General features: G+C 39.8%; 2 protein-coding genes across 4 annotated transcripts in view; one reads left to right on the top strand and one right to left on the bottom strand.

Moving 5' to 3' along the window:
* Window positions 1-22,917: 22,917 nt before the first annotated feature.
* SPATA6 (spermatogenesis associated 6) lies at window positions 22,918-62,891 on the top strand. Of its 2 annotated transcripts, XM_042874076.1 has the most exons (13): window positions 22,918-23,013; window positions 26,673-26,810; window positions 28,323-28,371; window positions 29,228-29,269; window positions 30,551-30,675; window positions 35,066-35,146; window positions 37,695-37,973; window positions 39,574-39,661; window positions 41,157-41,197; window positions 42,171-42,349; window positions 50,977-51,076; window positions 53,898-53,986; window positions 57,614-62,891. In XM_042874076.1, the coding sequence occupies exons 1-13, from the start codon at window positions 22,966-22,968 to the stop codon at window positions 57,792-57,794; spliced, it is 1,440 nt and encodes a 479-aa protein (XP_042730010.1). In that variant the 5' UTR covers window positions 22,918-22,965; the 3' UTR covers window positions 57,795-62,891. The 2 variants fall into 2 exon arrangements, with proteins under 2 accessions (XP_042730010.1, XP_042730011.1); XM_042874077.1 differs by lacking the exon at window positions 29,228-29,269.
* Window positions 62,892-68,187: 5,296 nt separating this feature from the next.
* The window catches only part of SLC5A9 (solute carrier family 5 member 9), a 22,534-nt gene continuing 19,027 nt past the window's right edge, over window positions 68,188-71,694 (bottom strand). For both annotated transcript variants that reach the window (XM_042874094.1, XM_042874093.1), the window contains 2 exons: window positions 70,376-70,523; window positions 68,188-68,991 (listed from right to left, as the gene is read on the bottom strand). In XM_042874094.1, coding sequence (XP_042730028.1) covers window positions 68,783-68,991; window positions 70,376-70,523 — 357 coding nt within the window. In that variant the 3' untranslated portion in view covers window positions 68,188-68,782. The remainder of the gene's footprint in view (window positions 68,992-70,375; window positions 70,524-71,694) is intronic.

Genomic DNA, 71,694 nt, shown 5'->3' with positions numbered 1-71,694 from the left:
GGTGGCAGTTGTGATGGCAATGGGGAGGGGAGAGCTGAGGCAGTGAAGCTCCCTCAGCCAGGAGTTGGACTCAATAGGTCTTATGGATTCCTACCAACTCAGGATGTTCTGTGATTCCATGACTCTGTCATGGTGTCCTAAGGCAAAGATTCCTGCTCCAGCACAGCACCAGCACAGCGGGGTACATGGCTGTAGGACCTGTGGACCTTCACGTTCAGCCTCCCATCATAGCTATATCTCAGGGTACAAAGATGTGAGGATTGGTTCCTAGGTTTGGCTCTGCCCAGCAGCTAGATGAGCAGACAGACAGGCTGAGGCTGTTTGTGCCTGTCATGCTGTGACACACAACTGTCAGGAGCCTGAGGGTGGTGGAAGTGGTGGGCTGTGAATTGGGAGGGTTTAATTAAGGCCTTTAAGCAAAGAGGCTGTGTAAGTAAACAGAACAGAAATGTTAAAAAAAAAAATTAACAGATAATAAAGGCTAGAGATTTACTTTTCCTTAAAGCAGCAAACATCCAGAATGCACACTGTAAACACACACCCGGCAGCACTTTGCCTGGGAAGCACACAATGAGAGCAGAACCACATGAAGCAGCTCTGCTATACAGGACAGGCTGTGGGAAGCTACAAGGCTGGTGCAGCCATGCCAGGCTGTGATGAGCTCACATCTCTGAAAGAGGGCTTTATATTTCTCCTCATCAGAGATCAGCAATTGAACCCCAACTACTTTGCGAGGTCTGCAGCCCAAAGGGTGCTGAAAGGGTCAGGCCACAAACAACAGTGACAAGTAAAGTTTTACATTATAATTAAATATTTAGAGTTAATGGAAGTGCTGGAATCACTGGCATCACATGCCACGTGGTGGGTGCTCCCCAGCCACATGGGCAGAGTTTGGCCATGGCTGTGAGCCTTCTTCATAGCAGGGGCAATGAAGAGGTGAGCAGACCTGGGAACCAGCTGTCCTGGAAGCAGTATATCTACCCCAGAAGGAAATATTCACTGTGACATGATTGCTGATAATGGGGAGAAATGATGTGAAATGTTTCAGAAGTGTGGTGAGGAGAAAACAGCTGTAAGTTCATTGGCCTGAAGGGAAACAGGGCTTTCTCTTGGAGAGTTCAGAGATAGTGCAGAGTGCCTTCTGGAAGGACTAACCCTTCTCTGACCAGAGGAGCAGGGCACCAGCTCTAATTTCTCTTAACCATCTCTAATTTCTCTTGAGCAGCCAAAGCCTCCCTTGCAGATGCTTCCCTGTGAGACTGCACGTGCATCTCCTCAGAGCTCAGCCACCCAGGGTTTGCTTACCTGCTGTAGGAACACCACAGCATTCATAACACCTGTCCTCTCTCTCTTCTTTTGGCAGGAAGGAAAAGCTGCCAGCCTTTAAATGCACCACCCAGAAGAGCCAGGGGACCAGCCATGCTGACAGCAAGCCAGGGAAGAGAAGCCAGGCACACCTGAAGGACCAATCTCTTCCTGCACGATGAGAGGAGAAGAGAGAGAGGAGGGCTGGTTTGTGTGGTGAGGTGGAAGAGTGCAGCTGGAGCTGGAACTGCTGATATTTCTCTTTTTTTTTTTCCCCAGATAAGTATTTCTAAGATAACAAATAGTCCAGAGGGAAACGAAGGAGAGAGAAATTAGCTAGAAATTTTACCATTGATTCTTTTTTATTTATAGACGGTAAATCAATTTCAAGCCTTTTTCTTTTTTCTTTTTTTTTAGCTCTCATCTCTGGGAAAAAAAAAAAAAAAAAAAAAAAAAAAAAAAAAGAGTGACCCAATAGATCTAGAGAAATCATTTGCAGTGGCTGAAAAGCTATTTGTTAAAATGAGAAAGCCTCCTCTTCTTCCACCGGCCCCTCTCTCTCCCTCTCTTTTAAGGGGTAATCCATACAATGAGCAAATGAGGGAGTCCTGTCTCCCCTGCTTCACTATGTGACGTCTCCCCATTTAGTGTCAGGCTCAGAAGCTTTTATGCCAATTGCATGTGCTAGCCCAGTTAGCTTGCATTATGAGAGCCTGATAAATAGCTTCTGGGAGTCAGGCAGGTGCTCCTCAGTGTGCCGTTTATCATCTGCTGCATGGTTAGGCTTTTGCTCTTCTATCAGATCATTTGAGGAAAGTGGTCGTATGAGAAATGCTAGTGGTGTCACCTGTCAGGTGCAGCACAAAATTCGCTGCAAGCCCTGTCTAACAGGCAGAAACCATGTTCCTCCAGCAGTAGCTGGTAGGAATCTGGGAAGAGTGGGCTTCCAAAAGATTTATGACTGCGGCAGTGTCAGCGAGGGGTAGCGCTGAAAGTGAAGGTGCTGAGACCCAGTGGATAGAAAGGGGAAGGATGAACCAGAATGAGGTTAAAGGGAGATATGAGAAACAAGAATGAATGAGCTCCCCTTGGTGTCAGGTGGTCCCAAAGAAGTAGCAGTCCAAGACACTCTGTAGTAAAGGAAGTGAGGTTGGTTGCTCCTCTTCTCTAAGCCAGGACATGACCCTTGCAATCTAGAAACAGGGTCAGACTCAGCTGGGTAGTCATGATGAGCTGGATAGAGAAGAAAGCATCCTGGGCAAAAATGAAGATATATGAGAAAAACTGGAAATTATAGGCAATGGACCTTCCAGGCTATTTAAATTTACTGCCCCTAGTGAAAATATTCCCTGTATCTTCAGCAGTGGAGAACTGGCTGCGGAACCTGAGCATTACCAACACTAAACCAATCTATGATCCTACAAAGAACTACCAGAAAGCAACCTGAGTTGTGTTTATGTAGCCAGGAAACTAGTAGTTCCTCATATGCTCATCTGTCTTTGAATACTGTATCTGTCCCAGTGTTATTTTGGGTGTAAGGGAGCTCTGCGTAAGGTCCTTTGGGGCCTCTGCCATACAAGCTAACACAAAGCAAGCAGGGTCAAGGTCTGCATTCTGTGTCTTAGGACCTCACACACTCTTCTGTAGTCCTATTGCACCACCCAGACAGCCCTCTTAGGACCACTGGCACATGGTTTCCAATCTGATTAGCATGACTGCAATCAGAATGAGTGAGCAGGTACAATTTGGGAGAAAAAAAAAAAAAAAAAGGGCTTTGCATGCCTCTGAAAAAGTGCAAGCTACTCAGGATCTGACAAAACTTGAGCTGATTGTTTCTGTGCATTAGTCAGCTGCTTGCTGAGCTTTCATTAGTCCATTAGTTAGTTAGTTTGTCTCTGAAAAGGGTAACTTGGCTAAAACGAGATACCCCACTGGAAGGAGAATGGTTTAAAATACCGAGCAAATGTGATGTTGTCAGTCTTTCAAGGTGAGGGGGTTAAACTGTGAGCATTTTAAGGAGAATAAAACGCCCCCATATGATGAATTCGAAGGCATCCAAAAGGCATAGTGCTGGCTCTCTGTCTCCTAGAGCAGAGTAATGAATAGCTGTGACAGTGTGATAATTAAAATGACCTCTTGGAGATATGGATTAGAAGGTATGCAGAGGGGGGATAAGTTCTCCTTTGAATTAATCTACTGTTAATTTATGACTATCGTTGGGTTTTATAGGGTTTTAGTGGAAGACTTTCAAAGTTGGTTTACTGGGAGGAAAATGTTCCTTTTGCATATTCAATGGGAAAATATTTGCAGAATTCCTTGTTATTTATTTTTGAATGGTTCTATTTATATACGTATGCATATATATAATAAGAGAGTTTCAGATATTTGCTTAGCTGCTAAAGGATTTGCTCAAGAAATATGAATAAAGTGATAAAAGGAGCTGAGGAATGTACGTGTTGTTTCATTTTCAGATTCCATCTTCCCCAAGGGCTCCCAGAGTCACTTTGAGACCAAGAAGTGGACAAGCTGGTTCTGGGAAGCCCTTGGGCTGCCCTGATATCAGCTGTCAGAGATTCCTGCCATCTGACTTGTAAAAGTCAGCCTTTTAAGTACAGATTTAATAACTGGATTTTCCTGAAATAGCTGTTTCTACTTGTTTTCTGTCACCCACATCTGCCCCAGAGCCTGCAATTTTCAACTCTGTGAAGACCTAATGTGGAATCCTCATCTCTGCCAGAGTGGTATCCTTTCTGCTGAGATATCCCAAGCTTTAGTCGGATAGAAAGGACAGATTGGAGATAGTTACCCATATGGGAAATGATGACATCCCATTTGTCAGCTCCCATGTTGGTAACCTTCTTCCCAGCCCCTCCACCTGCCTAGCAATACCATAACATCCAAACATAAGGTTATCTGCCAAGAGCATCTGCCTTGCTCTTCAGTCAGGCAGCATGCCCGTTCTGGAGCCCACCCTCTCTATCCTTGTTCCAGCACGTTGTGTTCAGATTCATTTCACTTCTGTCTCAGTTTCTCTCTTACATCTTCTGTTCCACTAATAGCTGCCCCCACCCATCTTTCCACTTCGAGACGTCTATAATGTCGCCTCTGAACCCCTTAGGCAGAGCAAAACTATAGTGCTTTTTCCAGAGACCCACCTCTGCTTTCATGGTTCACCAATAAACTGTTACTTGAAAGCTCTCCCTGGCCTTCTGGGGCAGAGCTTGAGCTCTTCTGTTGGTTCTCTGCTAGCTTACAATTTGATGTGGCACTGTGTGTGACCATTTCACGAGTGCATTTCACAAGGGACACCATCATGGGAGCTGCTCTCTGTCTCTAGTTCATCTTCCCCCATGTGAGCACTGAGGTCCTTTTCCTCCATCTGAGCAGGCAAATCCCACTTTATAGCCTGTTTCCGGCCTGTTTCCAGCTGCTGTGGTTTGAGTCCCTTTTTCCTGAGAAGTAGATCTGTGTCTCAGCCATAAGGTGCACTCAACAAGTAATTCCTTCCTGTTCTTGTGTGTAAGGTCCAAGGTAAGGTAACAACAGGTATTCTGAAAGGTTTAGAAGGCAATACAAAGCCCAAATTGTGTGTCTGACAGGACATAAATAAATTTTCTTTTGGGAACAAATGCATGTATTTATCTGAGCCCAAGTGGGGGGCTCTCCTTGTGGGGAGCCTGGAGCCCCTCTGCATTGTCCTGCCTGCCCCTGCTCTCTGCCTTGGGAGCAGTAGGGCTCTCCTTTGGAGGAGTAGCAATGACTTTACCTTGCTTTGCCCAGGACTGGCTCATGAATATTAAAATACTGAAATTAACTTGTTTTCTGTGCATTCTGCTCTCCTGACAAGAAAATCCTGCTAGAAACCCCTGCACAGGCAGTCTAACTGCGTTGAATCGGACCCTCGCTGTGAAGGGATTATATATTCTGATTGGGGCTGAGTTTGCAATTATTTTCTCTGCCACACCAAAGACCTTTACTGCTAAGCTACAAACCAGTTATAGGAACATGAAATGCTTTGACTTCTTCACTAGGGAAACATTAATCCAATCACAGGTTATGTCCATTACAGACTATGGCAATATTGTATACAGGAATTCCCAGGAGAAGATTCTACAAAAATTGGAATCTCTCTATAACCATGTTATGAGATTTACTGGTGTGGATAAAATGGGCAGAGTTAAAATTACCAGGCTGGCTATCTCTAAAAGACAGGTGAAGTCTGCTGGCTATCATTGCTTCATAATATTACAAATGGAAAAGCCCTGAAGTAATTGAATAACACATCTGCAGAAAAAAAAGCTTGTGAACTGTTATAACCTAAAGATAGACTGCAAGGAAACAATGTGCATACAGCACCCGCTTAAAAGAAGAAAGATGCTTTCCTTACCTGGTGCAGGAAGATACCCGCAAATGTAGATACAGATTCTCTCTGCCTCCTATATTATATGTGTCTGTGCCTTATATGTGTATGTATGTCTATCTCTTTTCACATAAAATAAGTTAAAGCAGTTTTCTCCGCAGGCTGAAGCATGGTGCTGGATGGTGACAATTCATAAGCAGAGCTCACTGCATTGTTTCGTACCAGAGGTTGTTAAAAACATTTGACATGGTTGGCAAAAGAGCTGATTTTTGTCCCCTGCACATCTCTCTGTCCTTGCAGTGAAAATGATTTCAAAGCACTTTGTAACGATGGTTTTCCCTGTGTGCTTTTGGATCAGTGTGCTGTGGGCCATAGTGCCAGTGTAACAGCAGAGAGCTACTTCATGGGGTCTGTGCAAGTCCAGGGCTAGCAGGACAATGTGTGCTGACACAGCTGCTGCTCTATGGTTAGATGCAAACAATCTTTTTGTGTAAGCACACCCTGTTTGCACCCTTTGGAAGGGGACAATGGCCCATAGCCTGCTGACTTGCTCACTATCTCCATGTAAATGCAACCATATCATCTTCAAGGATGGAGGAGCTAGAAGGCTTCCTGGAACCACAGGTCCCAGTGCAGCTGGCCATCATCTCTTCTGTTCTCTGGAGGTAAGTGCATGTCTGAGGGGCCTCAGATCAGCTCAGACATCCTGTTGCTGGTTCTGGTGGGGCCTAGAGGAGCACCTCTCAGTACTCGTGTTCTTCCCCATGTGGTAGCTCAGAGTGGAGATCCAATGGCATCTCGGGAGCTATGCTGCAACACTGTGGCAGTCAGGGGCTGTCATAGCCAAGGATTGTGATTTATTTCCCATTTCATGCAGGCTAGCATGCACAGTACATACTATTTTGGGAGAGTGGGTATGGAGGGGTTTAAATCCTCCTGTGAAAGAAACACAAGGGAGGCTGAGTTCATGGGCATTGGGTAGCAAGGTACAAGAAAACTTTGAAATCAGAGCCCCTCTCCACATTTTTTCTCATTAAAAAAGCTGTTTGTCATTGAAATATTTCAGACTTACAAAATATAAAAATGCTGCTTTTCCAGCAAGGCTTGAACATCTGAAAGCAGTGGGAACAGAAATCATCCAGCTCTAACTTTACCTGCAGTACCAATCACCTGGGTATACGAAGGAAGATTTTCTTTCCAGCTAAGTGTTTGAAAGAACAATGAAGTGCTAGAGCAAGTTTTGTCATTGGGGAAGAAGTCTGCCATCCACCATTGCATAGACAAATTATACTGAGTATGAAAAGTCCCCTGCCCATTTTGCACCTTTGCAGCTCTAAAGTACAGTTGGTGCTTTAAGCCTGAACAATTGCTGAGCATTTGTACCCATCTCCCTTTGGTTAAAGGTGAAGGTGGGGGATTTTTTTAGTTTCACTCCCAGTCCACACCACAAAGACTAGTCCCATCAGGGGGATTTTTTTCTGCTGCCACCATGCCTCATTTTAAGGAAGGATGAAGGAATTTCTATAGGAGGAATTTTTTTTAGGCGCCGTGTTGCCCATGTTATGTGATGCAATTTGTGAGATGCCCCATATTGAGCTGTGCTGCAGGAAACTATGAGGCTGCTTGCTGTTGTATGCAGTGCTGAATGCAGGGCCTGCAGGGAAACCAGGCACAGCTAGTGGGGAAGTTGTTTTCTGGCAATACATACTGTACTTAGCACTTTCATTTCTTCCTTCCCTAAGGGAGATTCCTTTCCCTTTTGGTTGGTCACAGCCCTGTCACACTCCCAAAGAGTTTGAGAAGCTGATTCTGAGTCACAGGGTGGAAAATATATAGCATGTCCAGGGAGATTTGACTAAGAAGTAGCAGGAAGAGGAGGGAAAAAAAAGGACACACTGCATGTGTCCCAGGGCAGTGCTGGAATGGGTAACTGCTAATTAATAAATTGCACATAAAACAAAATCCTTTCTTAATGTGAGCTCTCTAGGTGAAAAGTTATTGGTAAATTAATAAAAATACAAACAATAAGGATACAAGCATTTGTATTAGCAATTGTATAGACTAGCCCACTGTTTCTGCACTTGAGAAGCTCAAGCACATAGAATCATAGAATCACCAAGGTTGGAAAAGACCTAAAAGATCATCCAGTCCAACCGTTCACCTATTCCCAATAGCTCCCACTAAACCATGCCCCTCAACACGACATCCAGCCTTTCCTTGAACACCCCCAGGGTCGGTGATTCCACCACCTCCCTGGGCAGTCCATTCCAGTGCCTGACCACCCTTTCTGAAAAGTAATACTTCCTAATGTCCAGCCTGAATCTCCCTTTCATTCAACGCAGTCAGCTCTTCACTCTCTTAGAACACCTTCTAGTGCTGCTGAGCTGCCCATCATGCATCAGGCAATCATTGCTGGGCTGGTTCTGGCATCAGAAAACAAGTTCTGTCCCAAACCAGGCTGCAGGGCAAATCATTCGTCAGCACGACTGCAGTATGCCAGTGCAAAATCACAGGAGAAACTATCCCTGTGTCCCTGTGTACTTTTAAATCATCAAGCTAATAAGTACCCTGGATGATAAGATGTAATCTTTTAAATGCAGTATGGATTTCTTCCCCTGAATTATGCATGATAACATCTTTAGGCATGAGCTTTTTTTTTTTTTTTTTTTTTTTTTTTTTTTTTTTTGAAGGAGCTGTCTTTTGGTAGTGGTGGAAGTAATCACTATGTTTTACAATTAGGGAGGCAGGCCCAGTGAGAGCTCCCTGTTGCTAAACAATCTCTGCTAACGGCTGGGCCCCAGGACAGTGCCAGAATATCTCCAGGAGATGTGAGACTGTTAACACAGTGACTGAATGAGCAGATGTGGATTCCCAGGAAAGGTTCAATTCTCACCTGGGAAGAGATGCACAAGAGGAAAGGGAACGGATGCCTCAAATTTCAGAACGGATCAGATAAATTCATAGAATCATACAATTGTTTAGTTGGAAGGGACCTTTAAAGGTAATCTGGTCCAAATCTCCCGCAATGAACACACCTACAGCTCCATCAGGGTGCTCAGAGTCCTGTCCAGCCTGACGGTAAATGTCTCCAAGGACTGTGCACCCACCATTCAGAGCAGATTCTGCCACATACAGTCCCCACTTAGGGCTTGCTGGGAGCTCATGGGTGTGTGGGACCCACACAATCCAGAGGAGGCAATGGACACAAATTAAAAGAAATACATAATTCTATTTGAACACAAGTCAACTCTTTTTTTGCCATGCAAACGGTCACACTCTGGAACAGGCTGCCTGGAGAGGCGGTAGTGCACCCATCTTTGGAGATGTTCAAAACCCAACAGGACACAACTCTGGGCAAAATGTTCCAGGTGATTTAGCATGAGCTGAGCTGTTGAATGAGGTCATCTCAAGAACCTTTCCAACCTCATCTTTGCTAAGATATTGTTCCTGTTTCTTATACCAGGTCCTGACCATTATACAAGTCGCTGCAGCAAACCATATAATGATATCAAAGTTGCCTGCAGCAGTTTTCTCTCACTGTTCTGCAGTGTCTACAGAGGTTTGTAGCTCTTCATCCCTTCTTAGCACCTGGGGAAACTGGGACAGCCAGAAAACAAATGATTTGATTAAAGACGTTTGGGAAGACAGGGGCAGAGGGACTAAATCTCCAGAGCATCACCTCCCACTCTCAGCCCAGCACTACAACTGCAATGCCTGTGCAGTTGTATTTGGTGAGAGGTGCCAGCTGCACCTAGCATCCAGCCACAGCAGATGCTGAAGGTGTGGGATGCAGCATGCAGGACAGCCCCAGGGCTGTAAATCACAGCAAATGAGGAGAGCTCCTGGGCTTTATCAAGGAGAGGATGGAGCAGGCAGCTGTGCTCTGGTGAGCTCAGCTGAACAGCATTCAAGCTGGTGCTTTAACGAAGGGTGCACTCCCAATTGCTAAGAGCAGCCTTTACCCACCTGTGCTTCAGATTGCAGCTTTAGTTTCTGTATAACACCTGTTTTTAATTCTTTTTTTTCCAGTGATTCTATAGGTCTCAGATTTGGCCAAGTTACAATGCACAACAGAAACAGATTATAGATTGATGTTTCTAATATCACAAACATTTCTTAACTGAAGGAATGATTTGGTGACTCAGTGTATTTTGATCTATTGACAAGTACAGCTCTATGAAAAGAAAAATTATATTCTGATTTTCTCATGGACATTGTAAATCATAGAGAAAAGTAGATGTTCGTATTACATGTTACATACACACAAACACAGAGCCCCCACTTTATGTATTTCCTTAAGTTCCCGGTCCTGACTGACAGGAAAAATCTGCTTGTTGGTCTTTTGGTGAGCTGGATAAATACAAGGACTATGTTTATATGGTAGAGGGGAAGCCAGCCATTTATGGATAATTAATCATAGACATGTATTCTTTATTTCCTATTTATGGGTGACACAGCAGGCTGAATTCTAATCAGCTCTCATTGTGGTGGGTTTCCATGTCCCTGCTTTCAGCATTTAACACTTTAGAGATATCAGCCAAGGGAAGAAGTGGAATGAATATGATTAGGACCACTCTCTGCTTTTAGTGATGACTTTTGTTCCTTCAAAGAAGGAAAAAACTGATGTCTTGTTATTGTGGGCTCCTGGGATGGCACCCTGGAAATGGGTTCTCAGCTATTGAGAACAGGTATCCCACAATACAACGTAGAATGGTGAACTGAGTTAAACTAAAACCAGCGCCTGAACCCAACTTTCCAATGCCCGTATCTAACACAGGGGAAAGGGATTGGTATGGCTAGACGTGGGAAGTTTGACAGAGCATGTGCCGTAGTGTTCAGCTCTGATCTTGCTTCCAGCATAGCCCAGCAAATCTCATTTAAGGATTTCCCACACAGGGCTTATTGCAGGAATGGCCCCTCCATTCTTCTTTGTTTTCTAACTTAAAAAATGCACTATAACAGAATGCTGTTCAGCAGAGACACAATCTTAAACCCTTTGTTTAATGAGAAAAGTAACTAACAAAGCTCTGACGAAGGTTAATGTGCAGTGTCCTTGGATAATGTGCAGTTTTGCCTTTATGGTACTAAAGGGTTTTACTTGCAAGAATTATGTACTGTATCCTGACCTAAGTGACACCACGGTACATCTGAATTTGGAGTCAGACTACTGATGTAACTGGAATTGGTTTGGACTGTGACTGCCACATGTGCTATTCGGTATTTCTATCCAAGCCAGGTAGTGGGATCCTTTGCACCACTCCACACCTGGCCAACCCATGCTGCGAAAAATGCAGTCGTTACGTGTGCTACTAATTGCACAGTAGGCGATTAAAATGGAGAGCTTTTTAAAAGTCAAATTGGCCTTTTACATCAGGTAATTTTGGACTGGGGCCAGATTCCTCTGAATGCTTTAGATACCTAACTCAATCAATGAGTATGAGACATCAAAATGCCTTTGGAAAAAAAAAAAAAAAAAAAACCTGCAGCCCTTAATCTTTAAATTTCATCTTTAATTTTGGAGTGAAATTGGTGCTTAGAAAATATAGCTTAGGGAGGACAGGGAAAGAAAAGTCCAGTGAGGAAAACTGAAATCTCTCCGAGCAGGACTGCCATCAGCTGAAGAAGAGATGAGACATTAGCACACTGCTCAGGCTCGCTCTCTGGAATACATTGACAAAATTGATGTGGAGAGATGACACCATCCAGCCCCTAAAAACCTACGGCCCTTTAAAATGAGGGCCCCTGGGTGACAGATACTTTTCCAGGCATTAAGACTGGCAGCCCAACCAAAGTACAAGATCAAGAAAGTAAATTTGAAGGAGTTTCTTTATTACAGATAACACAGCCTTTGCCAGATAGCCACGCTTCAGTTAAGCCCACTGAACCAAACTCCACGTTGCAATTCAGTCAGGAAAAGTAGCTTGCCCTAAGATATGATAGAGGACAAGCAAAATTAATAATTTTGAGAAGTATCATCATAGGAAAAATGTGAGGAGGTTTATTTTCCCTTCTTTTTATCAGGACTCTTTTACCTTCAGATTCTCCTCCTGGGCAACTATTCAAAGCCAAACTTTGTTCATGCCCCTTGGATCCAGTTTTCATGCCCTAGCACAAAAACAGGCCTTGGGAAAAGAATGAACCAAAATGTATATGCAGTGGGCCAAGCAGAAAAGAGATACTTCAGGTCTATGACTATAGCTACTGACTGATTTAAATTCTTCCAATTTAAATGATTGTTTGTGAAATGAATGTTTAGCCCATAAAGGAGTTTGGTGACACAGAGACTTAAAGGTTGATGACAAAATGATAGATCCTTGCTTCAAAGTCAGTCTGAGACTGCAGGAAGTTACTCTGAAATTACATGCTGGTAATTATCCTTTTGGGATATCGGGGATGCTTTGGCTGTCTCTTCTGGGGTTGCCATCACTATTTTAGTGTCCAAATCTTTTTTATTTTACCAGGAATTAAACTTTCAGATCCCACATGCTGATTTGAAAAAATCACAGTTTGTATGCCAAAAACACCACACACATTTACAACTTGCTCCTTACCATTGGCTTTGTCTACAAGTGGACATGGATCAATGGAGTAGGACCCAAACAATGGATGCAGACCAAAGACCAGCAGTTTGCATTCTCCCAGCCCAGGGTCCACAATGCAACATGTAAGAGCCTCAGCATAGAATCCAGCTGGCAGAATGTGCACGGGCATTTCAATCTTATGAAAACTTCATCCATATCCTTCTGTTACCCCAGGGCTTCGAGGGATTACTGCATTAAAGCAGTGATTTGATCTTTAAGGGTTTGACCATTCAAGAGGCAAAGCAAGTCAGCACAACTTCTCTTCAGCACTTAAGCAAATGAATATTAAATTTAGGTGTGTATTTGTTCACCTAGTAGAAGAGAACTGCCTCGGTAGGACAGCAAGGATGCTGGAGCAGACCATCACAGCACTGGCTGAGATTGTTAAAATCCTTATACTAATTAATTTCCTTTTCTTACCTTAAAACCATTTCTTTTTTTCAATTTCTATTTGAATCAAGATCCAACACACAGAAACTACTGAAGAACGTACTCAAATTTGAGGTAGAGTCCAAGCCAGGAGGTCAATGAAGTTCAAGGTGGGGGCATCCTTGAATCACCTGTGCCCAAGTCAGCTGAGAAGGAACTGTAGTGCTTCTCCCCTAGGGCTGCTGTTCTTTGTCCTACATCAGGCCTTTGCAAGCCACGTCAGTAAGTATGGTCCCCAAACCCCAGCAGTTTAGAAGAGAAAGCTGTACCCAGTGCATCTTTTTTTCAAAGCAGCAAAGTTACAGCTTTAGAATGATGTTCATTTTTATTTTCCGATCATAGCTAATTAAAATAAATTAATGGAAACATAGCCAGATCCAAAAGTTTATTGGAAAAGAAGCATTGTAGTTTAATTATGCCACTATGTTGTGTACGAAACAAAGCCCACTGAAATCTGAATACTTGATGATCTCTGGAATTTGACTAAGAGCTCTCCGGCCTTAGGGAGAAACTTGACAATTACTAATCTACATATGCTGACAATCTCTACATATCAGGGGCCCCGTGAGGGTCTTTAATTGCTCTGTAAACTTCAAACTGGAGTGTTCTTCAGCAGGAAAAAACAAGATGCTGCATTCAAGCTAAAGAGAGTGGTAGTTGACATGTTTATTAAATACCCTAGACCCAAAGGATTGCAGAGTGGAAGGTTCTCTGTGTAGGAGAAGTTACAAATGCAGCATCAGATTTATTCAAGTCAGAACTATTATGTGTGAATGCTCAGGTGCAACAGTGGCATGATGTGTCCAGGAAAACTTTCTGCAAAAGCATTTCAGCCCCTCCAAACCACTCTACAAAAGTGCTTTTTGCCCCATTTCCTTCAGTTTTATGACTGCACATGTAAAATATCTGCATGATTTCATTGCAAACAGGCAGTGGATTTTCTAAAGTTCTGACCAGGGCTTTTTCAAAAGCAAAATATGTGACTTTTGGTTTAGTGTTGTGTGACGGTAGACAGTGAATTCTGCCCATACGTCTGGCAGAGGGGGGGGATTCCACCCTCCACAATACCTTCAACTCAAATTCTGGGAATTTATCCCAGAAATTTCAGTGGGTTTGGCTCAAAATGTAGCTGCAGGAAGACTGATAGTTTCGAATCAGAACTGATAGTTTCATATCTCTTCCCCTTATTTCCAGTTTGACACAAGCTCACACTCTGATGATTAAGGTTACTTGTTATTGACAGCACGGAGGGTTATCCTTGCTCAGCCTCCTATAACTGGATTGACTTGATGATGTCAGCAATAATGTTCACCTTGCACATTTCCAACATAATCTCCAAGCAAATTTTGATCGTTTCTTTTTTTATTTCTTTGTATGTCAGGAATGTCCAGAGTTATCTTCCCACTGCTGTGAGGGTTCACTGCCTGCTCTGAATTAGACACAGCACACAGGGGAGAAAAAAAATGTTGCCATCCCAACAGCTTGTAGTCAAAATCAGAGAGGAGAAAAAGCAGAGTGATAAAACAAGCAGAAGATGAAAGGTAACTGGGAGGTGATGATGTCAACGTGCAGTGATACTCCACGTGTTTCAAGAGGTTTTTTTAAAATACTCTGGTGGACAGGTAACTGCCCTAAAAAAAAAAAAAAAAGGCATTAAAAGAGCATACCTGCTCTCCACAGACCAAGCCACAGCCACAGGTATCTGTTAAAGTTGCTAATGAAGTGCACCTGGATGAGACACCCAGGAGAAAGATAGAGCAGGCACTTGGCTGGACTCTTCACCCCCAGAGGCCATTGGATTCAGCAGCGTCAGTCCTGGTGAGAGTCTTTATGAAGTGTTTTACCATTTCTGGGGTGCAGAAGGAACAGGCAGTGGGCTGTGCAGCATTGGTCTTGCTATGTAGGGAGGTCAAGCTGGAAATAGTTGGAGGGAATAATCAGGAAATTCCCAGTGCTGGCCTTATTCTGCTTGCTAACACACCATCCAGACCTCTGAGTTTGGAGAGGGAGTGTGTTATAGATGCAACACATTAAACAACTTTAACTCCAGTGAGCAATGGCACTACTATAACACTTGTTTATTAGCAAAATGCATCTGATCTCAAAGGCCTGCATGACAAGTTCATTACATATCAATTTAATTAGCTGATTTACATTTAATTTACATTTCAATTAATGTCTTTAGCAACAAAACGTTGCCTTAATAGGGTAATTGCCTGTTAGGCAATATGTAAAAGAATAAATAGTCACATTCTGAGGAAGAATTCCTATTTTCAATTTTTTATTACCATAAATAACCTAAATAATTATTGCTCTTAAGGGGCCACGTCCCAGTTCCCTTCTGGGCCTAATTATAAAGACTTAGTACCTCATTAAGCAAAATGGTTTCAGAGTCACAGAAAAGCATTACTCTAATCGTGACTCATTAGTTTCAACAAAAGAGGGGAAAACTGCAAAAGTCGGCACATTTCACCACATCATTCTTGCAGTTCATAAGCAGCAGCAGCACATTTGAGAAGTGGCTTCTACAGCTGTGTAGGCATTTCTGTCCTGAAGCCCCGCTTTCAGAGTGGGTTTTGTGTGTAACTTTGGTCATTAAAGGAGTCCTGTCAGGCTGGAGAAGCTGGCACGTGCAGCCCTGGCACAAAGCGAGGAGTTGGAGCAGGTTTTGGTTTTTCTGTTGCCTTAGAGCTTGGTTTGAGGCTGTAAAGTGGGACCTGTCTTCTCCTGCCATATCAGCAGGGCTGCTGTCACCACCAAAATACATCGCAGTGCAGAGAAATGGACGTTGGAGTTTGGTGATGCTATATTAACAGCCCTTCGTGACAGTGTTCCTTCATTGTAACTTGTAGCAAAATTTGAAGGAAAAAGGGACTGATCAAGGCTTTTTGCAGCGAATGATAAATTCCTAATCTGCTAAAAATACACAGATCTTTTATAAAGGAAGTGTTTAACTGATGAGGAAACAACCTTTCCTCACAGTGTTATTTTCCTCATTAACCTTTAAATGATGATTCAGATATAAAAGAAACCCCAACTCAAACACCACGCTATTCTTTCTTATGGTGCAGATTAATCCAATGCTAAAAATAGGATTTCTTGATGGTAGCAGCAGTGTGCAAGAACAGACAAGCTGTACTACCATTTTTGTTTGGTTGGTTTCGTGTGTGTGGTTTGTTTTTGTTTTGCCTTTTTTCTATTTTTTTATTACTGGCTAACTGCTACTGTTCTCCTTTCACAGGCAGTTCAATTGGTAACATAACAATGTTAGGCTATGTTCCATATCCTCACATTGTAAGGAGAGCTCCTGCCCTCGCTGCTCAGCCATCCAGCTCTGATACCTGTTGAAGCTCCAGAGGCAAATCGTCTCAAATTTGTGCACTGGCCAAATTATTGCCTGAGACTGGCAAGTTCAAGTCCTCAGTGCTTTGTTTTTCCTCTAATAGGGTGCCAGATGTATACACCATTAGAAAAGTGAGGGGAAAAAAAATCAGGTTGAAGACTTCTAACACTAAAAGCACCCTTTCACTAGAAGAAGGAAATAGTGCTTTCCCTGGAGGGGAGGAGAGAAGAGGAGAGAGAAGCTTCCATTTCCCCCAAAAATTACCATAAGAAATTAATTGCTTAGGCTCAGATTATCTCCTGGTATTCAGCACTTTGTTTTTGCTCCCACACTTGCTTGATCTGGAATTCTCTTCTGTGCTGCTAACTCAATTTTTTGCTTTTTAAAGCTCCTTTAAAACCTTTCCTACTTCCCTGTATCAGTGATTAACACTAATCCACTCTCCCCTTTCTTTTCATATGGCTTCTTACACTCACCCCTTGCTACAGACTGCAAGAATTCTAATTGGTGTCTGCTCTTCTTTTTGGGTTTCCATTTTTCCTTTCTTCCTGCTCCATTTTCTCTCTGTTGCTGTATGCCATCCTGTTATGCTCCCTAGCCCAGATCTGCCTAGTGCTCTAAAGGATTTGATGATTTTCTTTAGGATGGACTCTAATAATAGCCGCAATCCTTCCCCTTTACAAATCTTCCTCACAAAGGAAAAAAATGTTCTGCCATCCGGAGTGAATTCCATTGAAAACCGAAAGTTCTTGTTTAAGAAAATAATAATAATAATCTTCTTGACATATTTGAGAAATCTTAAAGGAGTAATGTTATAATTTATGAGGAATTTTACATCAGATCTCAGAGCGCCCTATTAAATGAATAACTCCAACAGTTGTTTGAAGAGTGTGTTTTGCTTTTCTTCTGTAATAGAACGCCACACTAAAATTTATACCAGGAAAACAAGCCAGCCAGAAAGTCCTCGAGGTTCTCTAGTGACTTTGCTGTCAATCAAATTAACATGGAAGAACCTCAAACACTGCTACTTTAATGGGCAGAGGGACAAATCTCCTGCCACACTGCAGAAAGGCTTTTCAAAAAAAAAAAAAAAAAAGTGACTAGATGCCATCCGAGCTGGATGAGGCTAACAGAAGCCTGAGCCTGGGACTGCAATGGGATGTGATGGATTTGGATCGTTAACTGCCATTTCAGATGGCCTGTGCCCCAAACTGCAATTTCTCAGCCTGCTCTTCAGCTGCTGTCCCAGTCTAGCTGCCCACAGAAAGCCCTTTTCCCTGTTTTACAGTGTTTCTCGCAACCGATTCTTTGGTGCCAAACTCTCTGTCTGTAGCAGAAAGAGTAGGGACTCCTCTGCCGGGAATGGATATCTCCTGTGAGCACGGTGTAGAAGTCATGTGCTGCAGTGCACACTGCAGAGCAAACTGGTCAGAGCCCTCTCTGTGGCTCTGCCCAGTAAGCAGTGCTTTAGTTTTTAATATGCTCATGAGTCACAACATTCACAGACAGAATGTAATGTCAGGCCATTACTGCAACCTCCTGGATATCACAGACAACAGTAATTAAATTCTGTTGTCATATCTTTTTTTGTTTAGCAGGTTGGGTTTTTTTGTTGTTGTTCTGACAAAACCATGCCTTCCTTCTGGTTCTCATTTTCTTTTGGAATTGTCGAAGGTGGAGATTTCACTTTCCCTTTGAGAGCTGATTCCAGTGGTTACTCAATTCATGTATTAAAATACAATGCCTAATTTATGATTCAAATTCTTCTGCCTTCAGCTTCTAGCAACTGCTTCTTGTATGCTCTTCCCAGTTATGTTACCTAACAGTTTTGTATCTTGCATTTTTTCAACACAGAGGTACATAATGGCTGTAAATGATGCCCAGTTTTTGGTTTCCTGCCTAGAGCCACTGAGCTATCAGTGCTGCAGCTAGAGCCATCAGTGCCAGCATTCTGCCTTCACTGTGGCACAGGGGCACCACGTTGGACGCTGCCCCACCAGCTGCTCCACATTCCTACAGGGCCACAATTGCATCTCTGAGATGGTAGAAGGACTGGCAAGAAGGGCTGGAAGATGCTGCTTCCTCCACAACCATTGTCCTGTGCTGTTCTGCCAACCTGACAGTGCTCTTTTCTTTGCTTTTTAAATACAAAGCCATAAATGCATGAGGAATAAAATGCTCTAATTTATTCTACAAAAGTCTTCATCAAGTGAGAGACAGGACTCTGGGAAAAGATTAAGAGCTTACATTTTTCATTTGACTTATTTCGCATAAAATTTCATAGAGGATAAAATGATGGGAGGCAAAGAAGCAATGATATTTCTGTTTTATCTCTGTCTAAGGACCATAAATCTTTCTGAAGTATCATTAATTATAGCAGCGCAATTCACAACGCTATTGTTAAGGGTCTATCAGCAGTCCCATTATAAACCCCCTATTTTCAGGGGTTTATAACTTGGTTAGAATAATTTTGTTTCAGGCAAAAAACTTTGCTGGGGCAACGCCTCCATCTAAGATAATTTTAAAAAAATAATTAAAACACAAAGGAAAGTATTACCTCTTTTGAATTGATTAATGGAGAGCCCAGGAACTTTCTAGGGGTATAAATCTAATACTGTATTGGCTGATTGTATCTGTACCATTTGTGAATTCATAAAACTGAATGCATTGAAGTTATCTCTTACATGAATTTAGATCGTTCCTTTACAAGGAAAGTTTTCAATTACCATGGCTGAATTCAAGATCTGGAATATTCCTCTAGTGGCTGTAATCAAATCAGATTTGATTTCTTCCTTAGCTGGAGCCAGTCAAGAAAGAATTTAGCAGACCTGAAAAACAGCTTACATGCTAAGAATATTTCAATGTCTTTGGGTAGCTTGCCTTATTTATTTTTTTTTCTCTACTGCAGGCATGACTTACATCAAGAATCAGTGAAGGTCAATGGCCACAGCCAAGAAAGTGAGTTTTGGCTTAGCAGCAATGCAGAAGATTCACTACACAATGGCTGAGCCACAGTGCAGTGTGCTGATAGGTGCTCAGTTTCTCCAGATGCATGGTGAAAAATGCTCTTCAGTAGACATGAGTGAGACTGGGAGGGCACAGGAAAGAAAGGTCATGGCTTCCCCAAAAGAACAAAATGATCAGGCAGCCTTTTGCTCATAGTAACTTGCAGGTTCATCGAGGAAGCCTGAGAGCTCTGCTCAATCGAGTCCTTGCAGGATAGGAAAGAGCAAGATGGACGTAATACACCAAACCATGATGGGATCGACAAAGCCATTGTGGTCTTTTTCTAAAGCAATGGATATTAGTGAATGCTAACTTCTGAGCAACTTCTTTCCTGCTTCAAAGTAGAAAGATTAGATGAAAATGTATTTTGTGAAGAGTGTGCTGACACCCTCAGGTAATCTTCATCCTCTGTCCTCATCAATAATCTAACAGTCTACCTTCCCTGTTACATTACTGTCTGCAGTAATGCAATTCACTTTGCTCCCCTTAGATCCTATTAGAATCTCTCACATTACAACATTCTTCCAGCTCTGCTCTGTAGTGCACTGGGATTGTTTAGCCTTAACTTTTTCTGGATGTTTTCCTCGACTACAATTCTTTGCACAGGAACAGACTTTTGTGAATTGCACATTTAACCTAGCAGTGAGTGAGAAGATCAAAAAAAGCAATGCACATGGGTATTATCCTACAGGGTCTCTAAAGCATTCTGATTCTCCTTTGAACACTAGTGAATGTAGCTTGTTATAATGAGTTCCACTATCTAAAGTACTTTCTTCTATCAGTTTTGATTGTGTTGTCTTTTAATTTCATTGTCTGTGTCCTTTGAAAGGATAAATAGGCATGGGTAAATAGAAAAACACATTTCTACAAATTACACAATCCCTTATGTACCTTTTTTTGTATTACATCTTACTTTTCTGCTCTCCAAAGTAAAGCAGTCTTAATGTTTTGTTTGTTTGCTTTTTCTAATATGGAAATCTTTCCATATCTCATAATTTGTTGCTGTTATTTGAGCAGATGTCTTCCTGGAATTCTCCACAGTTATTTATGACAAGACAATCACACTCAGTGATGTTATCTAAAATAGACGCACTTCATATACGTAGGCTGAGGTCTTTTTTGGCTGCTCCTACAACATTAAGATCTTAAAGTAGGCAGAAATGGCTTTCTGACAACACTCTTACAAGAACTGCAGTAGAAGGAGGAAAAAATGTGGAAAGCTCCTATATTTCCTTCATTCTTATAGCCGGAATAAATGTGAAATACCACTTTGTACCCAATGTAACTCTTCCTAAGTTTAAGGAGAGAAACATTCATGCCTTCTTAACCAGAAGCGAATCTCTGACACACTCAGTGACATTAGATTTGCTATCTGATCTCCAGTCTTATCTGATCCATTTCTCTCTAATCCACAGTATTTTTTTAGAGTCTGGACTTTGCAATGTTTATTGTTTGCAGCTGTGATTCTTGTGCATTTCCCACCTCAGCTCTGCTGTAGCATATACCAATACGCTGAAATTCTTGAGGCCTGACCCTGAGAACCATTGCAAAAATAGGGTAGAATTGTTGTAATAATTATCTTAAACCAGTATCTTCAATCTTTTGATAGTATGAGTACTGAGTATTTTGATGAAACTGAAGATATGTGGTAGGGCTTAGAGGACTGGAAAAGGAGATTTTAAATGGAGAAGATTGAAAAAAAACATTAACATAAATGCAAAGCTCTCTTCCAGGCTCTTGTATTACAAGGAACTAAGTAGAAGTAGTATTACAAGATTTACTTTTGTAAAAGCAAAGGAATTCACTCATTTTCACAGCAGGGAGACTTTACAGCAGTAAAAACCTCAGGTCTGTTAAAGTAGCATGCCCTTTGTGATTTTGCTTATTAGCAAATTGATTTGTGCTGAAAGAAAGAATTTCCTTGAATCACTGTTCCTGCAGTGCAAATATTTGAGTAAACTATGCATTTCATCATGACCACAAGATGGAGATGGATCTTGTAGTGTTGCAGAAAGGGCAGGAAAAACACTGCAGCAGCATCCTTCCCTTCCAAGGTCCAGCATGGTGAGATGCAGAATGTCTGCAGATCTGAGGAATGGAGAAGCATCTCTGTGCTCACTGAGTAACCCTCCAGCCTTCCCGAGGTTTTTCTTGGTTTACCAGAGAGAAAGACTGAAACTTACTTTCTGCCTTGCCTTGTGCTCCTTTTCCCAGGGTTATAAAGCATTTCTGTTCCAGGTCACTGCACATAGATGTTGAATTTTCATCACAGACATGATGCCATTTTTTACTTCAGCATTTATCTGTCTTCTAGTCTTATATGGCCACACTTATAAAATCTCATACCTCACAATCTTTAACACATTATTTATCCCTCCAAAAAGTGTGTGTATTGGTGATGTACTGGCACAAACTGCCCAGGGAGGTGGTGGAGTCACGTCCCTGAAGGTGTCCAAGAACTGTGGAGACATGGACTGAGGGACATAGTTAGTGGACATGGTGGGGATGGACTGGGGTTGAACTGGATGATCTTAGAGGTCTTTTCAACCTTCATGTTTCTATAATTCTATATGAAAGGCATCTGAAAATATGTAGTAAACCGTTTTGACATATGAAGCTATGGACCTTTGAGAATTTCCTTCTTATTAATTGTGGAAAGCCATTCATAAGCTTGAGACTGATAATGCATGTAAAATATTCTTATCCAAATGTAAACCCCTCTTTGATGTAGGTATTAGAGGTGTGCAAGTCTCAAACGAGGTTGTTTTTCTTCCAGTCCCCAATAGCAGAATCCTGCCTTTGCTTGAACAAAAACCACAAACCAAAAAAGGCTCACAGCTATTATAGTAATCGACAAAATAGACAGAAAGCCCACATTTCCAGTTTTATTGTAACAGACTGAAATCTAGGAATATATCTCTAGGAATAACTGAAACCACTGTTGACTGTTCTGATGTCTTTAATATATGCATATAGTATTAATTAAAAACCAAAACACACTAAGAATGGTGATTCTTTCCCAATCACATAGTGCTTGTATGGGAACTGTTGAGTCACAGCCTGAGCTGCTGATTGAGCATCTGGGGAAAGGACCGGGTCAGCCCTGGAAACACAGGTGAAGGCAATCCAGCTGTGTGACCAGAAGACGTGGAACCTGGCTGCATCTCTCCTAGACCTCATTTAAGGGCTGACTGTGATGGGGGAATGATCTCTTTTTGGAGATCGCTCCTTGTTGAAGCTTTCCCCTGTGGACCTGGAATCTTCTGATATGGGTGAGCAATTTTCTTCCCTTCCCTTGTAGCACCCTGCTGGTCCTTCCTTCCTCACACCTTTGTTGTAAGGCCTTTCCTGTTGCACTAATCTGTCCAGCTGCTACAGCGCTAATAGCCAGTCTGTGAAAATGTGGAATTAAAACACTTGTGGGATACATTTGTGCCACTGCCCTCTTTTGGAAGCAGTTATTGGCACGCTGAGCTGCCTCTACTCTCTTTAGCTGCTTTCATGAATTTGGAAATATGTGAAGGCTTGAACTCCTCCCAGTCTGAGACTGCAGATAGAAGTCACTGTGTTGGTGCAATACATGACAACGGGCACACTGAGACAGCTGCTCAGTAAGTCCAGGGGGCCAAAACCGGGATGTCAGGGAAACCCGAGGACGCACCCAAAATTAACAAGAGGGGAAAAAAAAGAGGAAAAAATAAACAAAAATGAAGGGAGGCGCAAGGCCCAGCGGGAAGGGGATGAGGAGCGGGGCATTGTGGGAGTGACGTCACTGCGCACCGCCCCGAAGGCTACTCCCTCAGCACCCGGGCCCTGTCCGCAGGCGTTGTGCGCATGCGCAGAGAAAGGCGGAAGCGTGGTGGTTGCCGTGACAACGGCGTCCGGCCCGCGGCTCGGGATCGGGTCGGAAGCCGTCACCCCCGGCCCGGCCTGGCCGCTCCATGCCGCGAAAGGTGCTGCGCTGCGTCCTGCAGCTGGAGATCCGCTCGGTGAGTGCCCGGGCCGCGACTCCTCCGGCCTGCCCGCGCAGGAAAGCCACTCTTGTTCCTTCCGGAAGGAGTTTGCATTGATCAGGGTTAGAATTGAGTTTGGCATTGCAAATAGGGTCTCACAGTTACCGTAGGTGATGTCAGGGGGGAGAGGAAGGAAGAAAAAAAAAAAAAAAAAAGCAGCCCGCAATTCATCCTTTGTATCTTAACGTTAGTCCCTTCACAGCTGCACTGCAGCCAGGCTGTTGTTTAACACAGAGATCCTCTAGTAAAACCAGAGTATTATACACAGTAGGTCTGTGGGTCTGTCTCAGTTCTTATTGCTGTTTTTTCTGTGTCTTTCTCATGACCTGTGATTTCTGAATTTTTATTGAGGATTTTCAAGAGTGTTCCTTGACTTCTTGTGCCGGAATCAATAAAATTGTTTAAAGATATGGATTCCATCATATATAGATGAGCATTTTTAATAGCAACCCTTAATTGATGCTCTCATTTTGCTGATGCTGTCCTTTGGCCAGTTCTATATTACCGTAGAACTTTCTTGCTAACTTCCTTCTTTGCATCATAGGTAGCAATATCTGTCGTGGCAGCATGTGACATTATTGATGCCCAGATAAAGCTAGATATCCTTTGCCCAGAGAACATTGAGTTTTGCTTGCCTGATCTTCTTTTTATTAAACACATGCTACTGGGCTTTTTTCCTTCTCGTACTTGCCTCCATAGACTTTTTATTTCATATTTAATATTCTAGTTGATGAAGTGTAGTTGCTCAGGTCTCTTTTTCTGCCTCAGAACCGCCTCACAGTTGTTATTTTTCAGTCAGGCAGTGTTGCCCTTCTTTTCTCAATTTCTGGTTCTTTTTCAACGCTCTGCATGTTTCTGAAGCCTCGTGGAAACCTGTTGACCTGTGTCAGAAATTCTGTCATATTTGATTTTTCTCTTGCTTTAGGATACGTGTTCCAGTTTGGTTTTGTTCCTTTTGACTTAATCTAAGTTCCAAGGCCTTTTCCTATCTGGAATGCATGAGTCCTTTGGTTTATTTCATAGGCAGTCTTCTTCATTTCTGAAAGGCTGCTCTTCTAAAATTGAAAACCTTAGTTTAAGACCATATTTGGTTTACCCTGCCATTAGTTTAAATTGAATAATTCATGATTGCTCAGACTGAGCTTTCACTGTTATTTGTTTTCTGAGACTAATTTTGGTTCCTACCTCTGCTGCTGGCATTTGGATTGCTCATGTAGCAGCAGAATGAAATTCACATTATTCTTCATGTCACCACTACTTGGAGAATTCACAAACGTGGCAGTGAAGTATGTAAAGCTTTAAGCACCAAGATGAATTAATAGCATTGTGGATTACTGTCAGGTAAGAAGACTAAAATGTCATCTCTTTATATTGAGAAGATTATTTTTGTAACTCTGAGTCCAAAGGGCTATTCTTTATGTAAGCTTGCACTCCACAGGAGTTAATGCTGTCCATTGCCCTTCGTGCAGTACACTTTCTGTTTGGTAGCGATGGGCTACTAAAGGGATTTTTTTTGAGGGCCAGCCTTTCTCATTGGTTGTGTATACATGGTATAATTTGAGTATTGAGTACAGAAGGGGGAAAAGAAAATAAATACTATATCAGGTGTTGGAACAGTAGAATTCAGTTCCTTCCCATGAGGTGAATTCAGTGATTTCATTATGGCAGTTTGTGGTGTCCCAACACTAAGGATGGCACGTTTTCATGCTTCTGGAACTGCGCATGGTAACAGCTGTTTCTCTTCAATAGCCCCCCTGGTTGGTTGTAAGAACAGTAAATTGTTAGAAAATTGTTATACTTTCACCATTTTTAAAATGGTCCCTCATCCTGCCTGAAAGGTTTGCGATCAGTTAAGGACTTCAGTTTGTCTCTTCAGTGTTCTGCAGCTCTGTGCAGCGTATATTACCTAACACACTTAATGAACTGTGGATATACATGTACATTTGTTTTTTGTTTTTTTGGGGGGGCTAATTTGAAGTTAAGTGAACATGTAGACTTGGTGTTCCAGCCCAGACAATGAATTGTGCTTCTACAACATTGTAGATAAGCAGCACACTGCACGTGCTGATCTGTACAATCTTACTTCTAATAGGTTGACCAGAATACATCTCTCCTAACTGTTGCTTGCAGTTTTGCTATGCCTGATGTGTTCAAATGTTTCTCTTTTCTTCCAGTTGCCTTCTGCAGGGTGCAAAGCCCTGGTTAAGAAGAATCATAAATTTAAAAGGAGAAGTCCCAGCCAAGCTAATAGGAGTTTTAGTGTGGTCTGGGGGGAATCTTTCCTTTCTGGATGAAATCTCTCTGTTTTACTCACTCCTCTTAGCACTTGCAGCCACTATCATGAAGCTGTTTAATGATTGGTAGTCTATTTCAGTCAGAATATCCATTATTCTGGTACTCTTTTGCAGTTTTGAAGTCCTAACTTGCATGGAGAGGAAACTTTCTTTTGTTGTTTTCTAGCGTACTTATGAGTAGAAACATCTTAATTTTTTTAAGCTTAGACTGTAGCTATAGTTAATCTCTAACACATTGGTTTCTGTTATTTTCTTTCACTTGAGGCTGTTGTTCTGCTGTTTATTTAATTTTGTTTTAGCTTCAGCAAGAATTTCTCAAGTAAAATGTTCATTTGGGAGTAAGGGACTGTAAGCAAAGCACTTATTTCAATTCCTGTCACTGTGCTCCTTTGTCTTTGTACCTTGCAATTGAAAGTCTGAACGCTTTCTGCAGCAACCTTATGTTAGAAGAGACAACCTCATATTTATTATACTGCTATAAAAAGTGAGCAGTAGAAATGAAGTGAAAGGTGACAGTTATCTGGATGGGTAATAGAGTAAAACCATGTGGCTTGGAGAAAATAGCTAACAGTGATTTGTGTACATTGTTGCAATCGAAACACAGTTAAGAATATGTGATGTTCATCAGAGCTTTGAAAGCTTACTAACTTCTCACTCGATGAGTAAGAATTGGCCAGAGGAAGTTGAGAGATTTGTGGCAGTATCTGGAGCCCAATGGGAGGTCTTTACTGTCTTGAATATGCTCCTGAGTGGCCAAAATTCTCCTATAACAACTTGTGCGATATTCCTCCCATAGGAGCAAAACATTTACTTTTTCCTCATTTGCACATTAAAATGTAATGTTAATTCAATTGTGATATTTGCAAATAAGCTTTTCTGTTTTGGTGACTGAACAGAGTATGGGAATTGAAGCATATACATCTACCAGCTTCATTCACTCATTGTGTAGCCTACATTTGGATATTTTTTTTTGTATCTTTGCATCATGTAAGCTTTGTTCTAGATGTCTATCCTTCTGAACATGATGTGACCCTTAATTAACTTATAGATGCTCTGTGCATTCATTATACAGTTCTAAGATCATGATACCACTTCTAGGTTTGGTTTAAGACAGTGGAACATGTTCCCACTGTAAGTAAACCTGCTCTTGATTATTTTAAGGTGGTGACAAATTTTCCTTGTCATTCTGTACAAATAGAACTCCTTTAGAAAAGAAATGTTTCCACTCTGACTCTCAGCAATCAACCGTTTCAGCTTTGACCATTTCATTTTTATCCTGAAAACAGCCATTACTACTTTAACTGAAGTTCAGTTTGTTTAATGAATGTGTTCCTCTTACAGATAACTTGCCCTGGAGTGCTGTTGAAAGACAAAGAGGAGCTCTATCTCAGTGTCTCTATACTTGGGCAATACAAAAAAACTCGGTGTGTCCCTGCAGCATTTCCACTTTTCTTTCAAGAAAAACTAGTATTTGAAAAGGTAAGATAACGTCAAATGCTGATACATGGCAAATAAAACATATCCCATACACACAAAAGCTCGTCGTAGAACGCTGATGTGCAAGTAATCACACAGAGGTCAGTGCAATATTATATAGCTCCTGCATTTTTTTGGCACAACAGAGGTGTGCAACTGTATTATCCACACAGTGTCTCAAGAAATACACATGCTGAAGATTATATATTTTTTTTAGGTGTTTATTCATTCTTTTAGGAACTGTCCTTTTTCAGTATCTATTTTCTTAGTTTGGAAAAAAACTAAATAATATTGTTTTAAAAATGTAACACAAAAACTATGGGATGTGGGAGAGTCAGCTTAATCAGTGGAAAGATGGGATAGCAGCTGAAACCCTTTTGGTGACATCATTTTCCTTTTGAGATTTATTCATGGTTTGTCACCGGAATTCCCAAGTTAGTATTCTGGCCTTTTAATTTATAGTTGTTTATCACATATTCTGAGTCCCTGCTAGCTTCATTATTAGTACCACAGGGGTAATGAAACACAGAATCATACAGATATGATCTGGTTCCTTGACTACCTGTGAATAATAATACTTTGCCCTTTCTAGTTCTTTTCCTTTAAGCATCCCCCTGCACTTTCAAATCTAGACTGAGTAAACATCAGTGATACTCTTGTTATGTAGGTAATGTAAAAACAGTGATATTTTTACCAACCACTGAAGAATGGAAAAAATAAAAAAGAACACAGTATTTAATTAAAGGCAAACATCCCACAGTCTATTTAAGGGGAATGTACTGAATGCTGGTTTTGTTCTAATTTAGGGGAATTCCAGAACACTGGAATTTACTTGCTTAGAAAAAAGCTTAAAGAGAAAGCTGAAGTAGTAACTATTTTCTTACAAATTGCTGTTGAATGGATCTAAGCACTTGTGGTGAACAGTGCTTTGGTATTTTCAATCAGCAAAGTGATTTATACCACTCCACACTTTGTGCAGAATTACAGGGAAGTCCATTATGTGCTTAATATCCATTGGAATGTTTTTGCAGGAATTCCTGCCCAGTTCCTTGCCATCTATTGCCATGGGATAAAAATAAAAAATAAAAATTGAACAGTACTCTGTACATGAATAAGTTAAGCTTAAAGTGTAACTAACATTAAAGAACATATTCTTCATCTATCAGACATCTGGTGTATTCTGTAATTTATCTCTCTGTCCTAAAATTTTCTCAGACAATACTTTCTTCTGTGTCTTTGGCTCTTCACAATAGCTCCTAATTTAAATTAGGGCAGGTAATCCTAAAATGGCTAGAAAGCAACCGACAAGAACTGCTGGCTTTCAGTGAATATGATCGTGTGTCAAATGATAATTCCAGCTTCCTTTCTTTTTTTCCAAGAGGGATAGAACTCCTGACAACCATCTGAAGCAAGGAAGAATATTGATTTTTTTAGGTTTTTTTCCTTCTTCCCTCAGAGATATGAGATGACTTTGTCTATGCCATTATTTTTTTTAAATATTTGTTTACTTTCCAGACATTTGCTAATATAGTTGATCCTGGAGACCTTGTGGAGTTGCTAGAAGGTAGGTTCTGCTTTTTATGCGTATTGTGTTGTGTGCATTAATGTTATATGCATATAGGCTTTAAAGATGTTTTGGAGATTTCAATAATGTTACAATTATTTTTTTTCTATCTGGAGCCTGTCCTCTGAAAAGTTAGTGGATAACAAATGTGCATTACATACTAAATAAGTTAGGACTTTAGCATAGGTTTGTTATCAGTACAGGCATAAGTTTCTTGCTGTCTTTGGGATAGTACCAACTTCTCCAAAATGCTGTTAACTAAGAAAATGCCTCTAGAATGTATGCTGTATGCTTTAGAATGCAAAACATCCTAATTAGCAGGACATCCAACTGCTTATCCAGAGAGAGAATAGTTTCCTCTGTCTGACTGCTTATTTGATTAATTTCAAGTGAAACTTCTTAATTTCACACAAAACGTCTGTATGTGTGGATGTACATAGTTAAGAAAATGATATGTGCCTACAGTAAGCAGTCTTACCACATCTGGAGCACAATGACTTTTAGTGAGGCAGCACCAGCCCTGCGTGCGAACTGCAGGAGCATGCTCCCTAATGCAGGGAGGTATCTGGAAAAGTGGTTAAGCTTGCATAATCTTCTTTACAAGATGTTTCCAAAGACAAACTTATAAACAGCTGGAACTTAACAAATTCTTAGTGGAAGGGTTGCCTTTTGTATACTGCTAATGCCATTGTGTTCATCTGTAGTTGTTCTTTTCCCCAGGATTAGGCAAGCTTTTATTTGCCCTTATTGTTGGTGTCACTGTGTACAGCACTATCAATCAGCGCGCATTTATTTCTTTAAGTAACATCTCATTTTAGTTTTTTTAACTTACAAAGAAACTTTTCTTCCTTTCTAGTTGACACAGCAGTACTTGAACTAATACAGCTCGTTCCTCCAGGTATTGTATCAGTCTCTTCATAAATTATGCAGTTTAATAGGTGAATTTCCATGAGGACATTGCCCATTACAGCACAATCACTTTTTCCAACACAAAAACAAAATAGGAAGCATTTCAACAAATAGTTCTCTGAATATAAAATGTTAATAGATCAGGAGGATCTCATTCTTGAAATAGAATAGCAACTGAATATCAAAACTTACCGTGTCAGAAAGTGATAAGATTTAAAAAAATAAAAAGTAATTAAAAAAACCCTGAAATCATCCAGCACATCACTTGTTAACTGCATCACAATTCACTTGCAGAGTGTCTGTCTGTGAAATTCAGAGTGTATCATCTTGTTCTCAGACTGGCACTTCTATTTTTTTTCCCTTCTGTTTTAATGGTGACCACTGGGAAAACTCTTATCTTCACTATAAGTATTACAGATCGCTTGGGATAGGTGACAATAATAAATAGCAATTTGTCATACTTTTGTTATTGGTTTGTGTGATTATAAAAATCTATTTTAATGAAATTCAAGTGTTCCCATGAATAATGTAAGTCTGTACTTTATTGGAAATAAAGTCAAGTTTGAAAGAGAACTCGTTTGGAAACTAGTATTCAAAGCACTCTCTGTTGCTCGCCTTTAGTTGTTTCAAAGAAACAATTGATTCCCCCAAGTGATTCACTGGACTTATTTATCCAAGAAAATGTACTGAGTGTGGACTTTTATTTTTGGGGGTGGGGCGGGGAAGATTCTGACTTCAGTAATTTCAGGGCTCAGAGGTACCTGTGGTACATCCCAGAGGAAGCTGACAAAATAACTGTAATAGCACAACTTAAACTTTATTTTTTTAATAGAAACATGCTTTCATGGGTTACCCCTAAAGAAAATATTTTAAAAGAAAGTAGCAGACCACAGTACTTGAAGAATCGTACTAATTTTGATGTTGCTTGCGTTTCTTTCTGATAACAATTTGCTATTTACGAAGCATCCGTGTTCTGTGTTATAAGACAGTTTTTCATGATGTATTGGCTAAAAACTGCTGGTTTCTTCTGTGTCATGGGAAGTAAAGAAGGAGGAAGCTACGGAAGGGATTACCTTGAGGAAATTCCTGTGGCTCCTAATGAAGATTGCCTCAGCTATTCTCTGCATACTTCTTAAATAAGCAAACCATGCTTTTAGGCCAGTGTCTGAATATTTCTGCTGCTTGATGATGTTATTCCCTACTGTGATACGAGTTATAGAGCCTTGCTGATAATTCAAATTCCTAATTACGGTGTGTGTTTTCTTTTTAGTTGGAGAAATTCTTGCTACTTATGAAGAAAATACAAGAGATTTCCTGTTCCCTGACCCTAAGCTTACCTGTCGGCAGCACGGTGCAGATCGTGAGATTTTAATGAAGAGATCTTCTTATTTTACTGTGAGTGAATGTCTTTAGGTTGTGTTTAAGGTGTAATGTGTTTCAGTGAACACATCAATGAAGTAGTTCATTTTGAACTACTTCAAAAGGAAAAGTGATTTATTCTGACAGATTTTGCCAGTTCAGGTGTTGAATGTACAAATTCACAGTTGCACCTTCAGTGAAGGTATTTCTGTGTTTGGGTTTTTTTTTTTTTTTTGAAAATGCTTCATTAAAGTGCTTAATGTGAAGAAGTTAATTTCCATGCCATGTGGTTTGCATGTGATTCTACGACGTCTCTATTTCAATTTAATCCATGATGCAGATGGTAGTTCAAGAGGGAGATTTTGTGTCAAATTCACAATTCTCAACAAAAAAACCGTGTAACCCACTTCTCTAATTTCCCTTTTTAGCGTTTTGTTTTCATTTATTGTAGTGCTCAAGACTGACAGTCACTACAGATGTGTACAATTCTATGGCATCTGTTCTGTGGGCCTCTCTGAGGTCCAAAGTCACCACCAAAAACAGTGACTGAAATTTAGCTTAGTGCTATGTGATTGCTTTTCAGTTACAAAGCCTGTTCTTAAAGATCTGTTCAGCCTATTCGTGCTCTCTTAATAACTGCCTTTTCTACAATTTTATAAAAACTATGATAAATGACAACTAATTGGCAGAATAAGTGCAATGGATTAATGTTAATTTTTTGGAGATATGGGCTCGAGTACACATTGAGTAGAAATGAATTCATCTCACTACCCTATCAGAGAGTTTAGGACTGTTGGATCTTCGATGTCAGTGGAATACCTCAGAAAGGCACTTTGAGGATGTTGCTATTGGCATAGGGAATGTGTTTTGGAATTTAAGTTGTACTAGTGAAGTGACAGAACGTTTGAATTAGGACTCAGTTGCCCTATCTGTTGTGATTGGATTAAAAAACACTTTGTTGGGGTGGGTGGAAGGCTGATTAAAGGTCACTGGTATCATTTAGCTGGTATAATCTTTCCCCTGCAAGGGCAACCTGGAAATTGCCCTGTCACTTGCAATTAGAAGTGCTAATTTGGTGTCTAATGCTGTGCTACATTTCAGTGAATTAAAGCTGTGATTTTGTGATACAAAGTGTACTGTTCTGCAGCAGCTTAAACTGTCCCTAAACTGTAAAGAAAAAGACATTTTTTTGTCATGGCATCTCTTTGATATATCAAACTTGTCCTATGAATATTTTCAGTGGCTAAAGGGAGGGAGGGAGCCACAACAGTCTCCATTTATAAAGCTTTTAAGTTGCTGTAGTTTTGTATCCAGCCTTCAGTTACAATACTGCATCCTGGCATCCTGCTGTTCGTTCTTTTCCCATCACTTCATCATTTTCTCTGAGTGCAAACACACTATGCACTAGATCAGGGAACTAACTATTTAAAAATACGTTCATCAGCAAAACCATGCTACAAAAACAACCTTAAATACAGAGTTCTCAATACAGCCACAAATACAGTTGTTCTGGTGTTGTGAATCACTGAGGGAAATACGTAGAGAAGTTTGTGCATTGTTTTTGTTTGCTGGATTAAGTTATTTAATAGAAAAAAAATTATTCTCTAGCAAAATAAGGTGTCATAGGTTGTGAGCTGTGAGCAGATGGGCTCAGAGTCATTTGAATGTGTAACTGAATGATGACACTGTGGTAGCTTTTAAATGTTGACTGATGATAGACAGAAATGTCCTTCCTTGTCCTCAGGAGCAGTGTAAATGAAATACGTCTCTGCCCTGAAATGAGGGCTGCAGAAGCATCAGTTATACTCTATTGCATCTCCATCACAGAAAATCAGAACAGCTCCAAGAGAGGATTTTGGCATACTGACCCCATTTTCAGGAGTAGTAACGAAGCTGTGTTTGAAGCAATTGGAGGAAGTCTCTCAAATAGCTACCTGTGGCTCCTCTCTTTGGTTGCAAAATGGGATTGCAATGAGAGGATTTGTATCTCCAGTGCCTCCATCTTCTGATGTTCCTTAAGCTGTACTGGCAAGTGTCTCCTGTCAGCACCAAGCACTGAGTGTAAACACTAAACAAAAGGCCAAGTGTTAAACAAGGTCCTGCGGACAAAAATCACTCACATTATTCGTGTTCTATTCAAGCTGAGTTATTCCTATACAGAAAGTTATTTATGGTTAGCTGAGATGTTGAGTATTTTAGACTGACAGCTATGCTTCTCTGGCACTTCGATTCCTAATAACTGTCTTTTAATAAAAAAGTAAAAGTAGCAACAGCGAGGTTACAGTTGTGGAGTTCAGATAGGCAGTGACAAGCAGTGTCTGATGAACACTGCTAATCTGCCAGTTGGAAGGAATCCCAAGTTGAGACGATCAGGACTCCTCCAGAAATCTGGCACTTGGCTGATAATGTCTCTGGCTAAATGTCTTCTGAAGCTTACAAACACAATATGCGTACCAGATATGCCTCAAGTTATCTCTCCTGGTCCAGTGCTGCCCAGCTGAGGCTTTTGCTGGCTCTTCTGTGTTTCTCTGCAGCCCTTGTCTTTCAGAATATGTTTAAACCTCAACTGGTGGTGACTTCTGACAGACATTCTTATCTCCACTCCCCACCTTCATACACTATTTACTACTTTACTTAAAACATATTCTTTTCAGTTTTGTTGTCTTTCATTAGCATACCAACAGAAGATGTTCTGTTATGTACATACGCTTTTTAAGCTTTGATATATTCTCATGCTTCTTAAAAGCACATATTAGATTTGTTTTTTTTAACTTGGTTTCCAGTGAATATGAACTACCTTAACAGTTTTCCTATGAAGAAGGTGATAGTATATCTGTGTTGTATCTGGTCAATGACTGCTACAAGAGTACTAACAAGTCTTCCACTGACACCGCTAACACAGTGGCAGGAAAATAGACCCACAAAACTTTCTAACTGGATTTTCATTTATAGAAAGTGTTTAGAGCTATAGAATGGTCTTTACATAATGCTATATAGAATATATAGCATTATATACGAATATAAAAGGGAAAACTCCTTTTTTCTGTTGATCTATAAGTTACTCATGATATACCCACTCCTGTGTATGCAAGTGCTGTCCTATATGTGCTCTCCATGAACCTTTTATCTGAAGAACTGTGGTCTTACATGATTTTTATCTGTAGGCATGTAACAACTCTGTTTTCGTTCTCTGTAAGAGCTCTGCTTTTTATAGACTTGCTAATTCTGGTGCATCCTTTTTTAAATTGTTGATAGCACTTGACAATTCATTAGTAATAAAACCGAGTTGATTAAAGATGGTCAGCTCGAAAATCTTTTTATATGCCATAACTTGACTTGATTGAATGCCAGACTCTTACTAATTGCTTAACTGAGCTTTCTTGGCATTTTTGTCATTTCATTTTCATAATCTAACCTGGGTCTGGATCGTATGCCCTTGTGGGAAATGAGTGTGTGTTTAGGCAGGTGGTAGGGAAATCCTTTGGTTCAGCAGTAACCTTCACTCATGAAGTTCCTGCTAATTCTCAGCTGTGGGGCAGGATCACAAAATGATGAGCTCCTTTTTGGTTCACAGTAATTTTGTGTTCAGTTGTACAAACGCCTTTGCATACAGATGCCTGGGGCTGTACAGCAAGCTCTCTGTGTTGAAAGGAGAGTAGGAAGTTCTAGGGACACTTGAATCCCTATTTGCTTCTATAGAGCTGTGGTAGATGCTCTTAGATTATTCTCACTTGTCTGTGGTCTGTCTCAGAGATGCAGGGGCCTGCCACTTCATTATTAAACATGGACCAGCTGAATTCCACTGCCTCCAGATCCTAGTCAAACTAGACTCCTCTAGTCAAACTAGGCCTGGCTCTTGCCAGCCATGTGCTTAAGAGGTCATTGAAAAGAAACAGATTATAGGAGACAATCCATGGGAATCAGATGTTGCTCTGGGAGTTACAGAACAAAGGGGACTCCTGATGACACTGTTACAAGTGAATAGCTATTTGCAGTGTAATTGATGGATTTTCAAAATATTCTTACAAAAAGGTGACACAATTGAGACTGTAAATAAATTTCTGAAGTTAGCATTATTGGAACTTCCATATCATGACTGGAATTTTTATTGATGCTATACAGCATGGCATGAAAAATCTTTAAAATTGCTTTTGACTAAGAAATGTATTGAAATGAAAGTCAGACCTTAATTGTTGTACGAAAGCAATATAATCATCTGTAATTGAATTGTCAGAAATGCAAATGTTAGCATCTTGACATTTACCATTGCTGTTCTGTCTGTTCTAATTATCTTTATTAAAGGCTGAAATTAACAAAGGAAATGGCTGGAAATTAGGGATGGTTTGTTACATTAGGTGACATTTACTTCTCTGATACCCTTTATCTTGAGTTGGGGCTTGATGTTCAATTATTGTCTCTCTTCTAGGGAATAGCACCAAAATTGAGATTTTCTACGACCTCCCTTATTACTGAAAGTCTGTTAAGCTCAGGAAGGAGTCACGTACAGGTTAGCATAATTTAATTGTTTGCAATTTAATTTCTAGATTTAATATTGATACGCTTTGTTTCAATTTTTTGCATATGCTGCTCACTTCAAACTTTCCTCATTCTTTTGTTGTGGTTAAAGCAGTTGTCACGGGTGCTTGACAACTCGATTAAGTTTTTAATCGAGTATGAGTAAAGAGTGGGTCTGGTGCATGACAGTAAATGCTGAGAGTTCCTTGAATCTGAAACAATTATCACCTGCTATTTTCTGTGATCAGCTGAAGTGTTAATCCCTGGTGTATTGCAGTGGGAAGGTTCACTGTTTGGTACTGGCACTTAGAATTAAGGCGGGACAATGAAACTTAGTGAAGTCAAAGAAAGTCAAAAACAAACCAATAAATTGTTTTCCATAACGATGTCAGTAGCAATCAAAACGAAGATTTCTGTTGCAAAACCTATCACTAATGTTAATCTGGAAACGCTGCTTCTTCGGTGAGTAAAGTTAAAGAAGTAGTAGCTGAAAAGAGTGGGGAGAAATACCCTCTCTGATGCATTAGTTCAGTTTGTATCACTTTTCTCAGATCTCACTGGTTTGTGTCATATCTTCCTGGGACAGACTGTCACACAAAGTTACTCTTACACGCTCCTCCTTCTCTGGTTTATTGCAAATGGTGCAGCATCACTCAAATGGAATTGTTAAGAAGGTATGTGTGCAAAAAGGATGAGGTGACTGATCCATTCATGGTATTGTTCATTAATTCACTGAGAAAATTCAATTTTAGCAAAATATATTACTGAGACACTTGAAGAATTTCTTTATTGAAAAAAAAAAAAAGAAAATTAGTGCTGATAGAAAAAAATAAACTCATTGAAGGGGACTTCAGTAAAAGCAGCTTGATTTGAAACTAAAGAATGACCTTAGAAGTATTTAATATGTTACAAAATTTCCATTAAATTTTCATGGACTACAGCAAGGATTTAATTTTACAACTAGTTTAAGCCAGGAAAAAATGTAGTCTTCTGTTAAAGTTGAAATTATTCTTAGAGTTAGATTCTTTTTTGTTTGGGACAGTTTCACACTGTGGCTCACTACCAGCTGCATAAGTGCAAGTACAAGCAAAAGAAAGCAATGTGAACTGTGTTTGTGATGCCAGATTCACGCTATGCTAGTACAAAACACTCAACTTCATCTTGTTTTCATTGTTATATATGGAAGGGAAGACACAAAGGTAAGCTGGGCATTTTTTTCCTAGGTTCTCCTGAAGTAAAATAATGCATGCAACATTCGTATTTAAGAATAATGTCAACTTCCTTAAGCTTGAAAAGTAATTGCTAATTGGAAAACCAAAATCTTGCCATGCTTTTATTTTTGAGCTTCTGTAACATGGGAATTTGGGCAAAATTTGGCTTAAAAGCCTAATTATCCATATGCCACTGACTTTAGTAGTCTGATAAGAATTGTATAATCTAGAATTTCTTGACCTATAATGCTTCCAGAGTAATTACATGTACATTTAATGCCAAGAATTGCAAAGGAATGATAATGTATTTCAAATAAAACTTCAGTGTTGGAGTGAGTTTTGCAGTCTTTTGAAGTGGTCACTGCAAATTTGATAATTGTTTGGAATAGGAGCTAATCTGAATTGTTAAGTAGGCTTTCCAGTGGAAAACAAGCAAGCAAACAAAATACTCATGTACTGTACTGTGCACAGGGAGCTGGTGAGGGTGATTGTTTCCCAACTTTCCTCCATTCAGTTAAATGTGAGTATTTTAAAAGCAGCATCAACTTGGAGATAAACTTCTGAAGCAGTATTAGAAAACGGTGTGATTTTTGTAAATTTTGGCTGAAAAAATACACGCTTTGGATGTAAACTGGCAGCAATACAAATAAACAGCTATTTCTCTTCTTTTGCAAAAGTACTGACCTGATTCAAGATAATCTTGGGAAGATGGTCTGGTTGTTTGTTTTTTTTTTTTGTTTTTTTTGTTTTTTTTTTATTTTGTTTTTTTTTTGCTGTTGTTTGTTATTATACAAAACAGTCTTGATTAAGACACACTATTCAAGTAGTAAATTGACTGTGTTCCAAGAAAATATTGATTTCAGAGTACAATTACACTTCTTGTGACTTTTAGGCAACTTTAAATGATCTGAATGGAGAAGAATTTTAAGATATGTATTTTAGAAGTTTTAAACAGATGAAAAATCTGCCCAATTTTGTATGTCCAATGCTGATAAAGTTTATGTTAAATGAACTTGATAGAAACCCCAATTTTTTTTCTTTTTGCAGTCTCTGTTTGCTAAAGGAATGAGCAAACTAATTGAGTGAAGTATTAGACACTTAACTTCTAACACGTGGTAATGTGTGTTTTAACCTCCTTTTGGATTCTGACAAAATGGTAAATACATTGTTGCTTTTTAAATTGCTGTCTGATTATAGTCTTCTGAGAGGAATTTCAGCTGACACATAGCATCAATTTCTGTTAAAATTATTAGTTCCCTGTTTCTGTTACTGTCAGTGGTCTTTGTTCTGCATGCTGTCAAAGCAGATAATTTCTCTTTTTCACTTTAGGATGATTTGAATTGGGTACATCACTCAACTCCAAATGGAAAACTGCAAACAAAGTTACCAAAGAAAAACATGCTTTCACCTGAGAAAAGCAGGCACAGTGTAGCAAGAAAGAACTATGAGCAGCCAACCATAGCTTCCAAGTCACGGTCTCCATCTCCATACACAAAAAGACGAATGTGTGAGCTGTCAGAAGAAGCCAGGCAACGACTTGCCCACTTAAACCTTGGTCCTTACAAATTCAGAAGAGAAACTGATAAACCTCCATTTGTAGTTAGACGGGTTTGTATTCTCCACAAAGTGCTTCTAGTTTAGTCTGAGATCAAACATTGTTCTTCCACTGAATGCTGTTCCAAAAATTCATTCATCTGTTAGTTTAGATGAATAATTTCTCTCCTTTCCAGTCTGTCACATAGTTATTTAAATATAAAAGAATTTTATTTTAGTTAATGTTATCTGTTAGTAATAGACAAAGATCAAATTCTTTCATGAATATCTTGGTTAAATTCTCTGAGGCCCCATTTCTTTTTTTCCAGCACGGTAGACAGTATAATAGCTGTATAAATTCAACTTGGAAGTAATTGATATTAGTATTAAAAAATCCTGAATAAGACTTTAAAGAAGAGGTGTCTAGTCACATTAAGAACACACACACTGCCTCTTTCAACTTTGTTAGCATTCTCTGATCTTTGAAACACTTGCTTTACTCAAAGCTACGTCTCTGATACTTTGACTTACAGCTGATAACCAGCCTGCATTTAGCACTTACACAAAATCTGCATGTGGAAAAACTGTTCTGAAATTAAGTAGTTACTTGAAGAAGCTTCATGTAAGTGCTTTCTTGCAGGTCCAGGTTGCCCAGCCTCTTGGATGAACGTGTTCTCTTGCAAATTGCTTTGTTACAATTTGGCCATCCTCTTTTTTAAGGATATTGCTGAGAACGCGTAGGGCCCAAGATAAAATTGTTCTGACTCTGTGCTGTGACACGATTTCTCTACGATTTCGAACATTTGTCACAGCTACTGAGATAACTTAGCATTTAATTAGTTTGCCTGTCACACTATTTCATTTTTGTTTATGTACAAGTAGTAATAGCTTATCAAATTCTAAAATTCTTTCAAAAGTTTTCTTCTACTTGTAGGTATGTTTTTCTAGAAATTCAAATTAGTCTCATTAATCCATTAATTATTCATCAGCCTTCAATTTGTCTTTCTCTGTTATTTTTCTTTTATCTCCTGCTAATCAGTTTTTTCTGGTGTTTGATCTATAGGTGAAGTTCACAGTTTAGTTACAACATCTGTAAATACTGATTATTGATTTCAGTTGCTCTGTTATATTTGTACAGGAAGGAAGATTCTTGTCTCTTAATGCATCCCTTCCTGGCATCATGGCCTTTCTAGAGTGAGAATGCTCTTTTCAGAGCATCTTTACTGCTGAGGTGTCTTGGTTTGGCAGTACTACATTGACAATTAAAATTAAATTATGTTAAAATGTAACTTTTTTAAACCTAGGAACAGTAGCACTTTGTAAGGTCTGAACAGTTTGGAATAAATATGTGGTATCACATGGTCTTTAAAAAGATATCTTCAAAAAGATGTTATAGATGAAGGAGAAACTGTCTGCTTTTTTTATTCCTTTGAACAGCATGACATTCAGGCCTTTCTAGACCTTTCTAGAACTCTTTTTGTTTATATGCGATAATGCTGATAATATAAACATTAAGAACACATTTTTGAATAGTATCTGAATAAGAATAAATGATTTTAGAAAGGACTGGATGTGGTCTTATGGGGGGGGCCGGGGGGGCGGGGAAGGGAATTAAAAATATGTACAGAGTTTAAAACATCTGATACTGCGCCTCTTAACAGTAGTTTTGCTTCAGGTAGAACAACCAAGTCCTGGAACTGAGCTTTATGCCCGCTGTACCCTCCAAGAAGGCACAATGGAAGCTTGGTCCAAGGTAACCCGTGGTCAGTATTTAATACTGTTATTTAATGCTTTTTTTTTTTTTTTTTTTTTTCCTCCAGTAGTTTAGTCAGGTGTTTGTTTTTTTTTTTTGTTTTGGTTTGAAACAATTTCTATTGGAGAAAAACCTGCTCCTCTTTGGTAGGAAGAATAAGAGCGCTGAATAACCCTATTGTTGCAAAAGGTGGGTTTGCATATTTCTTTACCTCGGGGAAACTTGGAACGTAGTTCTACATGATAGGAAAGTAGGAGCAGAAAATACCAGAGTCCAGGCACTCTGTTCCAGTCCACCTGTTTCGATTAGTTGCATAGAGGAACAAATCTGCACCTCAGTTGGTGTGGGTGTGTTAGTCATGCCTGGAATGTTGATCATTTTGAAATTCAAGAGCTCTGTTGCTTCAAAAATAAATAATGTGTATATCAGCTTTTCTTTTTTTTTTTTAAGTGGATCTGTGGCTTACAGTTGTTAATGAGCATCCAGGATGCTTGCGTGTGTCTCCTTCCACTTTCACTGGCAACAGTAACTGAGTATTTTATAAAGAGTGTGGGACAAGAAATTTAAATCTTACTTTTTTTCTTGTAATAGTACTGAGTGCAGGATATTAAAGGGTTACTCATTCTTGTTGGGATTGTGCGTATCAATCTGTTGTAGCAAGGTAATATAATAGACCTATTATCATCTAGTATCGTTATGTACTTACAAAGGAGTTGATGGTATCTAGCCAGTGGCTAGGAGAGAGAAACCTGCCTCACAACTAACATCCAAATGGTTTACTAGTCATGTTTCTATGTATTGGAGCTCAATTCTAATTTTCATAAAGCATAAGTTCCTGTGATTGCAGTACAATTTAGTCTGGTTTTGCTTTTGTGCAGATAGATGATAATGGGTTGTTTTTAGGGCTGCTCAGTGCAGACTGATACAACTGATGAAGAAGGCAGACATAATTAGTTGTCATTCCCTTTGGGGTGAGGTGCATATTGACAGTGGTTGGACACCCTGAGCTGGTGTGGATTTAATAGTTCCTCCACTGTTGCTTCTGTGGTCTTCATAACTTGTGTTTATGAACCAGTGATGAGGGAAAGAGCAAGGAGGTGATCAGAGGAGAAAGAGGTGGCGGTAGGGAAGCTTGTTCCAGAAAGTGTGGGAAGGTAGAGTAATGTAAATGAGATTTTTTTTGAGATTATAGAGTTTTACTTTTTATTGATTTAGACAAGTAATAGCTTAGCAAAATGTACTACTTCTGTCTATGTAGAAGATTGTACTTGCCCTGATTTAATGTTATTAACACTGTACTGAGTAAAACGTGAGGTCATTGTTTTCATCTGAAGGTAGTAAAATATTACTGGGAAGACTGTTTAGAATTTCACAGTCTGTAATAATAACTTGGTTTATTAATGTTTGGGAGAAGAAGTAAGCTATTTTGTAAAAGATTTTATAAAACCGGGCATTCAAATTTTCTTTTGAATTTCTTGAAGTATACAATTTTTTTCTTTCTCCAGATCTTTCTCTTCTTGGCAGCTACAGACCCAAGAAAGCCAAAGTGAGTACTCTGTAGTGCTGTTTAGAAACTAGTTTTGGGGGAAAGCTCTGAGTGAGGAGGTTTGATCTGTGTAGGTACGTTTGTAACTATCTACTGCACTACCAAAAACAAGACAAAGGATGTTTAAAATCTGATATAGCTCTGTTTATCTCTGTTGGTTTATTTTGAAATACAAATGTGAAACAATATTCTGTGATGTGTCCATGCCTGTAGGTAAAGGACTTCTCTTTGGCATTAAGGCTTGTGGTAAGACTGTAGAAGAGCCTTTAGAAGTAATTTATAGAAATCTGCCTGGTCATTCTGAGATCAAACTTTTTTCCAGAATATTATACAAAGGTAGCTCAAGTACAAATGGCAAGCCACTATTTTGTCATTTCACATTTAACTGTTAATATTTTAGCTACTTTGTAAAAAGTGGATCTGAAGATAATGTCAGGGTTCTATCTTGTTCTGTTGTAAACCAGGGTAACCCATGGAGACATCCGCATGCTGTATTTCAGATTAAGAGGAGCTATGAAAGGAGTAAATGAAAGAGTTAAGATTGACTAGGAGATAGATGAGAATTTTTCCTGGAGGAAGAAAAAGTCATGAAAAAAATAAGTCTGAGCAGGGGTCCCAGACTGAGGAGAGGTCTGAGGTTTATTGGTGTAGACTCTTGGGCGTCACCCAGAATCTCTGAGGATCCTGTGACATGGGAGACTTTACACTATGCAGTCAGAATAAGATGATAGCCTGAAAACCAGGCTTTGCTGTAATACAGAGTGTTAGATACCAGCAGGGAGCACTTCCTAGTTCAAACTAGGGCTCCTTTTGTACAATGGGGATCTTTGTTCTTCCCCAGCAGGTGGATATTCCTGCATGTATGGAAAGCCTGTAACCCTTCGGTTTAAAAAAGAAAACTGTACCTCTTACCTTTTGATATTCATATTACATTTTAGCAAGGTTTGGTGTTTTTTCTTGTTGTTTTTAACAGGCAAGATCTACTCATGGGAAAGACCATGACAATTCTTCTGATGTTTGTAGTGAGGATGTGATCTCTGGTTCACCCAACAGGCTGGCCCATTCTGGCGGTTCATTAGTGCATTCAGCACCTTCAGCATTTCAGAAGCATTCTCTAAGTTCTGTACTAAATCGATCTTCTCTAAGGGAAAGGTAATAACTTGTTCTTGTTTGTGAAATTCTGGAATCATTAACAGTACTTGCATGACCATAGGTTTCGTGTTTGGAGTTTACACCGGATGAAAAGACAGATCTTTCCCTGTCAACTATCTTGTATTTTCTATTTTTTTATCTTGTACTTTGTATTTTTATCAGGAGCTGTGTTTGCCATCACCTCTCTGCTTAACGAATACAATACAAATAATATGGCAATGAAAAGGATCCTTGACCTCTTTCTTGCTGACCTCCCCTGAAACAATAACGTTTCTGATTACATGTCCCCAGTGTCCACCAAATCTTAAATAGGGAAAACTTAAATGGGTAAATAATTAATGTTTCAGAGGGCATTAGGCTATCAGGAATACAAATATAGATATATGTTAAGCAGGATATTTTAGAGCTGTTTGGAAACCTTTTTTTCTTCTGTCCTTTTCACCATAGCGTTTGTAAGTATGTACTTCTGGTTGTGCTGTAGTCAAATATGTGACTAGTTTGAGTAATGTCCATGGGCCAACTTTCATATAATTAGTATATTTACAGACTGAGGTGATCCTTCTGCTTTATTTTAAGCTGATATATCTATATATATATATATATATATAAATATATATATAAATATATATATAAATTTATAAATATATATTTATTTATTTATTTATATTTATAAAATATATATATATAAATATATTTATTTATTTATATTTATAAAATATATAAATATATATAAATATATATATATTTATTTATTTAGTCCTCTAATATTAATATCCCCTAATTTGGTGGATTTCAATCCTTAGGTGAGTATGTAGAGCAAGCATAGAAGTTCCAGTGTCTTGAGAGGGTGAAACAGAAGAAATTTCAACAAGCAGTTTTTTCATGTTTATGCACTCCAATCCTGCAAGGAGAGTATTCCCTACTTGCTGCTAAGTAGAATGTGTCCTGGGTACACGATGTTCCTGCTATTGTATTGTAATGTATTGCTATACATTTGGCTTAATAGGTTACTAGATGACTTTCTAGGGGTAGAAAAGTTGTATGCAAATCTGGGCCTGAATAACCAAGTACCTAAAACAATTTGAACATGCTTGGGATCAAACTGATGTCCTGTCCCTTGATTCTGAAGTATTTATCTAAAGCCATACTTGTGTATGTGTTCTGACAGCGTGTTCACGCTCATTTCTGATTCTTTTCTCCTTCTTACCATTGGTACCTCATTTAGTGAGTGCTCAAAGGGTGTGTTTTGTAGCCTACGCACACTCTAATACTTTATTTTTCCTCCAAAAAAGGAGAACTATCTCAGTTTTCTCCTTTTAAAAAGAAAAATGACAGATGGCAGGTGGGGATTGAATTTTTTTAGAACTCAGATCAAGTTGGTGGTTTAACATCTTTCTCTGCTTGAAAACTTGCTTGGTTGTTCTTCTGTGTAGTAGTATTTCCTGGGAGCTGTTATGTGAAAATCAGGATGTGTTTGGGTTTGGAAAAAATGTGTTGCTTGGTTGTTTTTTCTTTTTATCATCTTGTCTACATCCCCACATTCTCTCATGCGGTCAATCTCCTCTTCTTACATTGTGCACTAGTTAACTATGTCTGGGTAAGAGATTGTAATGGTGATTGTTTAATTTGCTTATTTAATGACTGTATTCAAAGATGACAAAGTCTTTTCTATTGATAGCAAGGAAATCTTGTGTGTTGTGAGCCACTGTTACTCAGCAAGTTAGTCATTCTCCAAGTCATCTTAAAACCATCTGAATGTTCTTGCCTTGTCTCATTACTCAGCCCCTCTCTCCAGAAGAGATAAGTGCCTTTTGAAGTTTCTTTTCTCTTTAGAACTAATATTCTTAGCTCTTCTGAGATGTAGCATCTTTTTTTGTTAAAGACCTGAGTATTTACTTCTGACATTAAAAAAAAAAAAAAGGGAAGTAAAGGGTATATTTTGGAAAGTTCGATCTTTGTGTTCGTGCTGCTGAGATAACAATGGATTTAGCTGACTGTATGCAGAGACTTGTAGTTGGAATGACAAGCATGGATCAGAGGTCAATGTTTGGAAATGCATGCAAATGCTGTTCTATAGATTATAGAAATACAGACAAATCAGAACTATTGGACGTGTGGCAGTTTTAGAGTATTTGCAAGATGATATCTTATCTGACAGTGATTTGATTGTTATTTCCTCAATCTTATTTTGAATTACAAAGACAAACAGCTTCACATATACATACTGTTTATTCATCTGATCAATCCATGGTCAATACAAAACTTCACAAGTTACCTCAGCCTTTCTTTATTTCTTCCTTTTTTTTTTTTTTGTTTTGAAGTGAGCATGAAGTGAATGTCTGTCATTCTGAGAGTACTTCCTCATAAACCTTGAATAGTTGTTAAGCCACTGCAATACCTTTTGGTGATACAGAAGTTTGGGGTCTTGCATAATGCCTCCTCTGGAATCTTGCATCCTTTGTAGCAGTTTCCATTTCTTTCATGTGAGCCTTTTTGAGAGATCTCAAATCAATGCTCTCTCCTTTTCCACTGGAGTTGAGCCAATAACAGAACTGTAAGCAGTTTTACTGTTGGACAAGGCTCCAAAGTTTTGAATATTTATTTTTCATATTTTATTTTTACACTTTTCATTATTTAGGTCACTGCAGGAAAGATTTGTTGTGTTGCAAACTGAATCAAAATAGAGTGATGAGGCTGTGCATCTTCATGCCCTATTTTGATTTTTATTTCCTATGCAGAGCAATGATGCATGCATGTTCTTCCCTGTTTATGATGTCTGCCCAGCTTCAATCAATGTGGTTAAAATGTTATTTGCCCCCACAGGCTGGTTGTTTGTGCATAGATGCTTTGTGAAAGCATTAGAACTGCTGTAGAAGAGGAAAATTGGACTTCAGTGCTTGCTTTCATAGTGCCTGTATATCGTCATACATACCTAGAGGGTGGTGGTTTTCTTGGGGACTTGCAAGCTTAGCCTTCCTTGAGGCACTGAAATCTGCAGCAAAATACAAAGCTAAAGTCATCCTTCTGTAAAGAAAAGTAAGCTAGTGATAGAAGTCCTCTGAATGGAGCTATATGATGGCACAAAAGAAATTCTTTTCTCTAGAGACTACAACAGTCATAGCAGTATTTGATCATTTCTCCTATGTTGAGAAACAAAGTTATTTCTCATGCATTTGAGATCAAGGGATTTTTTTTATTGATCTGAAAAGTAATCACTTCCAGAGCAAAGGCCATTCCAATGTCTTTTTGAGATTCTGGTTGCTCTGCTGAAATGTGATCTTACCTACTGTAAAATCTAACAGAAATCTAAGTTCTGTTTGAAGCAAGACAGAGGTTAACTGCTTGGATCAGATAGCTTCTGTAATTTTCCTATACTGGTTTTCTACCATCTTTTTCTATCGTCTTTTTCCTAGTACTAGGGAAATATCAGCATGAAATGCCACCATACTGGATCCTACTACATCCTGACCGCAGGTAGTTTACCCTGTATTTTAGAAAGCAGAATGCATCCTAACCCAAGGTTTACTTCTGTGAGAATGAATGTTTAAGTTCTGAGAGCTTTCTGCTACTAATTGGAACTCTAAATAATTTAGCAGACTTCTCAGAAGGTGGCTTGCTCTGGGAAGAGACTGCGACTCAGTCTCCAGCTTGATTTTAGCCAAATATTTTGGAAGTTTTGGAATTCAGCTTCACAGTGAAGTAGTTCTCAAAACTTTGGGATTTATCATTCTCACCTTTTGAGGACCCTTTTATTATTTTGCGTTCTCTAAGTTAATTCAACTGCTGGGAGCAGCACTCATGGATCAGTTATTCTACACCATACATTGCAAAGACTGTGTAGTACAGAAGCCTTGTTTCATGTTTTTAACCAACTTCTATACTATTTTATCAACTTCATTGCTCAGTAGGTAAATTTGAAAGTGACTGATGTCAAAACTTTCGCCTATGAATAAACATACTCAAAGAAGTGGGAAAGCTGCCAAAGAGTACAAGAAAGTGCAGCCCATTACTGACATCTTAAACACCTAGAACAAGAATGCCTAGAACTTTTAATGGTATTATTGGGCCTGTGGTTGAGATCTTGAGCTGCAGTATTGAGCTTGGAAGTTGTCTGCCTTTTGGAACTCACGTAATACATGAGGATGATTTCTCTTGCCCCAGTTTTAAAGGCCAGAGCTGAAGCTTAGGAGGGGAAAAGAAAGCATCTGTGAATTTTACATCTCTGCACTGAAGTTGTAACAGTAAACGGTGCTTTTGGAAATGAGAGAAACTCTCTAGAAGGAGTTGCATTTTTTTTTTTTTTTTTTATTGGTGGTTTTTGCTTGTTTTTCTTTTCCTTTTATTTCTTACTGTAGCAGAAGAGCAACTGTCAGCTTCTGCTTCCAAATGCTGAAACTGTTCTTTGATTTAAGGCATTGGCTGTGTGTAGTGGTTTCTGCTTCATAGTAGGTATATTGGCATTGTGAAAGCAGCATACTTCCTTCACTTCAAATATTGTGAGAATGTAAGGATTTTCATATTGTTACTCTTTTATGAATTGTAATGAAAATGTGTGTACCAATATAGTCTCTGAAACACTTTTGCACTTGTACATCTTGTACTGAGGTTTATAGCCATCAGGTAATTTAAGAAAAGGAAAAACAAAATTGTATCCTTTATGAAGTAGACCAGTAGAACAATTAAGTGCAGCTCAGCTATTCTGTTGTGCCTCCATTGCAGACCAGTATATATTGAGAAACAAGCTCATCTTGCTAGATTACTACTTCATGTCCTTTTGAGCAAGTATAAAGTAACTTCTCCACTTTCTGTGCACGCTCATAAATATCCTGATTGTAAAGCCTGTGACTCGTTTTATCCATTTCAGAGTTAAATATATTTGGATTTTCTGAGAATCTCTTTTGCTCCACGCACAAATTCTTGTAAGATTGTTATTTTCAAGGTTATATTTAGCTTAAGAGTTATTTCTTTTCTCCCTTCCCCCCCAATTACAGTAACATCCTCTCCAATTGTGAATCTGGTACCACAGTACTTCATTGATTTCTATCCTCTGATAGTTTGTCCTTGTATGTGGTTTTGCTCAGCATGAAGTCTGTGTCTTTGAAGCTGATGAATTCTTCATGGAGGCCAGATGCACAGAGTTGTTCACAAGGCTGGGAGGTGTGATGGTGAGGGAAGGGGTCACGATAGGCATTGCAAATATTCTGCAGCAGGCTTTTTGCATTAATTCTACCGATCTGAAATGTATTAGTATCTCCTGATGTGATGAAATGCGATATTAACATTTTTGCTTTGTGCCAGTGAATGATTGGATTGTCTGACATTTGAAAATTCCTATTTATTACTGCTCTCAAGTTTGCAAGCTGCTGTTTCACTAGAGTAGGTGGATGGATGTATTCTGTTTGTATTTCTAATGGAGTATTTCGTCCTAATGGATAAAATCCTGTGCAAAAACAAAACAAAACAAAAAACAGCTTTAATCTTTAACACAAGATCTAAACTGTGCTTGGCTTCTTTTTTGTTCTATCAAGGTAGATGTCTGCATGACCTTAAAAAAGAAAAAAAAAAAAAAAAAAAAGCCTTATCTCATAAAGAGTATAAATGCCTTTAGTCACATTACGAGGGAAAATGGTTCTGTTTCCTTGATTGTACTCAACACAACATCTTTGAAATTAATCTTGAGAAGTTCTCTGATTGATCTGGCTTTTTCTAGGTCACTGAGCTATATTTCCAAAGTGTTTATACAATCTATTGGAATCAATAAACAATTTAAACTGATGTAACTGCAGAATGTTTGCAAGTCCCAGGGCAAATTGGAAGTATGACAAAGAATACAGCTATAGAAGTTTATTTTGTTTATCAGGACAAACAGTCATTGAAGTGAAATGACTTTCCTTCCAGTGTTGCAGTACAATACTGACACCTTAATCACATAAATAAGTAACCAGTCTTTTTAGAAACACGGTATTAGTCATGTTAGGCAAATGGAATCTTGTTGTTTATGGCTTAAGATGCTGTGCTCTAATGCCTGTTCTTAAAACATTTCCAGAAGGAGAGTTACCGTATCATAAATAGGTTTTACTTCAGATTATGGGTGTTACATTTCAAGGCAGGAATTTCAGTATGCATTTTGGTGGATGTAAATATTGACGCTGTGATTTTAAATGTAGTTTAGACTCAGCAGTTATTACTAAAATTAGACAATGACAATACTAGCAAAACTAATTAAAATAAGCTGATACTGCTTTTAATCATACTTAAGGTTTTGATTCTATTTTTCCCTTGATAAATTCAGTTTGGGATGTATGTGAGTGGCCAACATTTCTTATACCACAGCGCACACTAGTGGATTGATCAATGAAATCACCTGGAGAAGGAAATCTAATAGTTCTTGATTTAAGTAATTTGATTTTCTTCTTGCAGACGTAGCCAGATATTTTCTAAGTGAATATAGTAGCAAACTGTGCTTTCTTTTTTCAAAAGTAAATGCACATATCTCCAAGGATATTTGTAAATTTGAGATTAATAACGATGATGTGAAATCTTACATAGGAATTTCATAAAATTTATTTCCCCAAGGTAATCTGTTCCAACTTCTCACTGCCAGCAACCTGGATTTGGAAGAACAGCAGCCATTGTATAAATATGAGGGAAATGCCATGACTTCATGACTCTAGCTTTTATTTCCTAAAAATTGAAAAGACTCACTGCATCTCGAATGCAGATTTTTAAACATACATTTGGGATGTTCTGTAATATTGGTGTTTGTAAGGGCTAATTGCAAGCCTAGAGATGTTTTTAAGAGCTTTTTCACACCTGCATGATCTGATGTAGTGAAGCACATTCGAAGTAGTGTGCTTTAGCATGACTACGGGGTTGGGGTTTTGTTCAAAATGTTGCTGGTGATACAGCACACACTTCATAATGCTGCCCATCAAACTGAGTTTGGCTGCATTAAGAAGTGAATGTTCCTGCCTGCCTAAATGACTTAGCCCTCTATTTTCTTTAAAGGCAATGCTTTCTAAACAAAATTCACACATATTACTTTGCTTTCTTGTAGGAAAAATTATGTGAGGACTTTTAATGCAACAGATCCTTGCATTCTATATGTAAAGTAATTGAACCGTATGGATTTGCTATACATGCTGTTGGATTTGAAATTAATTGAAAATGTTCAGGATGCTAATATGGATGTTCTTATAGCCAGCTCTCTGAAAACCCTTGCCTGTAATGAACCAACAATAAACTCTGTTGGATGTCATTAGAAATCCAGAAAATATATCCCCCCTATAGATTATATGATTCATACTCACAATATTGTGCCATTTATTGGCACCCTTTCTTGGAGAAAAATAGAATTGTTCAGAAATGGATGATTTGATTTAAGGAAACTCATAAATGGGCTGAAGATATTGGGGTTGTTTAGAATAGAGAGATTTTGGAGAGGTAAACAGTAACTGAGTCTGCGTTAATTATACACAGGACAAGGAAAGAAGCAAAGGCAGAGAACTGCTCACTTTCTTCTTGTATTGTTGTATGATAACAGAAGATACGAGAAGTGGACAGAAAGGCTCACAGCCCCAGTCCAGCTGATCTACATCTGGCTGCTTATATTCATATTTAGCACGAGTTTTTGTGTTATTTTCTTGGTGCAAGTCATGTTCTTGGATGCTAGGAAACACTGAAATGTAGATACTTGAACCTGATTTGGCACCCTGTTTCTATTTGCTCTGATGATGTTTTTACTTACACGTTACACTCCCAACTCATTTTTCCCCAGTGAATTCATTCTTGGTGTTTTCTCATTTGTTTGTCAGTTGGTTTTAATACATATTTGAGTGTACTAAAGTCTGGAGGTTGGAGTGTAAATAACCCTATTCTTAAAATCTTGATTGCATCCTCTAGTAGTCTGAGAATAACATGAAATTTCTGCCAGCTTCTGAGCTTGCTGAGAAGGATGAGAACCTTATTTTATTTTTCTTTCTTGAATAAACTGGTGAAGAAAAGTTCTGCAAAATGTAAAAGAAGATCCAAAAGTGACTGTGGGTTTTAAGTTGCCCAAATCAAGCAAACTATTTTGATTTTTGATTTTTTTTTTTTTTTTTTTAAAAAAAAAGCCTTAAGATGTAGCTCCCTCCTATGAAATCAGGATTGTGAATTTGCATTTTTTGAACTCTGTGGGCTTTCCTATTTGCATTGGGGTTATCTTTCTGTTGATTTATTCCAGTGGAAAGAATTTAATGTGTGCAGTATTTGCTTTAAAAAGAGAAAAATGAAACCTGATCACTGGGAATAGCATAACTGTACGGCTTTTCTCTTCTGTAGGGACAAACAGACGTTGCAAAAATATTACTTGTTACAAAATCATCAATGCTTTCTGTGCTTTGTATCCTGTGCTGGAATTGTAGATGCATGTTGTTTATGCAGTGCTTCAAAATGTTTATTTCCTTGTACTCCAGAGGAAAAAAAGAATCAAATCTAAACATTGCGTACATTCCAAATAGAAGGAAGCTATGCATGCTTTGTAGTTTTTAGAAAATAAAATAAAAATCAAAGCGAAAAGTATGTTAGAGCTTTTCAACTTGCAAATATTTCTTCTTTTTGTGGTTGTTTTTTTTTTCCTCTTGCAGATTCAACTCTGGTTGGCCTCCACCAGCAAATGGAGATGAGATCCATAAAAGAGTGAAAAATATTTTAAGGACACACAGTGCTAGACAGCGCCTAGTGTTTGTAAGTTTGAATACTAAGTCCTTTCTACTTTCCAAGATGACTGAGGAAGAGAATTAATTGTGCTTATACTCTTGAATTTATTACGATGATGTTTTTTGAGGCACATCTGATTTAGAAATGTGAATTTAGTAAGTAAGCTGAACTCTTTCTCACTGTTTTCAGTAGCCTTCTTGTGTGAAGCTCTTGTGGACAGGTGGCAACCTCATAAGGGTATAGAGGACAATTACATTTTCTTTATAACTGATTCCTCTGTTTTCACTGTAAGCAAAAAATGTTAGTGATCTATTATAGAACACCGTGGCTTAACATGTTGTGCATCTGCACATAAACAGCTGCTGGTGTCCAGCTGTTTGTAGAGCTAATATTATTCTCCAGTTGTTTGTGGATTTTTTTTTCCTCCCTTTAATTACCTGGCTCTAAATGGGATCTAACATTATTAAGCCTGGGATCAGAATACTTTGTCCTTGAGTCTGATGGAATTTTGAAGTCTGATTTTAGTCAGATAGTCATTTTTTGCCACTGCAATTTTGAAAAACCCACTCCTGGCACAGGATTTCTCTCAGCAAAGCATTTGTAAAATATTGTTCATCTGCAGAGAATTTAGGGGTCTTAAGTCTGAGATGAGGTAAAGGAAAGGTAAAAAAAAATTTAAGGGTGAGAGTAGGTAAGGTAGAGATAAGGAGCTCTGAATTTTTTTTGTCTGACAATCTACCGCACTGATGTTATTGATTTGGTTCAAAGAGATGAACCTCTCAAGTGGGGAAAGATCTTTTTTCTTTGCTTCAGCTTTCTTAGAAAAAGGAGTGTTGTCCCCAGCAGTCCACCTCACCCCTCTGCCAGAGTTTACTGTGTATATAGGAGGCGTGATAAAGGATGGGGAAGCCTTAGTCTCCCCATCTCGCATTTCCATGAAGAGAAAGTAGGTGTGCCAATAGTGCACCAACAATTGAACTCTGCTGACAGAGATGCAATAACTACCATTAACTCCTGGGGCAAAAAAAAAAAAAAAAAAAAAGAGTTGTTGTCTTGATTTGCTGCTGCATGATGTACTGAAGAACATCTGCCTTGGCTCTGAAGTCTTGATTGTTTACTTATTTCCCCATCTGTAGCCATCATGGGCAGCGACTTATGTTGCTTATCTGATTATTTTCTCATTTCTGGTCAATCTTTATTTTCAGTTTAGTTGATGTGCTTTTCATTTTCAACCATGAAAAAGGTTTTTCTTATGCAAGCTAAGATTGATTGATCCAGTTTGTGTTGTATCTTCCTGAGTTCATATCCAAAAATGATGATATTGTGAGCTGACAAATCTAGAATGTGCTGTTATGCAGTGGATGGATGAGGCAAATGGGTCATCTTGAAAGTGAGGGCTTAGCAGAGGAAGTGTAGGGAAACATTTAGATGCTGTACTGAGGGACATGGGTTAGTGGGAGATACTGGTGGTCAGTGAATGGTTGGACTGGATGATCTTAGATGTCTTTTCCAACCTTGGCGATTCTATGTACTTGCAATGGGGTGAGTGGATTTCTGGCTCCAGTTTGGGTGCTCTTCCAAACTTTGAAAGGTTTAAAAAAAAAAGTCTCTCTTACTGTTTTATTCTGAAGAACGTAATGCTAAACAACCATTCCCAGAAGCATCTATCTGTGTTTTCCAAAATTTTGTTTCCATAGTGCTCTGTAAAAATAGTGTGACTGAAGCTCTGCTGCAGGTTCCTTAGGGTGTCCGCTGTAGCTTTCCACTGTGACATTCTGGCAGTATCATAATATTCCCTTTTTTTTTTTTTTTGCTTTCCAGAACATAGTTCGCCTCTGGCAAATGCTGAAGAGTTTTATTTACTGCTGTACCTCATTATCTTTATTCAGTACTCTGTAGCCTGTGACTGCTGAAGGAAGAGTTTTCCTGTTTACAAACATGCTTATTATCTGTATTGCAAGGCAATAAATTGTGGTAGATTTTTCCACATCCACACTCCTGTCATTCAGCTTGTTCTGCATCTTCTTGCTGTCTACTACTCTATTTATTGTCTTTTCTCCCAGGCTTGTGTTAGCAACAAGTTTGATTGTTTTAACTTCACAATTTTGTTTTCAAGTTATTTCTTATGTAGTGTGAAAGGTAATTTTTGTTTGCTAATCTTTGCATCAATTAGCTTCTGCTACAAACATCTCTGACTCCCTTCCCTTCAGTAGCGTCCTTGCCTTTCAGAGCAGAGTGAACATGGTTGTATTTGTGTGGATGAAATTCCTCCCATCCTACCTCAGGTGGGCAGCTAGCTTATTTCAAAAGAGTTATTCTATCTCATACATACCTGAGAGGGGTAAATAAGCATTTAAGCATGTTCTCTGCCCTGTGTATGGAATGGAAAATATACAGATGTGTAGAATACGTCTGTTAAAATACATTACATGAATAATGGTAGCTTAGTGGCAGAGCTGTTAACAGTAAGTTTTTTGTTCTTTCTCCCATCTTTTGCAAGAAACAAAAGTAAGGCAGTTAGCAGCAGGTTTCGTAGCATTTAACCCACGTTTTTGGGTTATTGAAACTTATGCTGTCTGCATGGTTCTTTAGATCTACAATGTCTAGAAATTCTTTCCAGTTTATTACCTGAGAATTATTAGCTGAGTTGCGCTGAACTTAATTAAAAATGTTCATAAATAGCATTTGGCTCATTACACTTTGTCCCTTTTTCCCCCCAAGAAATGTAAGCACTTTAATAGTTTTCTGAGTGGAAAGAAAGTATTTTTGAAATGAGATCATTGTAATCAGAAACCAAGGTAATGAGAATTTGATTTCTGTATTTTGTGTTGGTTTTTTGTTTTTTTAGGATGAAAGTAACTCATCAAAAGGAAACTTGACTAAGACAAGACAATCTTCACATAAAGCACGTTTATCCTTAAGTGATCTGCAGAGCAGGTATGGGGTTGAACCATCATTATTTTGCCCCTTAGATAATAATAAAAAAATTCTCTTCCCATTTTGAGCTGTGTCATATTAGATTTAGCAAGGTTTTTTGTCTAAAAGGAAAATACAGTTAACTATCATTATACCATTCATTCTGTTTGGCTTTGTGTCAGTATAATCTTTGTTAAATTCTGATTTTTTTGTTACTGGATTTGGTCATAAAAATGATCCATGGGCAGAAGCTGTTGGATTTTATCAGTGGATGAGTAAATAACTGAAACTTAAAAAGTAGCTGTTTGGTTATCTTAAAGTTACAGGAATGCAAAAGTAATTTTAAGCTTCTTCACTAATAAGACTTGTGGATAATTTGCTTATTTGTTTTTTTTTTCCAAAATAAATGCTTGGAAAAGAGGAGCATCTTAAAAAAATAAATAAATAAATAATAAAAAATGGTGCAAATACATAGGACTTGGTCTAGTAATTCAGTGTTTCATATTTCAGAAGATATTTTGAACACCTTGCTTCTATAAGTTAATTATTGTGTGTTGCCCTCACACTTATAACTAGGTTTTCTTTTGAAAATGTTACTTAAAAGGCACCAGTTGATTTGATTCTTTTGTCCACTTCTGTTGGATAAGTTCTCAGTACTGATAATCTCTATGTATGTGCACGGTATTTTGTATTACTGTTTGTGTACTTGCTGAAGGAAAGGTATAAAATAATGCAGAGCGTTTCTAGGGTTGTGTGGGTTCTGTTTTTCTTTATGGTAGAACTCCTAGAACTGTGGTGCTGAATTTGAGAGAGCTTGACACTAGAGGGGGGGAAAAAGAGGTTTTACTTTGCTAATTAAATGTACTACAAAGTTTTTAACAGAGTCTTCCTAAATTATCTCTGTATTCCATGAAAAGTAGGGTTAGTTCAGTGTGCAGCTAGGGGTAACTTTGACTTATGATGAATATGCTTTAAAAAGTTCATTTAGTTGTTAGATTTATAATTCCCATAATTTGCATCTTCTTCTGTGCAAGGGATCTAATTAGTCTTGGGTTTTCACCTGGATGTGGAGCTGCTGCAGAAGTTGTTAGTATTTCTTTACCTGAGCTCACTCTTGTATTCTGCGTGTAGCCTTTTTGCCTCCTTTGTGCAGAGAGATGCTGCAATTAAATTGTGTAGGATGTGTTTCTGAGAGAGAAAGTGCAAGTTTTTGTTCTGAGGCAGCTTTGGGAGTTTGAGATTGATGCTGAGACTGCAGACAACGGAACAAGAGAAGAAACAAATCCTAATACTAGAGAATCAAGAAGTGATGGGTTATGAAATGTGGCACTCAGCTTGGGAAAAGACCATTCCTTGGGTTTAGAGGCCAGCAGCACTAATCCCATTCACTGAAGGGCGAGGCATAAAAGGACTCGAGGACAGTCTGATTGCTGAGTGTTCACCACAGCGCTCATAAACAGGATACAAGGACGGAGACAGAGTTCACAGAAGGACATGGTTCTGTCAACCAAACGTTGGCAGTAAAGCAGGTGATTCAGAACCGCTGGGAGTAAGGAAGAGGTCCATGTTTTGTGAAATATTTAGTATATGATTCACTCAGAAAAGAACTTCTGGGACTCTTAAAGGAGATGTATGACGGAACAAAAGCATCTGACAGGTATTTCAGAGCAGGGAGTTGCGTGCAGAAATCCTGCTGTTAATATGATTTGTGAGTGTAATTCCCAGATTGTTTAGCTCAGGTTGTCAGTTCGTTTCCAGTCAAGACAGAGAGGGGACTCTTCTCTAGGTTGGCTCTGTGTCCACACCAGTGCTAAGCATCTGGTGTGCAAGGACTAAAACAAAGCTAAAGCATGCATGCTTTCAATTTTTTGTCAGAAGCAGAATAAGGAGTTTGTGGAAGTTGCTGTTGTTCTTAGAGAGTTTATTTTTCTGCAGTTAAATTGGTTGGATTTTGAGTGTCTCTCTGTAGATTAAGCTTTCAGTAGATGAAAATGAAAGTACAAAGCTGACTACAGGAGATGAGCTCCAAGGAAAATGATGCCAGAGCTGTTTATGTATATTTGCAAATTCCGTCCTTATTTATTGGATTGAGAATTCTGTGTCAAAACTGAAGTGACCCAGACTGGGGAAATGAGGGGGCAAAATTTCAGTCATGGATGGGTGCCCAGAGCATTGACTTGTCTACATTTAACGTAGGCCAATATAACTTTTCTATTGATTTTACCGTTTGGTAGGTTGGTTCCATTGCTTCCAAACAGTAGTGAGCAGATCACCCTCTCCAGGATGATGAGTAGGTTTAAATTTTCCTCGTGCTGTTGGCTGACTTAAAATGTTCAGGCTTTATCTGCAAAAGTGGGAAGCTGACCTTTCCTCCTCCTTTGATATTGCAGGCTTATAGAAATCTTTTTAAATGAGGTATTAGTTGATATCAGCATAATACTACTTTTGTTTTCTGTGGGTGAATAGAAGCTTAGATCTGTGAATTTAAAAAAAGCAAACTCATACTACTGATCTCCTTGGCTCACATTTTTCTTTCTTAAATTGAAAACCTTATGATTTAAAACAGCTATCTACAAGTATTTGTGAGTCCTGTGACACAAGCCCTCTTCCAATTCTAATATGTATGCTGACTGGTACAAACTTAAGTACAAAGTTTTGAGCATTGGCTTGACGATAGTAGATCAACAAATTACATAACACAGTCTAAAACTTCCCTGTGAAATGTAAGCCATTTCCCAAATGAGAATGGTCACCACAAGCTTTGCTTTTCCCATTTCTTTTCCTAGACTGAGAACCTTACTGAAAGGCTGAAGGTAACTCAGTCCTAATTTTTACGTGTCATAAGTGCCTAAATATTTGAGCATATGTGACAAATGTCACCTCAGTAGTTATTTTCTGCTGATTTTTCATCTGTTTGTTTCATGCTGTATTACAGGAAAATGGCTCACTTCCTTATATAACACGATCCTTTGTTTTGAGTGTCTCAAGAGAAGCACACAGTCAGGAAGTTTAGATATACATGCTTTGGATCTGTCAATGTTTTGTAATGATTTTCAGAGAATAAATTTTATTTTGTAGATAAGGAAAATAATTTCTCAAAGTAAACAGACTGCGTTTGGTCTTGAAATGGTGACAAATAAGATGGGGTGGAAAAGGGAGCGCTTGATTGCCATTATGTCATAATGTGTTTGGTAGAATACTTAATCCAAGATGCTTCCGATAGAGCACTTTACTGCTGCAACCACAGTAATTTAATATACCCCTGATAGATTGTCTTCATATTGAAATAGCTGCATTTTGACCTTCAAAGGACACAGAAATCCAACTGTGTTGCTCTTGCATGGGCTCAGTGCCTAGTCACACTGCCTATCAAAATACAGCATAATGCCTGCATGCTCTTTGAGAATTAATTCCTTCTTTTTGGGAGGTATTATCAAGTGCACATGGTCAGGTAAGGGAGACTGTGTGTGAATGAAAAATGTGGGGTGGGCTCCCATTTCTGAAGAATAGCTGCAGTGCAGATTTTGTTTCTATTTGTGAAAGGTAATCTGTAGTTAGCAGCTTTACGCTCGGATTTCTGTTGGCTTTGTACTTCTAATTCCTCTCATCTCATTTGATCATTATTTCTTCTTTTTTTTCTGTTGACAGTTCACCAGTGCAGCAGAACATCACTGTTCACTTGGATAATGGTGAATTGTGGTCTAACCGTGCAGCTGTATACAAAGGGAAGCCTCACAGAGCAATCTTTGAAGACAGTCTTGGGAAAATATATAGAAACATGTACCGAAAAGCTTCTGGCACTATTTCAGACCAAAAAGCATACTCCTGATGGCAATTCGGCTGGAAATGCACAGTACACAGTGTTGATATTTCTCAGCAAAACTTTTTTTTTATGTGACAAGTATTTGTACTCTATTTCTAAGATGCAATTATGGCTGGGCAGGATTTTGGAGGAATGGAGTTTTGGTCTGGGGTGCCAAATGAATGTGATTAGCAGCACCCCCACCACCACAACACCTCTGCTCCAAATTTTAGAAAAACTAACAAACAACAGCAAAAAAAGCTCTAAGCCCCTCTGCAGTCAATGGGAGTGGTGTTGCTCCTTTGAGACTCTCTGAAGATAGCCATTTTAAAGACTAATATGTCTGCTGGATGTTCCTGCCTCACGTAGGTCAGGTTTCAGCTGCAGTCAATTATGATTTAAATAATTAAATCTATGTAGTAACATAAGAAGCAATAAGTCCTAGTGTTCAGTGAGGGTATCTGAAGGGGAGGGTAAGTGTGAGTGTTGATATAAATGGTCTGCTCTGGGAAAGAGAGAACTTGAATTGTTTCCTAGAAAATCAGCTTTGGATTGTTTTTGAGAAGGGTGGAAGGATGACTCCAATAGTGACCTACAGGCATGCTTTCAAAGTGGTTTCAAGCGCCTTTAGTCACAAATTTTCAAATAATGTCAAATTTTAGAAGAAACCTACCCAGATCAGCAGTCTTTGTATTAGAAGAAAGGCTTTCTTTACGTACCCTGCGTGTTTGAAAGTTTCCAGGCTCTCTTGAATGCAGTCCTGACATTTGCAAATATAATTGTAGTTTTTAAAAATACTAATGGAAAAGGAGGGGGGAGGGGGAAAGACTGGAGCAAGGTAGTCAGCAAGCTCATGTATCCAGTACAGGCCTTCTGAAGTGCCTGGATTGTGATGCCTGTCCTTGCCAGCCTTCTGGGATCCTGTTGGCAGAAATCGCATCCTTTCTGCTAAAGGCCACCAAATGTTCATCAGCGGTTCGATGCTATCCCAAGGGATGGAACCTTTTCAGCCTTGCATTGAACAGATCCCACATTAGCAAGCCAGGGCAAGTTGCCCATCTATTGAAAAGCCAAATGCTTTAAAAGGGCAAGAGTGTCCATCTCTGCTTCCCTTTTAGAATGGGGAGGGGGGAAAACACATGCATATTCTGGCTCCTTCCCTAACTAAATGAACAGATTCAGTTATACCGACGGCATTTTACCTGTTATGATTGGATAAAAGATAAAGCTTGCAGTACAGATGGCAGAGCATATGACTGTTACCTGTCAGCGTGCCTAGATAAACAGAAAGTTGGTCTACTTTGCCTTCCATCCTTTAAAGCTGAGACAATGTAATTGATTTGAGAAAGCAGTTGGTGAGCAATTATGCTGGTGGGAAAGCATGCTGGAAGGTTGCGTGCTTCTGCTTCAGGAAAGGGGGCTCTCAGAGGAAGTGTCTTCCATGCAGACATTTCTATTCCTTGTAACAGTTAAGCACGTTGATGTGGATTAACACTGATCACTTCCTGTCCCTGCTGCCATTTAACACATTAGTGCTTTCAAAGGGCATTAGCTGCACAGCCTTACTCTGTGGATAACTGTTGAGGCACTCTGTGAAGTAGTATGTTTTTGGGTTTTTTTGTTTGTTTTTTTTTTTTTTTTTTTGCAGATGCAAAAAGAAAAACTTAACCTGAGCCATGCCACTGAAGACATGGTAGCCATGCAGTATTGTGTTACCAGTACTTGGTATTCCATCATTAGTCCCATGACCCCAGATTAGACCAGAAAGGAATAGTTTCTGTCTTGCTGCTCCTGGAAAGTAAGCTCAAGGCACAAGCAGGGGATGAGAGAGGTTGGAGGCCACTGTGAAAAACTAGGAAAAGATTTTGGAGAGATCCAGAGGATGTAACTGAATAATCACAGCATATGGTAAAATGACAACTTCTGATTTTTTTTTCATCACGAACTAAAACTAGATGGGAGAAATAGAAAGTGTCATATACTGAATTCTGACCAGTATGAACATTCTCACTGAAGCCTTTGTATGCAGCATAACAAGTGAAGCAGATAGGCTCTGAGTGTCACTGGCCCTGCTCCAGCTGCGGAGAGAGATGGTGTGTATGTCTTTCTGCATCAGCTGCTGCAGGATATGTTTCTCTCTTGGGTCAGAGTCATTCCACAGCTTATATGCTGTGATACTGCACAGTTCTCTTCCAAGCACTGTGCTGGAAATCCAGTTTGGTTAATGGAAAGCTATTCTGTGAAATGTGACTTGAAACCCAAAGTACTCTATCTATCCATAAAATCTGCAAGCCACTTGTTTTTTTAAAAGCTTTTGGCCCCTTCCCTGTTTGCTCAGCTAACCCTCCAATTAATATGCATACAGCTCAAGTGCACTGAGCACTGCTGCTCCTTTGCTACTGCAGCATGCGATAAGTATAGGTTCAGGCAGCGAACCAACATAGTAATAAACTGTAATTGTTTAGTGCACCTTGCCTTCTAATACAATTTAAATCCCTTCTATCAAATGCAAATTTCTAGGTTCCTGAGTGGAGCTTTAAATAGCATTTTCTATGCTCATTCCTTATCTTTTGCCATCCACAAAGTGGTCTGTTAGTGACATTGGGATGGCATCATTCCACCTCCATCATTTTACCTCCTAAAGGAAAGCTGCCTACTCAAATCTAGAAATAATGGGGTAGATTAAGAGAGAATTAGTGTGTTGTTTTTTTTTTTTTTGTACAGTCTTTCTCTCTCTCTTGCCCTCCCTGAGCTATTATAACCCATGTGTATTATCGCCAAATATTTTTCAGCATCCAGTATTGCTTGCAGTGTGCAGTCTAATCAGTGTAATATTTTAATCACTTTCATTTTAATAAATTGGAGCCAACTTCCAGCATGCTCCCTTTCCTGCAAAGAACTTGATATAGCTTAGGATCTTGGGATGGCTCACTAGGCATATAGTTTGTCTACTTATTGGGCTGAATGCCAAATCCTTTGCTGAGTAGCAGTTGCTTTGGAAATCACTTAGTCGTTGACCTGTTGTGATTTAAATGCAAAAAAAATATCTGACTTGTTAATGATTTGCCTTATCAAAGTTTTCAACAAGAAGCAGGGAAGCTTAAGTTCGTCTGCTGGGGACAGGAGGCAAAGGGGTGGATGGAGTAAGGAACAGCCTTATGAGATAAATGGGTGGCATGTTTGTATGCCAGATCTGAAGAGGCTTTGAAGATGAGGGCTGTTATTTAGATTGTACATCGTGTTTGAACTGTGTTGTTACTTAGTAGGTTGCCAAAATAGAAAGAAATCTACCTATTGGGGTTGGGAACCTATTTATGGGGATAAAATAACAGAAGTTTTAGCTCTGCTCAGTATTAAATAGTCTGTGCTAAATTCCCTTTCACCATTACCTCAGCTGTAAAATGGGAAGTTTGTGCTCTATTGAAGCTTAATTAAATGACTGTAAAGTGTTTTGGGATCCTGAAGTGAATGTTACTGAAATTTTCTTGTGGAAGCCTGGCTGAAAATTCCCATCTCATCTCCAGGTTACTAAAAAGGCCTTATTCTAATGTGCCCAGATTTATTATGTTTTAATAAGGCAGTTATTAAGCAAGTCTTAAACTTATCAAGGTAGAAACCTTATAAATTCGTAAAACTATTGAAAAAGGCAATGCTTTACCACTACAGACCTTCCACAATGGACATTTTGTGCAGTTTATGTCTCTTGGATGATCTGGGTTCATCATGCTTGTACTTCATGGTATGCTAACCAGCACTGCTAACATCTATCACTTTGTTTTCATCACCTTCCCAAGAACTGAGGGGGTGCAGTGGTGTGTGCAACTTGGCAAAGGGAAAGGTTATATGGTGTAAGGGATAGCCTGTTATATAGTGCTGATCTTCCCGATTTTTAAACTTAAAAGTGTTTTCTGGAACACTGAACTATGCAGCAAAATTCTTAGCTTTTTAGCAGTGGCTACTTAATTATATGAATCTTGTAGTGCGGAATCTCTGGGTCGTAGAAAACCTAACCATTAAACTAATTACTTTGCTGCTACAGAGTGATTGTTATCAGGATGCTGACAATGTATCAAGAGATCTTTTAGGGGGCAAGAAATTTGAGGAAACTTTTAAATTGGTGGAACTTCTTGTTCTTGATTTCTGCTGCTTGCCCATGGAATTGAAGCATCATCAACCAAAACCCTTAAAAAGTGGTGGCTGTAGTTCCTTCTGCTAGCAGTGTTGGACATGTGATTTGTTTCTTGTGTTTGTCTTCAGAGAGAAATTCTCTGAAGTGCAGTGATAATTTGTCTGTTTGACAGCATGGAGGAACTGCAGTCCTTCTCCCTTCTTGATCAATATGGAGACTGCGCTTTCTTTGTGTTTGTTTCCTTGCAGCTCTGGGTGATTGCTTCTGACAGAGAACTCTCTACAAGTGAGGTGTGAGGTGTGTATGTCTGAGCTGCCTTCTCATCTCCTCAGGGGAAGGTGTTTGCTGTTACTAAACAAGGTTCCCCCTTGGTTCATATGGATTTCCTCCTCCTTATGGAAACTTATTTAGTCAAACGTTGGTGTGACGACATGGAGCCACTGCAATTAGATGGGGCAGGGATGGGATCTGGGGCTGCTTTGGGGAAAGGCTTTCTGTGCTTTCTGCATTTGTATACCAGTCTACAAAACAACTGTGGAACCCATAAATAGATGTTGAGGTAACAAAAGCAGCACTCACTGCTGAATTCTAACACAGATATATTTGTATTGTTGCACTGACTAATTTCTGTTTGGATGTTGTGCCGATGGCGTAGTTACTATGGCTGCATGAACTGTCCCATTGAGCACTCCACCACACTTGCTTGAACACTTGAACACCACACACTTGAACACTTGCTAAGAGGTTGCTTTCCCTGTCTGCCTTGTTTTCACCACAGCCATCTACTGTTTACATACATTTTAGCCTCTGTGCCATTTTTTGAAGGCTTTATTTGTCTCATTTACGTTTTTGGTTCGGGTAATACTTAAATATGAAATCCATCTGTGAAGCATATTGTATACTCACGTTGAGGGGTAAAACCGGTTTTTTAATTAAAATTTTATACAGCGCTTGTATTTCACTTTGTCCTGTTTTATTATGAAACACTTCAATCTTCCTCCTAAAACACATATGTCTTGTGCGTTTCAAGATGTTCCTTGTTGCTCATGCAGAACTGCTTTCTGAGCTCTGTCAGCAGAGCGCCATATGTTCTGGGGTTCATTTTGCTTCTCTGGCGTCCGTGTAGGCAGCATATTGCATGTAAGGCAGCTAAGCTCTGCTCCATTCTTGTCTTTGTAAACTTGTCAAGAGATGAAAAAAGCAGGGAGAAGAAAACACTGAATAATACTTGAGTGATTTGAATGATCAATAAGTTACAGCAACGTGGCCAATCAAAAGTGAGGCTTCTTGTGTACTTGAGGATTTTTCTTAATGGTGGCTTATGCACGGCCTTTAAGTGACACAGCCCTCAGTGCTCGCCTGTGTTACACCCAGAATGAGTGCTGGAGATTAAGATACAGCGTGAGCCATTTGGCAGTGACAGGCATTGTAAGCTCTCTTAATTTTGCGCTGATCTGTTAGTATTAAATTTAAACAAATGTGAGTAATAGCAGATGGGTACGTGAAGGGATTGTGCTCCTCCTTGCTGTCTCCTGACTTTGTGGGAAATAACTCCAGCCTGTTTAGATGGCAGGTACTGAAAAGACAGAAATCCTGGTGGTGTCCTTGTGGTTGTTTTTTTGTTGTTTTTTTTTTCAGTTTGGGGTTTTTTTTGTTGTTCTTTTTTTATGTCATTTTTCTTAGCAATCTATTTCAGTTTCTTCCCTGCCTACTGTAAGCTAGCAGGTACCATCAGTCTTTAATACAGCACTGGTATGTGGGAGCACAGCCCTGACTGTTTATTGATAGCAGTCATACATTGTCAGATGCTGATCTTATCTGCCAAACGCTTTTCAGCATCTCTGCAGTGACTGTGACAGAGGGCCAAAGTAGTTCTGCAATTTCTTTCTTTAACTAGAGCTTGAAAATCAAAAAAAGGAGGAAAAGAAGAAAGAAACTCGTTAAGCAAGAAAAAGGAATGTGTGTTAAACCGTTCTCCTTTTGCTGAGGTCTGAGGCCGAGGGCTGGGGCTGCTGCCCGGGTGGCAGGAGAGCAAACCTGGTGGAAGTGACAGGCAGCTCCGCTCCTGGGACTCTTATTTACATATGTTTAAAACAAACAGAAAAGCTGCCTTTGTTCCCCAGGAAAATCTATTTACTTGGCATTCAGCTCATGTATGAGCCGGAACTTCTTTCGTGAAAGACGTGAAAGAAACAAAGCATCTGACATTTCTGCTGTGATGTGCGGCTGAAGCTAAGATTTGATTTTGAAATATAAAAGTAAACCGAAACTACCTCCGATTTAAAGGTGGTTTGTTTGGGTTTTTTTAATGACCTTAAAAGTTTTGTGAAGTTTTTCCCCTTCCCTCTGGGACTAGAAGAAATTATAACAGTAATCTTACTTAGAGCTGGAAGTCTACAGAGACAGTGGCTGTAGGTTAATGAAAAATTGACACTGCTACTTGCCTGTGCTTCCAGCAGAATGTTTTTCCTTCAAACTGATGTGAACTATTGCACTGCGTGAGTTGGTTATAAGCCTCACATATTAAATGGAATGCTTCTTTTGTGGAAGCTGTGGGAAGGAGTGAGGGCTAAATGTTTTGCACAGTGTTCCTGTTGGGAAGGACACAATAAAAAAGATGGGGTTCTTGAAATGGTGGCTGCGTTCGTTCCCCCCAGGCCTAAAAGTAGAGCCTGCTTGTTTGCTTATTCTAAACCAGAAAGCAGGCAGAGGAATTGCACCCATGGTCACCAAGTCAGTGCTGAGTGCTACTAGCCTAGCCTGCAAGTAGTCCCATGGAGTAGGAGCTGAGTATTCCGAGTGCTAATGGAACATCCTGGGGCTCTTGGCACATTGTTCATGTGCCCTCTCCAGGAGCATTTCTGCCCTGTGATCCTGGACAACTTCTTTTGCAGAAACTGTGCCCACAAATGGCACAAACTTTAGCAGCTCACACTGACTTGGTTCATACTCTGACATCTTAATATCTCTGCTCGTTGTCCTTGGTGCGGTGGTGCCATCTGGTCTTGCTTGGACAGCTTATCAGTAATACTGCACTGCGTGATATTTCAGTTCTTGCTTCTGACATCTTGGGCTGCCTGAGCAGCACATCGCTACCTGGTGCCAGCCTTTGACCAGATGGCACCTGCTGAAATAGCATCTCCCATCCACTGTGATGGAGATGAATAGACAGAGGTGCTGGAAACTTGGAGATGGGGAGGGAAGGCATGATGTGAGATTTTCGGTCAGGAATTAAAGAGCTGCTGGTTGCCCTGCTGCACTTGAATGATTTGGAACCTTTAGAAGTCTCTGAAGAGTCCCAGTGCTTGGTGTATGTATGTTCAGAGGCAGAATCATTTTCTAACTCCAGGAGTTTCAAAACTCACTGGGGAGGAAAAAATGCATGGCTTTGGGGGCTGAGGTGCACTTGGGAAATGGCAAATATTTTTCTCACATGTTAAAATTTTATTTAGACTTGCACAATATTGATGATTTTTTTTTTTTAATTAAAAAGACTCAGGAAGACTTTTTTTGTGTAGTGATAAAGCGTTTGGTTAAACGCCAGCAGGTTTAACACATGTGGTTGTGCTGCTCCCTGGAGATGCACAAATGCGCACTGAGAAATCTTCTTGCCAATACGTCAGCATTTTGAAACTGCTAAAGCTCAGGGTTAGCAGGGTTGTTCTCTTGTCTGGTGTTTAAAACATTGCTTCTGCCCCTGTATTTAGTGTGATAAGATGAATGCACTGAAGGTAAGAAGTTGGCTTTTTATTGTGTGTTGGAGAAACGCTTCTTGACTACGTAATCCAAAATTATTTTAAGCAATCTTCTCCCCACCCAGCAAGGAAGAGGAATAATATGCCAGTGTTGGAAGCACTGTCTGGTGGGAAATGGGCACATGAGCTGTGGTATTCGTGGGATCCCACTGCCTAGGATGCCTCAGGCCAGCACTGGAAACTTGAGGAATGTCCCACAGTGGTGGGGGCTCCACCAGAGCTGGGCTCCAAGCTGAGATTCGTAAAAGAAATAAAACAGCGCAAAAGCAATGGTAACATTAAGCTTTTTTGTTATTGCTTGCACTAAAAGGCAGTGTATGATACATTCTTTGGTGTATGGTTATCATTTGTTTTGATTTTTTTTTAAATGTAAGAAAGGGAATAACCCTACCCAGGAGCAGAAAAAGCAAAAGAAAAGAAGCATGGCCATGTAAGTTCACAGGTGTGTTTATTTTTTTGTAGTAGCGACCATGAGAGTCGCTTACCTGCCCATGTCCCCTTCTCTCCCTCAGATCTCTGTAAGTTCTATCCCGAAGAAGTTTCCTCTCATAGGAATACAGGAGGGCAATGCTGCCTGAAGGGATCAGAGCTTGAGATCCTGGGTAGCACCACAGAGCCCAGAAGCAACTTCCAGCTGTGGTTCCCCTGGGCACTGATGCCTGCATGCCCTGCTCCCTTTGGCCCACAAAATGAGTGCAAGGAACCGGAGACAACACAGCTCTGCTTGCTAACTTTCTCTCCATCCTGCTAAAATGTATGTATGGCATTTCATTTCTTTTCTTTGTAATAAACTGTGCCTACTGTAGCGTATATTCTTTTAAATAACATTTTTAAGTATTTTCTGGTAAATTAAAGTGATGACACGTTTGTAGGGTTCATTGTTAATTTCATTTCCTTTGGCTCAGCCAGCCAGATAAAATGCAATGTTATTAATCTTTGTATAAAAGAAGATCCTTTGCTGAACAGTAATAAATGATCTTGATAGATTTGTCAGGAAAATGAATGATAATCATTTGCAGATAGACACAAGCCTAGTATGGAAGATTAATAAGAAAATATGTATTGGCATCGTTAATAACATCTGCTGCCAATGGACTTGTATATTGGTTACAGCCCTGAAAGCGATGTGTTCCCGTTAGGATATTGCAATCCATCAGCACGGTGAGGAGCTAGGCTGCTGTGTTCTGCAGTTGATGACAGCCTGCTCCCAGGGGAGCACGGAGCTGCTACTGCCTGACTATGGTTGTGGCATGGTCTGGCTCTGCCTCACCATGCACATCTCCTGGGGGTGGTGCTAGAAGTCTCCTGACCTCATGAATGTGCTCATTCTGTGCTGCTCAGGTGTGACCCAACAGGGAGGTCACCAAGGCTGGAATGGAGGGGCTGGAGATACAAAGGAAGCTCATGTGGGTGTAGGCAGACGGAAGGAGCAGAGGGACTGAAATGAGAACTAGTAGAAGGGGAACTCTCCTCATCTCCAGTCTTCAACCAAGAAGGGAAATAGAATCTTTCCCTTCCTTCTGTGGCCAAGCTAAGGGATGCAGTCACATCGCTTGAAGTATTTTGCTTTAACTGACACAGGCATCATCATTTTAGGGGAAGCATTGTCCTCCAAGATCTGTGGGTGAGATGAGGAAGGGAAGAGTCAGGGCACAAAGTCCCCAGATTAGAACTGTTTGTATTGTTAAAAATAAAAGGCTTAGTAAGCTCTACTTCTAATCTCTGCAAAAGTAGCATTTTTCTTAGGGGAAAAGAACAGTCTCAAATGCTTTTAAAAACTGCCCCTTGCCCCTCATCCTGCTCTGTGGTGCATTTCTGATAGCTTACAGGATATGTGGTCAAAAAAAAAAAAAGATATCAAGCTAAGTGCTGCTGGGGGGCTCTGTGGCTCAGGAGCACTCAAGACCTCTGCCTCAGAGATACTCAGGTGGGAGCCTGAGTATTAGAAATGTGTCCATTTATTAATTAGACATCACCCTGCTATTAATTGCAGCTGGTAACTCGATTTCTGGAGGTGCCCAAGATCAGGCTGGTGGGGCACTGGGCAGCCTGATGTACTGAGGGCACCCAACCCGTGGCTGGGGTTGGAAGTAGATGGGCTTTGAGGCTCCTTCCAACCCAATTATTCCGTGATTCCTTCATCTTCATGGTACTGTGATTCACAGGGTGCCCTTACCTCCCTGCTCAGCCCATGCCTGGAAGTTTGGATGTGGTGGAGTAAAGGGTCACAACCCCATGGGGATTTTTAATCTTCTCTAGGCTTCTCAGGTCCTAACCACCATGCAGTGTTATTAACAGTAGGTACTTCCATCTTTTCTTCACAAAGTGGTTTAAAACGTGATGGCTATAGCATGTTTCATGGTAGTCCCAAGGGGAGGCAGGGGGGCCTGGAGTCCAAGTGACCCGGCCCATGGAGGAGTGTTCATTTCCATCCCACAGCTATGACATGGTGGTCCCAGGGAGACCTTGATGTGTCAGTGCAGGATATATAGCCACAATAACCTGGAGTCAAAATTGGCTTTGTTACTAAGGCACTTTTATTGCTGGTAATGCTGTTAAAGGCAAGATTCACCCGGGAGCGAAGAGGGACAGGCCAGGGGCTGGTGGGGGTCTGTCTGCTGCCAATATGGGGTGGGGGGAGGGGAGATTGTCCAGTGTAGGTTTAGGGTAGCTACAGGAGCCTGGATTGTCACTAATTCAGTGATCGCACCCTGACCCCATCTCAATTTGGTCATGTAAAAGTCTGCAAGAAGTGCTTCAGCCTCCTCCCCCACAGTAATGTAAGCCAGAAGTTCTTCCCCTAAAGCAGTGGGCAGTCAGGTTGCATGAGAGGAGTAAGGCTCCAGGCTTTCCAGACATTTGTTCCCTGTCAGGTTTGGCTCTGCTCTAAAGCTGACCCCAGCTCTGTTGGCTCAACCCACGTGCTTTCTCATGTATCCTGTCTGCAACTGGGTTTGAGTCTTGGTCACTCCTTGGCTCAGGAGGCATTTCCAGCAAGCGGTGCCTTGGGGAAGGACCATGCCCAGGCACATGGGGACCATCACCAGAATCTGTCACCCAAAGCCTCCAGCTCAGACATGAGGATGAGAAGACCTGTAGTAAACCAAAGCCATGCACTGCCCAACCGCATCTCAGCCAAAATATCCCCACAGAAAGACATTAATGGTTAGCAGGAGAAGAGCGTTAACGTTGCAAACAGCCTTCCAGAGAGGCTTCTCCTCAATGCTGGTAAGTCTGCGCTCCAGGGCAGCTCTCTCCTCCTGGGACAGAGTTGATGTGGGGCTGGGGGACAGACCACAGAACCAGAGATACAGTGTTTTCCAGCAGGGAGGCTTGGGTACTGTGAAACACAGAGAAAATATCACTGTTACCATCTAGAGGGGACAATTCCCTGCTTCCTTCTGCCAGATTGTGTTGGCCAAACTGCAATGGCTCTTGAGGTGCACCTGGGATAGGAGATGTAAGATGGTGATGAGAGATGATGGGAAGTGGAAGGAGAAAGCTCTGCCTCTACCAAGTATAGCACAGCCTGATTGCAGCTAGTTGATTGCAAAGCCAATCATTCATTAGTTAATTAACAGACTTCTTCCCCCTCCTCCCTGGCCCATCTTCCATCCACATTCACAAGTTCCTGACAGCATGATGGTGCTTTTAGAGCTCTCCCGGCTTATTTATTACGTGTGACAGGCCAGGTGAAGTATGTGTTTTAATTGTCAGTCCTACGCTGTGTGTATTTCATTGGCTGTGCTTTCCAAATATAACCTCTTTTTTTTTTTTTTTTTTTTTTTTTTGGAAAGGCAGAATGTCGTAAGGCCTTGAAAAAGGTGTTATCCAAGAACTCATTAAACTGTCAGTTTTTGTACTCCATATTTCCTTTCCCATCATTACTAATTACCAAATTACTGTGACATTTGTTTACAAAAAATGAGCCAGTTGAGAGAACTAGGAATTGATAAGAAATTATAAATAAGTTTTAAGTAGATGAACATCTGCATGTAACTTAAGCCCAAGCTTACTCTACTGGAAAAAAAGAAAAATAAAGGTACTGCTTTTTTTTTTCCTGTTCATTTCTGTTTAGCTTGGCTGTAGTGGGCACCAATGTCCTTTGAACAGACCAACAAAAGGAGGGAGTGAAGAAATCTTGCAGTAGTGATACAGATCTCCTCTAAAGCATTTTGCTGAGCCAGCCAAAGAGATGTGGTGACACAAAGCTCCAGTGCCAGTGGGATGATGAGCAGCATTCCAGCTGCACAGACTTCCACCCCCAAGGGTCACAGTAGGTGGCTGTTGACTCCCTTCTAAGGAGTCCATCATGCCATGAAGTACCAGGCCTTAGGGGCTAAAGTAAAGCTGCAACCAGACCAGGACTGGATAAGGGTAGTTTGCGTGAGCAAATGACTTGATTTTTGGGTGGAAGAAAAGCATTTTAGTGAATGCTTTTTTTCTCTGATTCTCAAAAATAGCAGCTCTTATGAGCCATTGAGTAGAGCACGATAAGAAAGAAACACACTAGCAGATCTGTCTGGAAGGCTAACAGCCACAGCGTTTCCATTACTCCCATCTCCATAACTGGTATAGCCATAAATACAAGTGCTTACTCCAACAGCTGACCTCTTATGTATTGTGGCTGGACAAGCGCGCGTGTGTGTGTGTGTGTGGGGGGGGGGGTCCTAGTTACGCACTCACATGCACACAAGTGTGCTTGTACACAGCCAGGCCCCTACCTGCCTCCTCTTTACTGCATGCATCTGCACTTTCGACCAAGTCGTGCTCTCCATTAGCTGGGTTTATCTGTGCTGATCCGCTCTTGTAAGTTTTCAGATCAATGTCAGGAGATTTTTTGTGTCTCGTCCACCATGTCAGGCAAGCAAGCTGAAAAAAGGATGGAGAACACAGGTTATGGCCTGCCAGTCCCAGATGGGTATGCAAGTCAAGGCTCTCTCCAAAACAGTGCTGGGAGAGTGGTTCTGGGGGTAGTGGTTATTCCCCTGCCATTTCCCCGTTGTAAAGGTGTCCACATGCTGGAAACAAAAGGCAGTAGCAGCCAGCTTGAGCTGAAAAGCTGAGGAAAAAATGTTGAGTTAATCTAGCTTCTTTCCATCTGTTTGTCTGTTTTTCTTTTTGCTTAATCCATCCCTGTTTCTACCAGATACCTTTTAGTAGGCACTGATTACTTACTGTGGTCAGTTTAGTGACTTGAAATAATGACGAAGATCTGTGTCCAGAACAGCAGCTGTCCAGCAGGGAAGGGCCATTAAGTCAATTAAAAAGAAAAAAAGAAAAGAAGCAAGAGAGAAATAACAACAACAAAAAAAAGCTAGAATAGCCCTCTCTGGCTATTGCCAGTTACAGACAGCAATTGTACCCTCTGCCCACTCTCAGCAGATAAAGATCAGCTGTGTATTGGCACATGGATGTATGGCCATAGGGCATGATGTGGATACATGGCCATCAGGACACTGCTGTTTGAGTGGCTTCATCTCGGGGATGTGGGAAGAGACTGGAGGATCTTGTCTCATCTCAGCTGTAGTTTAATAGGAAAAGCAAACCCTGAAAGAGCATTAAGCATCACAGCTGAGAGAAGCTCACATCCAAGCAGTAACCTGCACTTCCAAATGAGTTTCTCTTGTAGTTCTTGGTGGAAAAGCAACAGCGTTGTCTCTCTGTTCTCTGACTGAAGCAGTGCAGAGGGACAGAGCCAGAGTGGTGATAAACAAGTCACAGTTTGCAGGAATGGTTATCCTGTGCATTACAGCACTGCGTGTACTTACAAGAGGAAAAAAAAAAAAAAGAAGAAAAAAAAAGAATGAGCTCTGGGCATGTTGGTCTGAATTACTTTTTTTTCACTTGGGATTTTTTTTGTTTATATTTAATTCCAGTTTTCTGGAGTTACTGCTCCTCCTTGCATCATGCTTTCAAAAGCCATGTGTGTAAATGAGCTGTGGAAAGGCTTTTGTGGCTGCAATCTCTGTTCTACAGTAGTGGGATGAGCAAAGCCCTCATCCTAGCGTAGGCCTCAAAGTCTTCTCGCATCTTGGGGAGG

The sequence above is a fragment of the Lagopus leucura genome, unplaced genomic scaffold (genome assembly GCF_019238085.1).
Source record: "Lagopus leucura isolate 7727_CA_CO unplaced genomic scaffold, USGS_WTPT01 Super-Scaffold_100009, whole genome shotgun sequence".
Lineage (NCBI taxonomy): Eukaryota > Metazoa > Chordata > Aves > Galliformes > Phasianidae > Lagopus > Lagopus leucura.
Note: the sequence above shows the minus strand (reverse complement) of the source record. Positions and strands in the feature narration are given on the sequence as shown.

Excerpts from the sequence above, each read along its gene's own strand:
- SPATA6 (XM_042874076.1), top strand. The coding sequence starts at position 22,966 with ATGCCGCGAAAGGTGCTGCGCTGCGTCCTGCAGCTGGAGATCCGCTCG. Across the intron at positions 28,372-29,227 it reads CCTTGTGGAGTTGCTAGAAG|TTGACACAGCAGTACTTGAA; the intron begins GTAGGTTCTGCT and ends CTTCCTTTCTAG. Across the intron at positions 30,676-35,065 it reads AGAGATCTTCTTATTTTACT|GGAATAGCACCAAAATTGAG; the intron begins GTGAGTGAATGT and ends TCTCTCTTCTAG.